Source organism: Manis javanica, chromosome 5, assembly GCF_040802235.1.
Source record: "Manis javanica isolate MJ-LG chromosome 5, MJ_LKY, whole genome shotgun sequence".
Taxonomy (NCBI): domain Eukaryota; kingdom Metazoa; phylum Chordata; class Mammalia; order Pholidota; family Manidae; genus Manis; species Manis javanica.
The window spans coordinates 78,467,690-78,539,778 of record NC_133160.1 but is presented as its reverse complement, the minus strand read 5'-3'; the positions used below and the strand labels follow the sequence as shown (position 1 = coordinate 78,539,778).

Sequence of the window (72,089 nt, the reverse complement as noted above, 5' to 3'; positions counted from 1 at the left end):
ACATAATCTAGAATGTCTAATATAGTCTTCAGATAAGCAGACTCGGACATGAAACTTCCCTGAGCAAAATTAACACTTTGTGAATCTGTAGGAGCACATAGCCAACTTTAAAAATGACCCCAGTTTCTTTTGAAGTGAGGTTCCTCACAATACAGGTTACAATAGGATAGTGTCCATAATAAGTACAGTAGATAGGCTTGCAAACTGGGTTCCTCGTTGGAATCTCTTGCCCCCTGCAACCCTAGAATTGGAAGTTCTAGGATATGTCCTAAGAATTTTATTTTAAAATTTCTTTAGTATGGGAGCTACCTTTGTAATAACTAGGGGGTAGACTTGAAATCAGAGAAACTAGAGTTTAAGTTAGAGTCACTTTTATCATCATTAAATAGGGGGAAGTGATATGTGCTTGTAGAGTGCTGCAAGATTAGAGTAAATCATGTGTAAAACACCTGTCCAATAATTGTTATTCAGAGAATAATTACAGTTTTTAAAATTGATAATAAACATTGTAATGCAAGATGAAGAACTGCAACCAGGAGCACAAGATCTGTCAAGTGAGACTAGAGAAGGGTTCAGAAGTGAAGGTTAAGAAATCATAAAAAAGGAAAATGGTGCTTCAGGAAGTAGATGAGCAATTCAGAGTGATGGGGTTGGCACTGAATTGGACAGGCATGAATTATGAAGCTCAGAACCACAGAGTGAGAACCAAATTGTCAAATAGTGTTGTAAGGCCAGATTGGAGAGGAACCCAATCCAGAACTCAGGGAGAAAGTCCCTGAATGCATCGACAACCAACACAGAGAGCCTGGGTAGCAAAGATCAGAACCCAGAGAGCAGATCAGCCACCAGTGAGACTGTGGCGTGTAGTCTGGCATTAAGTTACTGTTGGAGCAGTCTTCCTAAATTTTGGGGGATTGGAGCAGGCAGTGGGGAGCAAATAATTACAGGTCATGGGTCAGCACAGGTGGTTTAGGAACACAGGGTTTGAGGTGATGTTAATTTTTTCCATTTGCTTCCCATTCTATAAATCTGATGAAAATGATCAAAAGACCAAGGCAGTTGAAATTCTTCTCATATTTGAAAAGAACTTGAAGAAATGGATGTGTCTTTCACATTAATAGGACACCACGTTTTTATTAAGTAATATAGGTAAAAGTTTGCTTAGTGTAAAAGTTGGAAAAATGGTTGGATTTGAATCTGAGAGAGAAAGGCAGAGACTTTCCTTGTAGGAAAATACAAGTTGACACTTGGAGGTAAGAATGACAGCATCATTTCGGAGAAAAAATTGGTCAACCAACAGGGTTACTAGTAGATTGGAAGTAGAGGGAATGACTGAAAATAGAATAACTAGAATAATACTGCTATATTGATTTGGGTATTGTATTTACTGAAATTTTACTACCTAGTCCACACCATAGATTGGTGTAAATTAAAAAAAATGTTTTTGTGTTCTTCCTGTTTTATTTTGGTACAGATATTCTCTTTCTTTGAAGGTACATTAAATCATTCATGTGATTTTAATACTGCTATTTAATTGTGTTAGTACTAGATGGGACTGAAGATTTCTTGTTTGAATATTGTTTACTCAGAATGTTTAGCAGTGTTATTTCAATACTTTGGTTGGGACATGACCATTCAAAAGCCTTTATAGAATCTGATTATGCTTAGAGGAATGACTCCCTTATATCAAATATATTAAGATTTTCCCACATTCCACATTTAATGTTGTTTATACATAATTAGTTCCAGTGCAGTTGAGTAGCTGATATAATGTACTATTTTGTATACATTTTATTATCAGTTAATAATTTCAAATTCTAATTTTCTTTTCATGTTTTTGAGCCAATGAATTTTTTAAAGAGTCTTTAAAATCTGGCATGCTTAAGATACTGCGTTTTTAAAGATTTATGGAAAAACTACTGGCCTAAGAATGAGAATTAGTTTACATATGTAAGAAAAACTCTTAGGAGAAACATACCTTAAGATTCATTGTAAAAAAGTATGAGATAATATTTGTTGATCCATCAAGTTTCTCATTTCTCAAAATAATAAGATTTAGTGATTAATTTTTTGAGGTTGGTGTATTTTCCATTTATGTGGCTTCTTTCCTAAAGTATCTTGTAAACTTTTGAAGGCACTCCCTTTTAGGTCACATTTTATCCTCAGGATCAGACCAATGACTTCTACTTAGTAAGACTTTACAGATTAATTGTTCCTTCAAATCTAAACACCTCCTTTTTTTTAAAAAAAAATAAGTTTACTCAACTTTTTCTTAACATTTTAAGTTAAGTTCCTATGTTGGTGCCAGCTGGCAGAAATCATGAAAACATGTTACCAATAGATTGGTTGTGCAATACTGAAGAATTTACTACTGACTTCTATTTTCTGACCAACAGGAAAAATTTTAAAGGTTAGGTAGTGGGTTTTTGTATTAAAAATAACGTTAAAGTTTACATCTGTGCATATATTATTGAGTTTAATGCTGGCATTTAATTCAGTATATAAGTAGAAAAAGAACATCTGCCATTTCATAGTTATTGCTAATAAAATTATTTTACAAATTAACTGGTTCCTTTGCCAAGTATTTGTTAGTATGAGGAAAATTTATCTTACAAACAATAAAACCCAACCCATATATGGATATACATATACACACATATATAATTTTATGCCAGATATAATCTCATCTACTTTATCTTTGTAACTGGCAAATAAGCTGTTTAAAAATCAATTGGTGTTGAAAGGCTTTGTGCCACATCTGAGCCTGAGAACTGCCTTAGAGCTGTAAATTGGGTGGAGGTGCAAAAACAAAGTATTTCACAGGAAGTGTGTTGTAAAAAGGCTTCAGGGACCACTCATTTAATGGTTCAGGACAGATCTGGAAAGTCACCTAAGGCTACAACATTACCCTCTTATATAGTCAAATAAAAAGATACAGTTTATAAAATAGTGGAAGAATAGAATGGGTAAAAAGGACATAAGTGTTCTAAATCATTATATAGTAGAACTGATTTTCATTTTGAAATGGAATTTATTTTTCTGTAGTTTTTTTGTTATGTGGTTTTAAAAGGAAATTATATTACTTATTAAAATGTCACCCACTTGGAAAAATACAGAAAATATTCATATCACCAGTAAGAGGGATTAATTCAAAATCTTATTTTTATATGGCATTTCGAAGCAAAAGAACAATAAAATCATTGAACAGTTTTTGAATTTTTGAAAACAATATGACAAAACAAGCAAACATATCTAGACAACTTAAATCTTTGGAGATAATTACAACTATGTCTATTTGTAACAAAGAAACATAAACAAATGAAAATTATAAAGGCTGAAATATATCATTTTAATAATTGCATTTAATATATTTCTTTAGTAGGTTTTGGTTACATCTAAATGTTTCTAAATAGGAAGAAAAAAAACTCATTGGATTTTTGCCTGAGCATGTGCAAGAAAATATATTTTTATTCGTTGGAGAAGAGAGAAAGGAATGAAATAAAGAGTACAAAGACGAACAAAAAGAAAGACATCTGTGTGGTCTGATAGGATAATGTTATATAGAGGCCTGTGGAGAGAGCCTTTATGGACTTGAGAAAGTGCTAGAACTCCTGAAAAGAGTTTAGTCTAAGTAAAATAAAGACATTCTCAAATACAGAGTAGGGTTCCAAAATATATTTGTTAGCCTAACTGAATAGCTTATGATATATTTGAATATTTGGTTAATGTTAACAACAACAAAAAAAGCATGGTTAAAAATATCTGTAGCTGCTGTTCTCCTTCCCTAATGCTGCTGCCATGGAAACCACTCTATTTTCAGGCAACTATGAGTGTTTTAGTCTCATGAACTTAGTGATAACTTTCTGACCATTTTCAATATGGTGGCCTTTCTTTTCCAAACATCCAAGTCTAAACCTTGATGCAAAAGTCCTATGATGAAGAACAAAGGATCAAAACTTTGAATCTTTCTGAGCAGAGGGGAAAGAAGTTGAAACTCGGAGTTGAAGAATTTTGCTAGACCAACAATTTACAGTTGTTTATTTGTGTCTGGGTGCTCTGCTGGGCTAAAGGGAGGATTCCTTCTAGCTGCAAATTGAAATTTTCTAGTTGTAGGCTGGAAAGAATGATGATTAGGAAAGGAAGTCCATCCTGTAACTTTTTTTGGTATGTTTTCAGAGAAACTTAATTCTAGAGAAGGCATTCTAGTTTCTCCACTTTCTGTTTAAGAAACCTTGATTGAGCATTGACTCCCCTATGCAGAATTTTATTGTTGTTAACAACCATTTGATCAATAAATATGAGAGATGCCCTCTCAAAAAAAAAAAAAAAAAGAAACCTTGAGGTCTTAGAAACTTTTGTTAAATGAAGATGCAAATTTCCACCTTTCCATATAGCTATGAATATTAAGTAAGGTAATGCATTTTTAACAGACTAACATAATAATTATAATAGCACTAATAATAACTTTTATAAGCTTAATTGTGTTCCCCTTCCAAGTTAATATTTTGAAGCCCTAATTGGCAGTACCTTAGAATGTCACAGTATTTGGAGGCAAGGCTATTAAATAAGTGATTAAGTTAAAGTGAGGCCATTAGGGTGGGCCCTAATTCTATCTGACTGGTGTCCTTATAAAAAGAGGAAATATGGACACAATAAAGAGACACCAAGCATAGAGGGAAAACAGGGTGAAGACAGTGAGAGAAGGCAGCCCTCTCTAAACCTAGCAGAGAGGCCTCAGAAGAAACCCAAACCTGCCAACACTTATCTTGGACCTCCATCCTCCAGGCCTGTAAGAAAATACATTTCTGTTAAGCCTCTTGGTCTGTGGTGTTTTGTTATGGCAGCCCTAGCAAACTAATATGATATCTAACACAGATTAAGAGTTTACTATAGTTTTTATAATTAGTGCTATTTCTTGGGAGAGTTGCTGAGTTAATTTAGAGGATGGGTGAAGAATCTGGAGGGAGCACAATTGCACCTTTACCTTTAACTTCCTAGTAGACCAGCTATAGCTTTGGTAATTTAAACTTAAAGGAACAGACATCTTTCAGAGAATATTCTAGGATGACGAAAGTGATAATTTGTGATAATTTTGTTATCTTTGCCATGTATTTTTAAAATAAATTTTGACAATCCCTTTAAACTCATTTTTCCTCTACTCCTTAATATGTTATTTTAAAATCAGCTACTGTTATTGCAAGAACAAAGAAAAATCATCTCTGACAGTAACTGACAAAGTCCATCACAGTTTATCTTCATTAGGTTATTTCTCGATGGAACCTACTTAATTATCTAATAAAATCTGTGTATTTCTACTTACTGTGCTCTCTATGGAAACTGAAATATGTAATGATGGTTCAGATTTTTCTTTTCTTTCAAATATTGTGATATTTTGAATGTGGAGCAAATGGAAATGAAAGTCCATTCCATAGGATGTATTTGTTTACTACATTCTCTCAAGGCATCCTTCATATTGGCCCAGCTTGGAAGACTAACCACCCTCCCTCTTTTAAGTATAGTCAGTTTTAATTCCTCACATTTCAATATAAATTTCTCTATTTTGGTGATTATGATGTGTTTATTCTTTCTTTCCTGGCAAGCAAGAAGTCTGAATCCCCAATTAAAATACAAATTTAGTCTAAATCAAAAATTGGGAGAACCACTAAAAAAAAGGCAACAGGATTATGATGCTCTAAGAACATCATTAAAATCTCTGGTAAGATCTCTGTATGTATGTGTATATATTATATGTAAATAGAAATGTGCATTATCAAACATATTAGAGAGAACCTATATTGTGTATTTACCTATTTCCCTGTCATCTATTTTTGATCAGAAAATTCATTAAAATGAGAATTCTTTCAATAGATCATCTATATCTAAGGTTGCAGGTACCAATCTACATGTTGCTTTTAGTGTTGATCTTTTCTGTTAAAAACCAAGTATGGTTATCATTTTTAAATTACTTTGTAGGTGGTTATTACTTGACTAATATTTTGCCTCACTTACCTAAGAGAGAAGAGAGCAAGGATTGAGAAGACTCATTCAAAGGCATATTAACCACAAACTGGTAATGCTATATAGTTCCTAACAAAAATCAAGTATGTAAGACTTAGTTATATAAGCTGCTAATGCCTAGGGACATCTTAAATTCACAGTATGTGTACACTAGTTTATCGGAACCTTAATTGAATAAGGCATACTTTGTAACCTGCTTGTTTTGGTTGCTGTTTGTTTATTCATGACTCCTCTGATTTTTTCTCCATGGTGTGCTACATTTTTCATGTTAAAACACTTGTTTAATCTCAAAATTACATCATTTCAACTTAAAGGAACAGGCATCTTTCACAGAATATTCTAGTACTACCAAAGTGATATAGTTTGTGATAATTTTGTTATCTTTGCCATTTATTTTTAAAATAAATTTTGACAAGCTCTTTACATTTTTCTCTCTCCTCCTTAATATATGTTATTTTAAAGTCAGTACTGTTATTTATATACCTGTGTAGGAGAATAATTTTTGTGTGTTAATAGCATAAGAAACATTTAAATATTTTTGGGTTTGGATTGGGATACCTACTTAGAAAAATAAATCAGTATAAACAAATATTTTAAAGTCTAGATGCTTCATGAATAGTACAATTGTAGTAGTGTTTGTTGGATGAATAAATAATAACTTTAAATGTAACTATGATAATTTACACAAATTATCTAAAAACTTAAAATTTTAGTTGATCATTTTCAAAGAATTATGCATGAGGCCTACTACTTTTATATGTGTTTTGGCTGGCAGAAACTTTTTTTCAATTAATAGCTCATTTGTAAGATCATGAAGATAACAGCTATTGAGAAAATGTTTTAATAACCACCCAGTAGTAGTTTAGTCATATATAGTCACTTGTACCCACTTTCTAGGTGTAAACATATGACCTTCACTGTTACGGAAAATATCTGCTTTTAGAACATGAGAATACCAGGTCTGCCATTCTTGATCTATTTATTCTGAGTCTGGCTATTAGCTAATGACAGTGGCTGTGGTGATTGTTTGGAAGGCACAGATCTAAACACCATCCTCAAAAGTTGAGAACTTGCTTCAAATCCCAACTTCCCTCTCTCTCTTTTTTTTCTAGAAAGCTTAAATTAGTATCATTTTATAGATATGCCATTATATAAATATATATACAAAAACATCTCTTTTTAAGAAATACTCTATATTAATATATTAAAAGCTTTCTGAGACAAGTAATTGTGTCTTACCAACTTTTGTCTCCTGCTCATATTTGTTACAGGCTTTGAAATCAGTAGCAATTACTGAATATCTGTTGAATGAATAATGGCCTAAATATCCTTCTGTTATTAAGTGTTCCATTATTAGTCATATGACGTAATGCTTAATTTGTTTTAAATTTATACTTTCAAGTTTAAAGCATCATTTCTTAACTCAGTATTCCAGGATTGGTGAACATACCTTATAGATACCATTTATGGGTTTTTGGGAAATGCATAAATGTCTGAATATATTTGCAATTGATCAGATTAAATTTCTTCCGTTAAGAGGAATGGGGAAAGGCTAAGTGCAGTTGCAGAAAAGAAGAGCTGCTATTTGTAGAAGAGAACTTGCAGTCTAAGAGATGTGCATACTAAGGGTAAAATGTTGTGTCTGCATTTTATGAACTTACTAAATACTTGAAACACTAAGTTGCATATGTATGAAGTAATTACTAAAGCTAGTTAGGTTGTGGTGAAATAATGAGGAGAATGGTGCAGACAGTAAGTGCCAAAGGAGTTTAAACACTGGTCTGGAAGTATAAGGAAAGTTTTATCAAAGAGAGTGGGACTTGAGAAAAGTTGTGAGAAATGCTTGATAGGTGAAGGAACTTCATATGGTTCAAAGTTCTGGGAAAGTTCTTCCAGCCTGTGAGTGCCATCACACTGCGCCTAGCCTCGGGGGAGCCATTGAATATGCATAGACGTGTTAGTCCAGGCTTTGTGGGAATGCTATCTAATAGGCTTCCATAACACTGAGGGTAGTGTTTTGTACCAGATTAATAGTTCAGGTTGCCCTTCTTCCTCCAAAAGATGAATCAATGCTATCATATGTCAAAGCTCAGTTTAGCTCAGTTATAACTTGAAATTTGGTTACAAGAGCATTCATCTTGACAAAAACTCCCATCCCCATACTGTTCTGCCCAGCCCTTAATTTGATCCTCCTGTTCCCATCTATTTCTCTTTACATCTCTGGTTCTTGATCAGAAAACATCTCTGCTAGAACTTTTTCTTATATTCTTGTCTTATCAAAGAGCTATCTATCCCTTTAAACTGTGGCCCTTTCAAGTGAAAGTTGTTTGTTTTTTCTCATTCTGACTAAGTGAGGTATAAAAAGTTGGGTTGATGCCCTCTTTGATTTCCCTCTCCAGTGTTGTTCTTTATTCTTCAACCTGCAAACTACCACTATTGATGTTCATACCCCAGAATTATATCCCTCTTGTATTTTTTGGTTATTGTTGTATTTTTATCTACTTATTAAAGCCCTCTTTTTCTCAATTAAAGCCCTCTGAATCAAGAATATAGATTCCTAAATACTGTATATTTGTGACTTCAAAACACACATAAATAAATCACTCAAAATGATGGCTTTTTTGTTATTGGTCTTTGAATTTCTTGTCATTTCTCTTGGCCTCTCACTTTCACTCAGGGTCTTATAACCCCAGAAAATATCCCACTTCTGAAATCTTGGTTTTAAATATCTCATTTTCCCATAACCATCACCTATTTTTCTCCATATTTATTTCTTTACAATTCTTCAAATACATCAAGACTCCAAACCCTACTCACATCTTTTTAGCAGTTAATGCCAAGGTTCATTTTTTCTCATATTCAGCCTACCTTCTTTGTTCATAATTGTAATTGCATTGTTACAAATATCCTTCAATCCCTTTCCCTCTGTCCTTCCATTTTAATTACCTTGCAAAATGCTGCCATTTGCCTTTATGACTGAACTTCAGTTGGGGAACTTTTCTAGAGAAAGGTCACATGTTGGTCTAAAATCTCAGACTCCCGGTCAGTACTACTCATTGATCCTCCCATTTTTGTTGAATGGGATCACATCTCCACTTTCAAGATGAAACTTAACATACCTTCTCTTCTCTACAAACTACCTATAACGTCTCCTTCACACTCACTCCTATTTAATCATTGTGCTGTTGCATTTTTTCTGCTTCCATTTTCACCTCAACTCACTGTAATTGGACTTCTTCATCCACCACTCTGTGTCCATCATTCCACTGAAAATCTTCTTAGCTAGGTCAACATGAACATTCCCCTGCCTACATCTTGCTCAATTTTTCATCATTGTGTGTGACAGTAATTCTTTGTTGTTGTTTTTTTGCTTTTTTTTTTTAATACTCACTGTTCTCCTTTGGCTTCTGCTTCAAGACCCTATTGATTTTCTTTAATTAATAATAACATCTTGTTTATTTCCTCTGTGGGCTATGTCTCTATTGGAACTTTCAGTGTTTGGGTTCTTTGATTCTGGTTACTAGGTCTTCTTTGCTTCCAACTTTATCTAAGTGAACTCATCTATTGAAATACATATGAATTCAATATTTATTCTGATGACTCTCAAATGTTTATATTTATCCCTGAGCTCTTGACTTGTATTTCAAAGTGCTTATACAATACCACATTTGGATGTTTCACGTACTTCTTAAACCACCTATTACATGATTTTCAATCTAAATCTCCTTAAACTCCTGTCTTTCTTTACTAAGGTAGCAAATGGCATTGAAATTCATCTAACTGATTTTATGGAAGCAAAAGAGTAATTTATTATTTTCTTTTCCTTACAATATCAATCTATCAGTAAGTTCTGTTGACTGTCTCCCCAGACTATTCCCCAAATCTGTCTACCTCTCTCTATCTACACCTTCTTAACTCAGTTTAGTTTGCCATCCTTTCTTGTCTGGAATATAGCTTATAACTTTTCATTATTATGTTCACTATTTTTTCCTTCAAATCATTCCCCACAAAGCAGCAAGTATGATGTTTAACTTAAATCCAGTCATGCCATTATTTGGCTTAAAAGCCATCAATGGCTTCTCATTTCACTGAGAATATAAAGCAGACTTCTTTCCATGACCTACAGAATCACACATGCCCTGGTCTCTACCCACTTCCTCAAATCCACTGAAGGCCACTCTCCCAATCGTTCACTATATTATTGACACTCCAGCCTTTTAGAAGTTTGGTGAGCCCATCAGAGCTTTTCCCATCCAGGTAGTTTGTACTTGTTGCACTAGCATGGACCTGTTTTTGTGGGCTTCGGTGCCAAGGTCAGAAAGGTTTCATCTTTGCCTTTCTCATTTACTGTGGGTTTCCCATTGTGTAAAATGGTGCCTTACACACAGTAAGTGTTCAATAAGCACGTGCTGACTTCAATACATAAATATAATTTACCCCTAAAGGACTTGGTAGGAATGTTCCCTTCTCTGATTGGCCTCCCCTAAATACTGTTTCTGAGGTAGCTCCCACCTCAGATTAAATTACACTCTCTCTCTTACCGTTTTCATTTTTCCATAGCAGTTTTCACCATCTGCAGTCATTTTTCTTACTTGCTTATTTGCTTGATTAATGTTTTTATCCTCTGGTAGAATGCAGGTCAGTGAGAGCATCTTCCTTGTTTACTGCTGAATCTTAACACTAAAACTAGTTTGCCCAGCACGCTATTGGCACACACTAAGCCTACACAATAATCCCCAGTAAGTATTCTGAAATAAATGAACAAATAAGTAAACAAACAAAAAGCAAACGGAACGATTTCTGAAGAAAAGATGAGGAAGATGAAGGCAGGCTTTGATAAACAAAGATTAATGGCTGTAAATATAAGGAGTCTGTTGTTTACTCCTTAAGGTTATTTTTTAAAATGCCAAATGGCATAGATTGCTCATATTGACTTGTCTGAGCATGCAATTTGTTCTTCCCCTTTGTTTTTCTCCCTTGCTCTGAGTCAATTTTTTACCCATGACAAATGTTCCCTCAACCCCTAGTCATCTTTGTAGAATTTTTTTCCCAATCTTTGATGTGGAAAATTTTCAGTGGTTTTGGAAATTTAAATAGCTTAGATTAGTCATAATTTTTTTCCCTTGGCAAAACCAGGAATATATTCCCTCTCAGGTGGAATTTTATTTAAATGTTTGTAATCTTACCTTTTATGTATGTCTGAACTTAACTCAGAGTTGTCTCTGGGTGTTTTATGGTTGTCAAACTCTACAAAAAATATTATCTACCATGGTTTTGAGTTTTTACTTTTAAGATATAATTCATTGATCAAAAAGTACACAAAATATGAAGGTAGAGACCAGTGATTGCCTACCTTTCTTATCAGTCAATAGAAAATTATCAGCACTACAGTAGACCTCATGCACCTCCAATTTCTATTCTTTCTCTCCTTCACTGTAGTTGGGTCTGATTTAAAATTCATATGAATGGAATTGTAAAATAAGTACTTTTTGGTGCCTGGTTTCCCTCTCACAACCCTAAGCCTCTAAGATTCCATCCATGTTGTTCTGAGTAGCAGGATTTCATTATTTGTCATTGCTTTTTTGTTACATTGTACAGGTGTCACAATTGATTTATCCCTTTCACTGTTGATGGAAATTGGGATTATTTCTAGTTTTTGGCTCTTATGAATGATGTTGAAAATTACTCTACATGCCTCCTGAGATACATGTGCAAGCATGTCTGTTGGGAAATCCTAGCAATGGAATTTCATCTTATAGGGTATGTATTCAGTTTTAGAGAATACTGCTTAATAAATTACTAAGTTCTTTGTATCATTTTAACATAAATCAGCAGACTATGAGAATTCTAGTTGCTCCATGCTCTTGCCATCTCTTGATACTGAAAGTCCTTTTGATTTTACTCATTTTAGTGGCAATGCAGTAGTACCTGCTTTAATTTATTTATCTGATGACTACTACTGTTCTAGACTTTTTCTTAGATTTGGTGATATGGATATAATTTTTTGTCCATTTTTCATTTGGATTGTGTTTTTTTCTTTATTGATTTTTGAACATGTGCTTTATTCATCTTGCATAAAAGTCACTTTCTCAGTTATGTGGATGCAAATATATTTGCTGATTTTTGACTTATTTAACTTTGTTAATGCCATCTTTTGATGAACACAATTTCTGCATATTAAAGTGGTTTATTAGTTTTTTCTCCTTATTGTTGGAATGTTTTGCTTCCTGTTTAGAAATCTTTACCTAGCTCAAGATTGTGTATATATGATTTTGTATTATCTTACCAAACTGTATTACTCTCCTTTTCATACTTATATCTATACTCTACCTGAGATTGTGTGTGTGTTGGGGGGTGGGGGTTGTAAGGTAGGGATCAAAATTAAATTTTTTCTGTATACCAGCACCATTTTAAAGAAAAGTTAATTGTTTTCCCATTGTGTTATAGGCCACTTTGACATAAATTGAGTGGGTATGTTTATAGTTTCTATGTTCTGTTACATTGGTCTACATTTTTTATCTTGTGCCTGTATAACACTTCCTTAATTATTGCAGCTTTACAATGTCTCAATTTCAGTAAAACAAATCCCACCTTATTTTCCTTGAAGAGTACTTTGGCTATTCTTTTTTCTTTTTAAGACTGTTTTTTCTTAACAGCAGTTTCAGGTTTACAACAAAATTGAGAGGACAATAGTGGTATTTCTCATGTATCTCCTGCCCTCATGCATGTGTAGCCCCTCCCATTTTCAGCATCACTCTCTAGAATGAACTTAGCTGTGACTCACCATAATTACTCAAAGTCCATTGTTCACATTACAGTTCACTCTCGGTGTTGTAGATTCTATGGGTTTGGACAAATGTAAAATGATATATTCATCATTACACTATCATACAAAGTATTTCCACTGCCTTAAAAATCCTCTGTGCACTGCCTATTCATCCTGCCCCATTTCCCCCAGGAAACCATTATCTTTTCATTGTCTCCATAGTTTTGCTTTTCCAGAGTGTGACAGAGTTGAACTCATATAGTATGTGGCCTGCTCATATCAGCTTCTTTCACATAGTAATCTGTAAGTGTTATTAGTAAATTTATACCTAAGATTCCTTCATATCTTTTCATGGTTTTCTAGTTATTTATTTCAGCACTGAGTAATATTCTTTTGTCTAGGTATACCACAGTTGATTTATTCAATCACTCATGGAAGGACATCTTGACTGCTTCCAAGTTATGCTTTCCAAATTATGAAAAAGCTGCTATAAATATCTATGTGCAGGTTTTTGTGTGGATTTGTTTTTGATTCCTTTGGGTAAATACCAAGGAGAATGGTTGCTGGATTGTATGGCAAGGAGCCATATAAAAATAAAAATATTTTGTAAGAAGTTTATAAAAATAAATAATTCTCATTTGAAAGGTATATTGGATTAGATTCTTCTGCTTGTATCACTAGTGCTTCATCAAAAACTTGCAGTATGAGTTATTCTGTTTCAAATCAATGGAGTAATTTTATATATAATTTACTTAATGTCATTTGTTAGTTACATATAACATGAAAGCAGTAATTGTAAATTTAATTCAGAATTTTAATTTACAAATGTATTGTAGAATCATAGAAATGAAATGGAATATCTTTATATAAATATTTTGCTATCTAAATATGAATTTATCTAGGTTTTGTGATGTATTTCATTGGGCTGTTTATTTCTGCTCCACTAATACCAAACTAATATCCTAATCATGTTAACTTTTTCATTTTTAAACACAGGTGACATTAACAAAACGTGAAATTAATAATTTTAGGGTATACAACTTAGCCACATTTAGTACATTCACAAAGTTGTGTAACTACCACCTCTAACCCCAAAACACTTTCATCATCCCCCAGAAAACTCCCATACCCATTATTTAGTCAGCCCTATTTTCCTCTCTCCCTTAACACTGAAACCACCAATCTGCTTTCTGCCTTTATGGATTTACTCATTCTGGAGAGTTCATATAAACAGAACTATATGATATGTAGCTTTTGTGTCTGGCTTCTTTCACTTAGTGTATTATTTTCAAGGTTCATGCACATTGTAGTATGTGTCGATACTTCATTCCTTCACAAGGCTTTTTGATTATTGAGTTTTTGCAAGGATTTTTGAGGGCTGTCTTTTTACTTGGAGCTGTGAATTCAGAAGTATCTTTTTGAGGATTCCAATTTTGTTTGTGTGGGAAAAGAGGGGGCCAGGAGGAAGGAACCAACTCTAATGCTGTTGCAGAAAGACTCCCATTTAATACTCCTCTAAATATAAGTGCAGATCCCAAAATTAGCAATTTTTTTTGCACTTTGACTCTGAATGTATCATATCTTATTAGTCACTCATTATTTGTCATCCTAGAACATATCATAATAATACTTATCTCTCAGCCACCTCCCCTAATAAGGGTTTTCGAGAGACATGCAATAAGTCTAAGTTTTATTCTCAGGTGAACTTCCATTTTCTTGGTCATAATAAGCAGTAATTGAAGAGAAAATGGTCTTTACTTTCCCCCTTGGGATATAATGCACATACAGGTGTCTCTTTGCCACCTCTGTGCTGTTGACAGGGTCATTAACTCAGCCTCACCAGGAACATTTTATATATGAAACAGAGAGGCTTTTGTAATGCTGAATGAGTTTCCTGGGATTTCTAACTGCTCAGAAGGTGGATGCCTAACCTGTGCAGGATCATGAATAGCTGTGAATTCAGAACAATCATTATTAGAAACTTGTTTTTTAGGAATACCTTAATTTTCTTTTACTGGACTTCTTCACAAAGGTTTCTTGCTTTATAGTCATTACTTTTCTAGACTGGTGTGTATTTGTATGCTGGCCAAAGGTAAAAGATGAGTGCCAAGTTGTATGCAAAGATTCAATGGGCAATATTAAAATTGATTTCAAGACAGCCTTGGGGGAATATTGCCCATTGGTGTTTGCGTACAACTTGGCACTCATCTTTTAAAAGAAAGCAAATTGGTGGTTTCAGTGTTAAGGAAGAGAGGAAAATAGGGCTGACTAAATAATGGGTATGGGAGTTTTCTGGGGGATGATGAAAGTGTTTTGGGGTTAGAGGTGGTGGTTACACAACTTTGTTATGGATGGTTTATTTCCCCCCAGGCTAATATGTTGAAATCTTGCCCTCTCTCCTCATGTGATGATATTAGACATGGGGCTTTGGGAGGTGATTGGGATTAAATGAGGTCATGAAAGTGGAACCCTCTTTAATGGAATTCAGTGCCCTTGTAAGTGTCACAAGAGAGCATGTTTCCTCTTTGTGCTCTCCACCATGTGAGGATACAAGAAGTTGGTAGTCTGCAACCTGAAGAGGACTCTCACCAGAACCCAGTCATGCTAGCTCCCTGATCTTGAACTTCTAGCCTCCAGAACTGAGAGAAGTAACTTCTGTTGTTTATAAGCCATGCAGACGATAAGTCTCTAGTACTTTTGTTATAGCAGCACAAAAAGACTAAGACATTTGTTTTCCACTTCGTTATGTCATGACTATTGTTGCTAAAATGAAAAGAATGTTCTTAATAAGTCATTCAGTGCGTTTGAAGGACTCTGTTATTTATGTATTTATTGTCATGTTTGAGATTGTCTTACATCTTCTGTGGTCAACTGAAATCAAGTCAATGTTCTGTGGCCTGGGTATAGGCACGGTACATACCCCCTGTGGTTCACATAGCAGAAAGGTTTGTACGTAATGCAGGGTTCTAGCCAGGGAAGAGTCGCTCTGGATGAGTTCCTTCCACCCGCATGCTACAGACGTGAAATGAAGTGAAGGGATGTGCCTGAGATCATGAATATACCCAATTACAATATTGGCAGAAGCATAATATTTACAGAACTCCAAATAGTGTTTCTTCATATAGTATCTTTGGTATGAAGCTGTAGAGAATTGCATATGGGATGGCAGGACAGGTGACACCAATTTTAATGTGATTCTCCACTTACATGACAGTTGACTCCACTGAGAAATAGAGGAATTAATTTTACTATTAAAAATTGTGTTAACCACAATTCTTAATTAGCCTAATTCTTCCTCATAATCAAGTTCCTTTTACTAAGAATTGTAGAAAGAAAGGGGAAAATAACAACTTTTATAAAATAAATGGCAATAACAATTTGACCAAAAAAATGTATTTTGTATTTCATGTAAGCATTACTCCATTAGAGAATACATAAAAATAAGAGGAGTAGAATAAACCATTTGGGTTGAAAACTGTAGAAGAAAGAGACTTCGTTGGAAGCTTTTACATTAAATGAAAATATTTGTACTAGGAATTTGATTTTTGCATGCATGGTGGTGGGCAATAATTTTTTGGCTGTGTTAGCTCATGTTTTTTTTAATCAAAGCTAAACATCTGGCATTTGAAAGAGCTCTTAAAAATGTGTCACGCAGATAAGCCTACTTAGAATAGAGTAAACCAAGGGCCATGTGCAAACTGAGTCATGACAAATTGTGCATGTGAGCCATGTGACTACCTTCTCTGCCCTCAACTCTCTTCTGGCCCCTCATGCATTTCTTGAGGGGACTTCTTTCCAAGCAACCATTTAAAGAGTGGTTATTATGGGCCAGGTATTGTGCTAGCTGATTTACACAGATAATTACATTTAATTCCTCACAAAACAACTCTGTCAATGAAGATTAACTGGACCTGCTGTATGTACTGAAACTTTGTCTTGATCTGGAACCCACACCAAACACCGAACTGACAACTCAAACCTGGTATATTTTGCTCCAAAGTCCAAAAAGACCCACCAAGCAGTTGTGACACTTCTCTCACTTTTTAAACAATATCCTGACATTTCCTAGACACTGGACATTTAGAAATTTCGCCAGTGTGGCAGACCTCTGAAACTTCTCAGCTTCAACTCTCTGACATACATTGAGTCTACAAAGGCATCTAGGGTTTTTATTACTATATAACCAGATACTTTTAGTATAACATCATCAATCTAAAGCACAAGCCAGCATAAAATTCTATGGCATATAAAAAAAAACCTATAAAGGACTATATGAAGACAGACGACCTGAGGCAAAGTGGTGAAGATAATGGCACTTCTGTCTCTGTGAAGGTCACTGCTTCTTATTCCCTTTGTTAGTTTTTTTTTTTAAATGGGCAAAGTCAATAACTGTATCTTAGCTGTATACTGATGCTCATTCATTCTCCAAGACTTATCAAACTTGTGCACCTGCCGAACAGGCTATTTAGATGGACATGCGGTGTGAATCAACTTCCCTGCATTAAAAAAAGTCTTTTGTCATGGAGTTAATTTTTTCACTTCACCCAGGCATGTGGTATCACTTTTGGATTGCTGTATTTTCAGGAAGGATGGGGAGAAAGGGTGAGAGGAAGGGAAGCTTTACTGAGAGCAGACAGAAGAGCTGTATGAAGAGGGCTGCCTGACAGAAGCTGTGACCTTCAGTGAAGATGGAGCCAGCTCCTGGCATCCAGCAGGGAGGGACCTGGGAGATTACACAGATTACACAGATGCCTTGAACGCATCCTTCCACTCCCTCCCGTGTGAGCTGGGGCCTCACACTGGCCAGGCCAACCAGATGCCAGAGGGGGCAGCAGCTGTGGGTGCCTGCCACAGACACCCGCCTCCTCGAGAACAAGCAGAATAAAAGCAGAATAAATAAGGACGCAGAGTATGACGCATGGGGAGATGGATTAATGAAAATAGCCAAAAGATAAGACTTTCACAATTTAAGTACATTGCTGCTAGTTGTAAGAGGGAAATGAAAAAAGCTGTAAAATTATAAAGTTTACAGCATCTTTTTTTTTTTTTTGAGAGGGCATCTCTCATATTTATTGATTAAATGGTTGTTAACAACAATAAAATTCTGTATAGGGGTGTCAATGCTCAATGCACAATCATTAATCCATCTCAAGCCTAATTCTCATCAGTCTCCAATCTTCTAAAGTATAACGAACAAGTTCTTACATGGTGAACGAATTCTTACATAGTGAACAAGTTCTTACATGCTGAACAGTACAAGGGCAGTCATCACAGAAACTTTCGGTTTTGATCACGCATTATGAATTATAAACAATCAGGTCAAATATGAATATTCATTTGATTTTTATACTTGATTTATATGTGGATCCCACATTTCTCCCTTTATTATTATTATTATTTTTTAAATAAAATGCTGAAGTGGTAGGTAGATGCAAGATAAAGGTAGAAAACATAGTTTAGTGTTGTAAGAGAGCAAATGTAGATGATCAGGTGTGTGCCTGTAGACTATGTGTTAATCCAAGCTAGACAAGGGCAGTAAAACATCCACGGATGCAGAAGATTTCTCTCAAAACAGGGGGGGTGAGGTTCTAAGCGTCACCTCTGTTGATCCCCAATTTCTCACCTGAGGGCCCCCCTGCGACTGTGCCTGTCTTAGGTTGTTCCTCCCTTGATGAATCTTACCCATCTCTGGCTAACCAGTCATCTTCCGGGGCCATACAGGGAGATGTAAAGTTGGTAAGTGAGAGAGAAGCCATGTTGTTTGAAAAGGTTAGCTTTCTACTTCTTTGCAGATTTATGCCCTGTGGCTTCTATGCCCAGCACTTGTCTCAAGGTCTTTACCACCTGGAGGAATTATGATGCTCGGTAAATTCGATATGAGGCACGAATTCTATTTAAGGGTTGTAATTAGGAGGGAAGAAGAAAAGCTATAGAGGTAGCATATGGAAGAAAACATGGGAGGATTGATTATTTCTTTGACATATCTTCTTGTAGAGTACCTTAAGCATGTATAGGTTTTAAACTACTAAAACTTGCGCACACATATTAACATAATAGGAATACGGTGACATAAACTAAGTAAATCTATAATTACCAGCCATCTCCAGTGAAGCCAAGAAAACAAGTTAGGCACCCTAGGCATTTGTGAGAATTTGTCTATGATATGATGGGTATTGTCCAAATGTACTTGAACAGTCTGAGAGAAATCAGACAAATTAAAGCAACCCATTTCTGGGATCTGTTCACATCCCATATGTTATTTTAACTGTAGATGGTCTATAGTCATAAGATTTTGGAGCGCTAAAACTTGCACCCCTCCCAACTCCTGGTTGAGTTCCAACAGTACACATCTGGTCAAATTCGTTGTCTCACTGTATGCACATGCCAGCCTAGACATCTCCCTCCTCATTCCAGTGGCAAGTCCAGGAGACGGTGGGCTGGATGCAGCCACAACCGCAGCATCGTCCGGATCCCTGTGGAGGCTTTTTGATGATCATCCTCCTGCACAAGTCCTCCAGAGAGTGCTGATGCCGGAAGCTCCTCCTCATATCGTATCTTAGTTCATTTTCTCGGTATCCAAGCTAGGCCTTGATCTTCTGCATAGAAACAAACAGACCCTTTGCCCACACTTTGACATGCCCTCTATACCACTGTGTAGAACTCATTGGAGGTCAGCACACAGGAACTGCTTTTTTTTTTTTATTAAGAGAAAGGAATATTATCAGAAAAGAGTACCTCCATAGCTGACCATCTGACACCCTTTAAGTGATCAAAATTAAGGATATTTTAAAGCATGCGTTAATCTTTGATTTACCAATAGTTTTATCCTATCAAGGAGTAATCCCCCTTTTCTTTCTTTCTTTCTTTCTTTTTTTTCCTTTTTTTAATCTTTAATCTACACTTACATGAAGAATACTATGTTTACTATCTCTCCCCTATACCAAGTCCCCCCTAAAAACCATATTACAGTCACTGTCCATCAGCATAGCAAAATGTTGTAGAATCACTACTTGTCCTCTCCGTGTTGTACAGCCCTCCCTCTCCTTTCTCCCTCCCCCCCATGCGTGCTAATCTTAATATCCCCTTTCTTCTCCCCCACCCCTTATTCATCCCTGCCCACCCATCCTCCCCAGTTCCTTTCCCTTTGGTACCTGTTAGTCCATTTTTGGATTCTGTAATTCTGCTGCTGTTTTGTTCCTTCAGTTTTTCCTTTGTTCTTATACTCCTCAGATGAGTGAAATCATTTGGTATTTCTCTTTCTCCGCTTGGTTTATTTCACTGAGCATAATACTGTCCAGCTCCATCCATGTTGCTGTAAATGGTAGGATTTGCCCTCTTCTTATGGCTGAGTAGTATTCCATTGTGTATATGTACCACATCTTCTTTACCCATTCATCTACCGATGGACATTTAGGTTGCTTCCAATTTTTGGCTATTGTAAATAGTGCTGCGATAAACATAGGGGTGCATCTGTCTTTCTCAAACTTGATTGCTGCATTCTTAGGGTAAATTCCTAGGAGTGGAATTCCTGGGTCAAATGGTAGGTCTGTTTTGAGCATTTTGATGAACCTCCAAACTGCTTTCCACAATGGTTGGACTAATTTACATTCCCACCAGCAGTGTAGGAGGGTTCCCCTTTCTCCACAGCCTCGCCAACATTTGTCTTTTGGATGGCAGCCATCCTTACTGGTGTGAGGTGATACCTCATTGTAGTTTTAATTTGCATTTCTCTGATAATTAGCGATGTGGAGCATCTTTTCATGTGTCTCTTGGCCATCTGTATTTCTTTTTTGGAGAACTGTCTGTTCAGTCCTCTGCCCATTTTTTAATTGGGTTATTTGTTTTTTGTTTGTTTAGGCGTGTGAGTTCTTTATATATTCTGGACGTCAAGCCTTCATTGGATCTGTCATTTTCAAATATATTCTCCCATACTGTAGGGTTCCTTTTTGTTCTATTGATGGTCTCTTTCACTGTACAGAAGCTTTTTAGCTTAATGTAGTTACACTTGCTCATTTTTGCTGATGTTTTCCTTGCCCAGGAGATATGTTCAAGAAGAGGTCACTCATGTTTATGTCTAAGAGGTTTTTGCCTATGTTTTTTTCCAAGAGTTTAATGGTTTCATGACTTACATTCAGGTCTTTGATCCATTTTGAGTTTACCTTTGTATATGGGGTTAGACAATGGTCCAGTTTCATTCTCCTACATGTAGCTGTCCAGTTTTGCCAGCACCATCTGTTGAAGAGACTGTCATTTTGCCATTGTATGTCCTTGGCTCCTTGATCAAATATTAATTGACCATATATGTTTGAGTTAATTTCTGGAGTCTCTAATCTGTTCCACTGGTCTCTGGCTCTGTTCTTGTGTGAGTACCAAATTGTCTTGATTACTATGGCTTTGTAGTAGAGCCTGAAGTTGGGGAGTGTGATCCCCCCTAGTTAATTCTTCTTTTTCAGGATTGCTTTGGCTATTCAGGGTCTTTGGTGTTTCCATATCAATTTTTGAATTATTTGTTCCAGTTCATTGAAGAATGTTGCTGGTAATTTGAGAGGGATTACATCAACTCTGTATATTGCTTTGGGCAGGATGGCCATTTTGACGATATTAATTCTTCCTAGCCATGAGCATGGGATGAGTTTCCATTTGTTAGTGTCCCCTTTAATTTCTCTTAAGAGTGACTTGTAGTTTTCAGGGTATAAGTCTTTCGCTTCTTTGGTTAGGTTTATTCCTAGGTATTTTATTCTTTTTGATGCAATTGTTAATGGAATTGTTTTTCTGATTTCTCTTTCTATTGGTTCATTGTTAGTGTATAGGAAAGCTACAGATTCCTGTGTGTTAATTTTGAATCCTGCAACTTTCCTGTATTTCGATATCAGTTCTAGTAGTTTTAGAGTGGAGTCTTTAGGGTTTTTTTATGTACAATATCATATCATCTGCAAATAGTGACAGTTTAACTTTTTCTTTACCAATCTGGATTCCTTGTATTTCTTTGTTGTGTCTGATTGCCGTGGCTAGGACCTCCAGTACTATGTGAAATAACAGTGGGGAGAGTGGGCATCCCTGTCTGGTTCCCGATCTCAGAGGAAATGCTTTCGGCTTCTTGCTGTTCAGTATGATGTTGGCTGTGGGTTTATCATATATGGCCTTTATTATGTTGAGGTACTTGCCCTCTATTCCCATTTTGCTGAGAGTTTTTATCATGAATGGATGTTGAATTTTGTCAAATGCTTTTTCAGTATCTATGGAGATGATCATGTGGTTTTTGTCTTTCTTTTTGTTGATGTGGTGGATGATGTTGATGGATTTTCGAATGTTGTACCATCCTTGCATCCCTGGGATGAATCCCACTTGGTCATGGTGTATGATCCTTTTGATATGCTGTTGAATTCTGTTTGCTAATATTTTATTGAGTATTTTTGCATCCACATTCATCAGGGACATTGGTCTGTAATTTTCTTTTTAGGTGGAGTCTTTGCCTGGTTTTGGTATTAGGGTGATGTTGGCTCCATAGAATGAGTTTGGGAGTATTCTCTCCTCTTCTATTTTTTGGAACACTTTAAGGAGAATGGGTATTATGTCTTCTCTGTGTGTCTGAGAAAATTCCGAGGTAAATCCGTCCATCCCTGGGGTTTTGTTCTTGGATAGTTTTTTGATTTCCGTTTCAATTTCTTTGCTCGTAATTGGTTTGTTTAACTTTTGTGTTTCTTCCTTGGTCAGTCTTGGGAGGTTGTATTTTTCTAGGAAGTTGTCCATTTCTTCTAGGTTTTCCAGCTTGTTGGCATATAGGTTTTCATAATAGTCTTTAATAATTCTTTGTATTTCTGTGGAGTCTGTCGTGATTATTCCATTCTCATTTCTGATTCTGATGATTTGTGTTGATTCTTTTTTTCTCTTAATAAGTTTGGCTAGAGGCTTACCTATTTTGTCTATTTTCTCAAAGAACCAGCTCTTGGTTTCATTGATTTTTGCTATTGTTTTATTCTTCTCAATTTTGTTTATTTCTTCTCTGATCTTTATTATGTCCCTCCTTCTGCTGACTTTAGGCCTCATTTGTTCTTCTTTTTCCAGTTTCGATAATTGTGATGTTAGACTATTCATTTGGGATTGTTCTTCCTTCTTCAAGTGTGCTTGGATAGCTGTATACTTTCCTCTTAAGACTGCTTTTGCTGCATCCCACAGAAGTTGGTGCTTTGTGTTGTTGTTGTCATTTGTTTTTATATATTCCTTGATCTCTATTTTGATTTGTTCATTGATCCATTGATTATTTAGAAGCATGTTGTTAAGCCTCCATGTGTTTGTGAGCCTTTTTGTTTTCTTTGTAGAATTTATTTCTAGTTTTATACCTTTGTGGTCTGAAAAATTGGTTGGTAGAATTTCAATATTTTGGAATTTACTGTGGGTCTTTTTGTGAGCTTGTATGTGGTCTATTCTGGAGAATGTTCCATGTGCACTTGAGAAGAATGTATATCCTGTTGCTTTTGGATGTAGAGTTCTATAGATTTCTATTAGGTCCATCTGTTCTAGTGTGTTGTTCAGTGCCTGTGTGTCCTTATTTATTTTCTGCCTGGTGGATCTATCCTTTGGGGTGAGTGGTGTGTTGAAGTCTCCTAAAATGAATGCATTGCAGTCTATTTCCCTCTTTAGTTCTTTTAGTATTTGTTTCACAAATGCTGGTGCTCCTGTGTTGGGTGCATATATATTTAGAATGGTTATATCCTCTTGTTGGACTGAGCCCTTTATCATTATCTAGTGTCCTTCTTTATCTCCTGTTACTTTCTTTGTTTTGAAGTCTATTTTGTCTGATATTAGTACTGCAACCCCTGCTTTCTTTTCACTGTTGTTTGCCTGAAATATGTTTTTCCATCCCTTGACTTTTAGTCTGTGCCTGTCTTTGGGCTTGAGGTGAGTTTCTTGTAAGCAGCATATAGATGGGTCTTGCTTTTTTATCCATTCTATTACTCTGTGTCTTTTGATTGGTGCATTAAGTCCATTTACATTTAGGGTGACTATTGAGAGATATGTACTTATTGCCATTGCAGGCTTTAGATTCATGGTTGCCAAAGATTCAAGGTTAGCTTCTTTAGTATCTTACCGCCTAACTTAGCTCGCTTATTGAGCTTTTAAATACACTGTCTGGAGATTCTTTTCTTCTCTCCCTTCTTATTCCTCCTCCTCCATTCTTCATATGTTGGGTGTTTTGTTCTGTGCTCTTTTTAGGAATGCTCCCATCTAGAGCAGTCCCTGTAGGATGCCCTGTAGAGGTGGTTTGTGGGAAGCAAATTCCCTCAGCTTTTGCTTGTCTGGAATTGTTTAATCCCTCCATAATATTTAAATGATAGTCGTGCTGGATACAGTATCCTTGGTACAAGGCCCTTCTGTTTCATTGCATTAAATATATCATGCCATTCTCTTCTGGCCTGTAGGGTTTCTGTTGAGAAGTCTGATGTTAGCCTGATGGGTTTTCCTTTATAGGTGACCTTTTTCTCTCTAGCTGCCTTTAAAACTCTTTCCTTGTCATTGATCTTTGCCATTTTAATTATTATGTGTCTTGGTGTTGTCCTCCTTGGATCCTTTCTGTTGGGGGTTCTGTGTATTTCCGTGGTCTCTTCGATTATTTCCTCTCCTAGTTTGGGGATGTTTCCAGCAATTATTTCTTCAAAGAGACTTTCTATCCCTTTTCCTCTTTCTTCTTCTTCTGGTTACCTATAATACAAATATTATTCCTTTGGATTGGTCACATAATTCTCTTAGTGTTGTTTCATTCCTGGAGATCCTTTTATCTCTCTCTATGTCAGCTTCTATACATTCCTGTTCTCTGTTTTCTATTCCTTCAATGGCCTCTTGCATCTTATCCATTCTGCTTATAAATCCTTCCAGGGTTTGTTTCACTTCTGTGATCTCCTTCCTGACATCTGTGATCTCCCTCCGGACTTCATCCCATCGCTCTTGCATTTTTCTCTGCATCTCTATCAGCATGTTTATGATTTTTATTTTGAATTCTTTTTCAGGAAGACTGGTTAGGTCTGTCTCCTTCTCAGGTGTTGTCTCTGTGATCTTTGTCTGCCTGTAGTTTTGCGTTTTCATGGTGATAGAGATAGTTTGCAGAGCTGGTACGAGTGACAGCTGGGAGAGCTTTACTTCTTATTGGTTTGTGGCCTTCCTCTCCTGGGAGAATAGCGACCTCTAGTGGCTTATGCTTGGCAGTTGTGCTGAGACAGGGCTTCAGCTACCTGCTCGGTTGGTTTGGAGTTTATCTCTGCTGTTGCTGTGGGCGTGGCCTGGCTGGGGCTGCACCTCCAAAATGGTGGAGCCCCGTTGGAGGGGCAGTGGCCGGGAGGCTATTTATCTCCCTAAGGGGCCTTCGTGCTCCCTGTTGCCCAGGGGTTTAGAGTGCCCAGAGATCCCCAGATTCCCTGCCTCTGGGCTAAGTGTCCTGTCCTTCCCCTTTAAGACTTCCAAAAAGCACTCTCCAAACCAAAACCAACAGCAGCAACAAAAGAGAGAAAAAAAATTTGGGAAAACATGCGATTTTCTTTGTCCTCAGGTGCCGGTCTCAGGCACCCGCTCACCTGTCTTGCTGCCCTGTTTCCCTAGTATTGGGGTCCCTGTCCCTTTAAGGCTTCCAAAAAGCACTCACCAAAAAAAAAAGGGAAAAATGCGCGATTTTCTTTGTCCTCAGGCGCTGGTCTCAGGCACCCACTTACTGGTCTTGCTGTCCTGTTTCCCTAGTATTGGGGTCCCTGTCCCTTTAAGGCTTCCAAAAAGCACTTTCCAAAAAAAAAAACCATTCCCGTTTCTTTGTTCTCCGGCGTCAACCTCAGGCCCCTGCTCACCAGTCCTGCCACCCTGTTTCCCTAGTATCCAGACCCCACGCATGCACTGTGTCTGCGCTGTGGTCCGGAATCCTGGGGCTGGGTGTTCAGCAGTCCTGGGCTCTCTCTCCCTCCCTGCTGACTCCTCTCCACCCGCCAGGGGCCGGGGAGAGGGGTGCTCGGGTCCCGCCGGGTCAGGGCTTGTATCTTACCCCCTTCACGAGGCGCTGGGTTCTCGCAGGTGTGGATGTGGTCTGGATGTTGTCCTGTGTCCTCTGGTCTCTATTTTAGGAAGAGTTGTCTTTGTTATATTTTCATAGATATATGTGGTTTTGGGAGGAGATTTCCGCTGCTCTAGTCACGCCGCCATCCTGGCTCCGCCTCTCAAGTTTACAGCATCTTATAAATTTCTTTTAAATGCAGATTTTGATTTACATTTTACTGACTGTATTCTTACATGTTACTGGAATCTCGGTTGAACTTCTCTCTCCAATTTTCAATTCCTGAAGTTGAGATCACACATTCCTTCCTTCTAACTTTGTTTAGCAAAGCTTGTCATTTGAATTTCTTCATACAGAATGGCTGCTTTTTACAGCATCTAGGTCTAAAGATGCCCCTACCTCCCAAAATAAAGAAATAAATAAAAATACCCTGATTTCCAAGATCCTACTGGCTGGGTAAATACTATTCTGCTGAAACTATTCTCTATTAAAGTACTACTCCTTTTCTCTCTGTGTCTTTTCTCTCAAGCATTGGCTAGAGGATCATTTCTGTTCTCTCCTTTGGTGGGATAGAATTATTTGAGGATGCCATTTGGAAGTACATACCTTATGCCCATCTCAGTCACTTGTTTAAAACATTACATTTGCTTATTATTGTTTTCTGTGTTATGTAATCAAATAGTTACCCTCTACATAGCAGGAGCAGTTGTTCTTAAAACCATTAACTTGCTTCTACAATACAGTGCCTCTGACAATTTTTTTTTATGTCCAAAGATGTGTTTTTACATTTTACGTGTTAGGGGGAGCAGGTGCCAACCAAATGGCTATGGAATAAAGATGTTTTTGTTATGTTTGTTCAATTTTGTGTTTCTGGGTGGGGTTCTGAGCTAATAGATTTTGAAATACCAAAGTCATATATATGGAACCTAGTGTATAGTTATTTCTGAATCAGAAACAATCTGTAAATAATAAATTGATTTGAGATTCCAAATATCTTAGGACACAATAAAGTAGCAAATCATTAATTTTTCATTTCAGTGGAAGGTCCCTTACCAGTCAAATATTGTTTGTCTCACATTGGATTCTAAAGAATGCAAGGGACATGACATTCCAGAAGAAAGATAGTACTAAGACTGGTAAGAATCTCATTCTTTTCTGAGTTTCTTCAGGATAAAGTTTAAGAGTTTAATAACTGAATGAAAATTTAAAGGAACCACTTCAAAACGTAGAATATTTATTTCCTCTTACATTGGTTCAGGGACTTCGGATTACAAAAAAAAGAATGAAATCACTCATGATAACACATCTGGTTGCATTTTGCTAGTTCTTTATATGTTAAGCATTTCAGCTTTCTTTATTTGCATGAACATTTAAGTGGGATAATTATTACTGCTCATAATGCTGATTTTCAAAAGAGAACATTGCATTGTTTTATGGAAACCCAGTAATGTGTTTCCCAGTTTTTTGGAAACCCAGTAATGAATGTTGTTATTTTTCATTCAGTTATCTTTTTCAAATGTTTTTGGTGAACATTACATACCTTAGCAGAAATGGTGTGGTTTACAGAGTGGATTTTCAATCTCTCAGTGATTCAAACTCTCTACTCAGCCATACCCGGGGTGAAAGTGTCTGTTAGAATATAGAATTATTAACCAGTAAGTGAACTCCTTAAAGGAAGGAATTTGGGTAAGGTCTGGAAGAATTGCAGATAAAACACAGAGTTTCATTACACCAGAAGGGGCTCCCACAGGAATTAAATGCTTGCTTATCCCCTTGGGGGAAACTGCAACCACTGATGACAGAAGAAAGTTTTGGATCGTCTTTAAATGAAGAAGAGTATTCTTATTTGATTTTGTTACATAAGGACTTTGCTTTTATAAAATGGAATGGATGGAAAAGTTCAATACCACCAGTAGCAGTTTTGGCATTTTTAGTCCATGTGAAAAATAAATATGAAAATGATGGAGATAATTTCCAAATCACCAATAATTTATATGTTTTAGGGAAGATTAGCTGATATCTTTATTCCTTAGGTAATGAAGCACTAAAAAATTTGCCATTTTATTATGGCAAATTTAAATTTTAATAAAAAGAATAGAATAATGAATTCCCATGATTCATCATCAAACTTTAGCGATCTTGAACAAAATTACTTTTTTTCTATCATATTTTCAGAAAATTTGAGAGCTATCAAATCTTCAGGATAACAGCCACACATGATAAGAGTATTTTACAGATGTGACTATTGAAGGCTCAATAAGTTGCATGAGTTGATCAAAGTCACCCAGTGGCAGGGCCAAAAGTAGAACCTCTGTCTTCCAACTGAGAGATTAGCAGAATAAAGTATGCAAACTGGAAAATGGGAATAATAATCAACTCAGTGTGCTGTTTTGAGGGAAAGCCATGTGGAGAGCTCCATTCCTGGAAGTAGGAGGGCACCTGCAGATCTTGGTTCTGTTCTCTTCCTCTTCCTCTACAAGTGGCCTTGTTCACACATGGGGAGAAGCACTCTGTTCAACCTTTGAGTCCATCCTCAGAGTGAAATTTCAGCCATGGTGAAAAATTTCTACCAAAGCATCAGAGTTCAGGGGTATGGTTGAGAAGCACAGGTATTTAAGGGCAGAAAAGAAGGTGGAAACATGAGCAGGTGAAACCACTGGCTCTCAGAGAGAAGCAGTTTGGAGCAGACAGTGTGTAGCCAAATCCCCAGATCCAACTGTTACGCGAGCTAGACACCCTCAACAGGCTCACCCTTGTGACTGGAGAACTGTTCTGCTTTGTCCTAGGGGCCAGGTTCTCTGCTGTGGAATTACCGGGAGAGAAGAGCTGATGAGGTGAGTGACAAATACTGAAGGGGAATACACATCTAACCACAGAGGAGAGAGAGGAGAAGGGCAGGAGCTAAGATCAAGACAAGAGACAATGTGGATTTCCCCTCCATGTGTTTTTTTAAATACCAGTGAAAAGAATTTTGGACTTTGATTATTGTTCATTTGTTTATGCATGAATTCTTTATGTAGATGTCAGGTGGTGGTGCAACTTCTTAGTAATTTGGCGACGTGGAAGCCAACAGCTGTGGTTTTGTGGAATCTTCACTGAGATTTGTACTCCAGGGCAGGGACTAAGTTTCCAAAAAATGGGGCTTGCCTGCAGTGTTGACATACCTGTGCCAATCTAGTATGCAAAAAAGTTCAAGTTTTACATTTAAAACTTTAAAATTCAAGTTTTACATTCCTGTTATAGAAATGATCCTGCCTTTTAAAAATACTACTTTTTTGTATTTTTTTCCCATGAGTGTGTTTATTAGGAAGTAATCTCTTTGGCCTGATATATGTCTTTGAACTGTCTGATAATGAAAACTGGATCACTTTTGGCCATTTTCTAATTTCACAAATGAAAACCACAACTTTTAAAAATAAAATCACCCCATAAAGAAAAATAACATTTGGCCAGATATTTTGCTAATTTCTTTCTACTTCAACACATGTGTTTTATCAAATCTTTGCCTGTTATAATCCGTACACACACACACACAGAATGCTGAATTAATCTTCCATTTAGTCAATTGGTAGAAAATATTTTACAATATTAATACAGTTTATTGTTTTAGAAATCCAAACCAGCAGTAAGGTGACTCTGATTCCAAACTGGATCTTTTGCAGATAACAAATCATCTAAATCACATGACAGGATTTTTATGAGAAAGTATGTGAAGTGAGATATGAACTAAAAGAAAGAAGTTCGACTTTTTCTTTTCGGGGTTCAACAGTTCAAAAAATATGTGAAACAATCAGCAATCCTTAACATATTTTTCTGGCATAGTTTTTCTGATTAGTGCACTCTAATAAGAGAGTAGCCTCAGGGAATGGCTCATAAGGCATTAAATTTGATTGTAGAAAAACAACACATGGATCAGGGGACATGGATTCTATTCAGTGTAGGTCTGCTGTGCTGTGGTCTGTGGGGCTTGATCGGGAAGCCTCAGAGAAACGGAAGTGAGTTGGTGATAGGAAAGTGAAGGTCAAGGGAGGAAGTGCACATATGGTGCACAAATAGTTTTCACTTAATTCACATTTGTGCCCTTGCCTGATCTTGTTAGGACAGCAACATTTCCATGATTTCCTTTGTTCCTAAATTTGCTATTCTAGAACTTTCATAATCAAAACATTTATTCTAATGCCTAGTGTGAAAATTTTCCATAAACCTTACTACTTTGCCGTTTGTGCTCACCTTAGGGGAACTGACAAGGTACACATTGTCACACTTAAATACTGGGCTTTGATTCTTGTGATTGAGTACACCCACTTTTCTTACTCAACTTCAAATCAAGACTATATTAAAATTTTAAAAAGATTTCCTTAGCCTACTGAACCATTTCCTAATAAGTATTGGTGCTGAGAACAGAAGGCAAATTACATCACTATTTCTGTTTGTATTACTGCTCTGTTTCCAATGCAGGATGCTTATTCATTCAGGTACAGTGTGCCAAAAAGGAAGGGTGTATCCATTTGTGAAAAACTGATAGTCTGACCTTTCTTAGACTAGAGAATGATAAGTAAATGGAGATAAATATATCTAAATATTTACAAGCACCACATAATCATAGATTTTTGACAGTTTGACTTCACACTGACTTAACTCTTTCCAGATGGCTGAGTAATTACTTGTTATATTAGAGCATTAAAAAAAAGGGGGAGGGGAGCTCAATACCATTTTTAAAAGAAATCAGTGTATGCCACTTCAACAAGTCTTTCCCTACTTTTTTTCCCTAGGTCACAAATATTCATTAATCATTTCTGTCTTTAGTTTAACACTGATGAATTTGATGCCATTGATTGGAAATTGGTACACTGATATACTGTAATGTTAAAATTGCATATCATTTAAAAATATCTTGATTACTTAAAAACCCAACTCTTCAAATATGCAGAATAAAATGACTGTATTTCTTACATTGATATATTTCTTAATGTGTCATATTCTCAGAAAGCAACTAATAGAAAGTATATCATTATTATCTATGTCTCTATCTAACCTTGCTCTCTGTATATTTGTGTAAGTATATGTAAACACCTATGCCTATAATATATGCTAAATAGATTATTAATATTCTAAACACATTTTCAAGATAAAAAGACTATACTATGATCACAAAGCAATATGTACTAAATGTTTGAAATGCATGATAACGTATGTGAGTTCAGTGAAATTGGAGGTGAAAAGGACCTCACAGTGTAGTGGAGTTAGTTCTTGTCCTTCTTTGCCTAATAAGTAAATTGTACTGTTTCTATGGAAACTGCATTTGGAAAATTGATAACTGTAATATCCATGGTATTATAAAGTCAGTAGAATAATTTACTCTTAGTGAAAGAAATATATTTAGCATGTAAAGTATTTTGTACATTCTGAGCACAGCACATTTTATAGTTTAAAACTAAATTTGAGGAATTTGTTATTAAAAAGAATAGTAGACTCAGTGCCCTTGCAAACAGTGACTATATATTACTTTTAAGATAAATATTTGAACAATTGTGTCTAATATTTTGTAGTACCTTGTGGAAAAAAAGTATCTTTGACCAAAATTGGCTCTGTGGTAACATAAAAGAAACAAAGCAAGACAAAACTACATTACCATGAAAAACAGACAATCTTTTTGTTGGAGTAATTTTTATGGGTAATTGTTAACAGACTAAAAATAACATAGTATTTTTTATGTAATTGAATTGTGTAACATTTGGTCTTTCATTTAGCTAGATATTACCTATGTTCTGCTAATTAATATGACCCAGTACATTCATGATGTATCACAGAAATGCTTGCTCAATTTCAGCATCTTCTGTGGCACTGATAGAAACCATAGAAACTGTCTTCTTTGAAGTCAGTGCAACTGCATCTTTGGAGCTCTGCCCAGAGCTTTTTATAGACCAGGATGCTCTTTTATGTAGCAAAATAATTATATCCTCATTCATCTGGGTTAGCCATGACTCCACAGCACCCTTGAGGAGATGAGCTCTGGAGGGCAGTAGGCTGTGGTGGCAATCTTTTTTTTCAGAATGTAATGCCCACTCAAGGAATGTCCAGATTTTTTTTCCTGGCATGAACAACTGGTACCATCTGTTTTATTTATTTATTCATTTATTTATTTATTACTAAGATATCATTGATATACAAACTCATAAAGGTTTCACATGAGCAATGTTGTGCTTGCTACATTCACCCATATTATCAAGTCCCCCCACAGATCCCATGCAGTCACTGTCCATCAGTCTAGTAAGATGCTATAGAGTCACTACTTGTCTTCTCTGTGCTATACTGCCTTCCCTGTGATATCCCTACATTATGTGTTAATCATTATGCTGTTTAATCCACTTCTCCTACCCTCCCCATCCGCCCTCCACACCCTCTTCCCTTCAGTAACCACTTAGTCCCTTCTTGGAGTCTGTGAGTCTGCTGTTTTGTTCCTTCAGTTTTTGCTTAGTTGTTATACTCCACAAATGAGGGAAATCATTTGGCACTTGCCTTTCTCTGCCTGGCTTATTTCACTGAACATAATACCCTCTAGCTCCATCCATATTGTTGCAACTGGTAGGATTTGTTTTCTTCTTGTGGCTGAAAAATATTCCATTGTGTGTATGTTCTACATCTTCCTTATCCATTCATCTATGATGGACACTTAAGTTGCTTCCATATCTTGCCTATTGAAAATAGTGCTGGAATAAACATAGGGGTGCATATGTCTTTTTGAATCTGGGATCTTGTTTTCTTCAGGTAAATTCCTAGGAGTGGGATTCCTGGGTCAAATGGTATTTCTATTTTTAGTTTTTTGAAGAACCTCCATACTGCTTTCCACAGTGGCTGTACCAATTTACATTCCCACCAGCAGTGTAGGAGGGTTCCCCTTTCTCCACATCCTCACCAGCATTTGATATTCCTTGTCTTTTCAATGTTGGCCATCCTAACTGGTGTGAGGTGATATCTCATTGTGGTTTTAATTTACATTTACCTGATAATTAGTGATGTGGAGCATCTTTTCATGTGCCTGTTGACCATCTGAATTTCTTCTTTGGAGAACTGTCTGTTTATATCTTTTGTCCATTTTTTAATCAGGTTATTTGTTTTTTGGTTGTTGAGGCATATGAGTTCTTTACATATTTTCAGTGTCAATGCTTTATCAGATATGTCATTTATGAATATATTCTCTCATACTGTAGGATGACTTTTTGTTCTGCTGATCATGTCCTTTGCTGGACAGAAGCTTTTTAGTTTGATGTAGTTCCATGTGTTTATTTTTGCTTTTGTTTCCCTTGCCTGAGGAGATGTTCAGGAAAAAGTTGCTCATGTCTATATTCAAGATATTTTTGCCTATGTTTTCTTCTAAGAGTTCTATGGATCCATGACTTACATTCAGGTCTTTGATCTATTTCACATTTACCTTTATGTCTGGAGTTAGACAATAATCCAGTTTTATTCTCTTACATGTTGCTGTCCAGTGTGGCGAACACAAGTTGTTGAAGAGGCTGTCATTTCCCCATTGTGTATCCATGGCTCCTTAATAATATATTACTTGACCATATATGCTTGGGTTTGTATCTGGGTTCTCTATTCTGTTCCATTGATCTATCGGTCAGTTCTTGTGCCAGTACCAAATTGTCTTGATTACTGTGGCTTTGTAGTAGAGCTTAAAGTTGAGGAGAGTAATCCCCTCAGTTTTATTCTTCCTTCTCAGGATTGCTTTGGCTAATCAGGATCTTTTGTGGTACCAAATGAATTTTAGGACTATTTGTTCTATTCTTCAACTATTTTTTGTTAAAGAATGCTGTTGGTATTTTGATAGGGATTACATTGAATCTGTAGATCACTTTAGGCAGGATGGCCATTTTGACAGTATTAATTATTCCTATCCATGAGCATGGGATGTATTGCCATTTATTGGTATCTTCTTTAATTTCTCTTATGAGTGTCTTGTAGTTTTTAGGGTATAGGTCTTTCAATTCCTTGGTTAGGGTCATTTCTAGGTATTTTATTCTTTTTGATGCAATTGTAAATTGAGTTGTTTTCCTGATTTCTTTTTCTGTTACTTCATCATTAGTATAAAGGAAAGCTACAGATTTGTGTATATTAATTTTGAATTTTGAAAATTTGCTGCTTTCAGCTGTTCTAGTAGTTTTGGGGTGGAATCTATAGGGTTTTTTATATCCAATATCATTTCATCTGCTAACAGTGGCGGTTGAACTTCTCCCTTATCAATCTGGATGCCTTGTATTTCTTTGTGTTGTCCGATTGCCACGGCCAGGACCTCCAGTACCATGTTAAATAGAAATGGGAAGAGTGGGGATCCTTTTCTTGCTCCCAATCTTAAATGAAAAGCTTTCAGCTTTTTGCTGTTAAGCATGTTGTTGGCTGTGGGTTGTCATACATGGCCTTTATTGTGTTGAGGTACTTGCTCTCTTTATACCCATTTTGTTGAGAGTTTTTATCATGAATGAATGTTTAATTTTGTCAAATGATTTTTCAGCATCTATTGAGATGATCATGTAATTTTTATCCTTTTTTGTTGAATTGGTGTATCATATTGATGGATTTTCAAATATTGTACCATCTGTGCATCCCTGGAATAAATCCCAGTTGATAATGATGGATGATCTTTATTATGTATTTTTTAATTCAGTTTGCTAATATTTTGTTGAGTATTTTTGAATCTATGTTCATCAAGGATATTGGTCTGTAATTTTCTTTTTTTTTTGGTGAATTTGCCTGGTTTTGATTTTAGAGTAATGCTGGCCTCATAGAATGAGTTTGGAAGTATTCCCTCCTTCTACTTTGTGGAAAACTTTAAGGAGAATGGGTATTAGGTCTTCTCTAAATATTTGATAAAATTCAACAGTGAAGCCATCTGGTCCAGGAATTTTTTCTTAGGTAGTTTTTTGATTACCAATTCAATTTCTTTGCTAGTAATTGGATTATTCAGATTTTCTCTTTCTTCCTGGGTCAGCCTTTGAAGGTTGTACTTTTCTAGAAAGTTGGCCATTTCTTCTAGGTCATCCAATTTATTAGCATATAAGTTTTCATCATATTTTCTAATAATTCTTTGTATTTCTGTGGTGTCCATAGTGATTTTTCCTTTCTCATTTCTGATTCTGTTTTTGTGTATAGACTCTCTTTTCTTCTTGATAAGTCTGGCTATGGGTTTATCTATTTTGTTTATTTACTCAAAGAACAACCTCCTCATTTCATTGAATCTTTGTATTGTTTTATTCTTCTCAAATTTATTTATTTCTGCTCTTATCTTTATCATATCCTTCCTTCTTCTAACTTTGGGTCTCCTTTGTTCTTCTTTTTGTAATTTCATTAATTATGCATTTAGACTGTTCATTTGGGATGTTCTTCTTTCTTGAGGTACGCCTATATTGCAATATACTTCCTTCTTTGTACTGCCTTTGCTGCGTCCAACAAATTTGGTGCATTCAGTTGCTGTTTTCATTTGTCTCCATGTATTGCTTCATCTCTGTTTTAATTTGGTTATTGATCCATTGATTATTTAGGAGAAGGTTATTAAGCCTCCATGTGTTTTGGGGCTTTTTTGTTTTCTTTGCATAATTTATTTCTAGTTTCATACCTCTCTTGTATGAGAAGCTAGTTGGTACAATTTCAATGTTTATGAATTCACTGAGGCTCTTTTTGTTGCCTAGGATGTGACCTATTCTGGAAAAAGTTACATGTGTACTTGAAAGAAATATGTATTCTGCTGCTTTTGGGTGTAGAGTTCTGTAGATGTGTGTTGGGTCCATCTGTTCTAATGTGTTATTCAGTGCCTCTGTCTCTTATTTTCTGTCTCTTATTGATCTGTTCTTGGAGTGAGTGGTGTGTTGAAGTCTCCCAAAATGAATGCATTGCATTTTATTTCCCCATTTAATTCTGTTAGTATTTGTTTCACATGTTTAGGTGTTCATGTGTATGGTCCATAGATATTTATAATGGTTATATCCTCTTGTTTGCCTGACCCCTTTATCAGTATGTAATGTCCTTCTTTGTCTCTTGTTAGTTTCTCTGTTTTTAAGTCAATTTTGTCTGTATAACTGCTGCACCTCCTGCTTTTTTTTCCCTGTTAGTTGCATGAAATATCTTTTTCCGTCCCTTTACTTTTAGTCTGTGTATGAGTTTCTTGTAGGCAGCATATAGTTGGGTCTCGCTTTTTTATCCATTCTATATCTCTGTGTCTTTTGATTGATGCCTTTTGTCCATTTACATTTAGGGTCATTATTGATAGATATGTACATATTGCCACTGCACATTTTTGAATCATGATTACCAAAGGTTCAAGGGCATCCTCTTTACCATCTTACAGTCTAACTTACCTCACTTTTTATGCTATTTCAAATACAGTCTAAAGGTTTTTTCTCCCTTTTTTTCTTACTCCTCCACTCTTTATATATTAGGTGTCATATTCTGTACTCTTTGTGTATCCATTGACTTTGTGAGGAGCTGATTAATTTTGCATTTGCTTAGTAATTAAGTGGTATACAAACAATTGGTTTACTGTGCTTTTTTCTCTGGTGATAGCTATTTAGTCTTAGGAGCACTTTCATCAATAGCAGTCCCTTTAAAATGTGCTGTAGAGATGGTTTGTGGGAGGTAAATTCCCTCAACTTTTGCCTATCTGTAAATTGTTTAATCTATGCTTCAAATTTAAATAATAGTCTTTCCAGGTAGAGTATTTTTGGTTCAAGCCCCTTCTGCTTCATTGCATTAAACATATCATGCCACTCCCTTCTGGTCTGTAAGGTTTCTGCTGAGAAGTCTGATGATAGCCTGATGGGCTTGCCTTTGTATGTGATCTTTTCTCTCTCTTGCTGCTTTTAATACTCTGTCCTTGTTCTTGATCTTTGCCATTTTACTTATTATATGTCTTGATGTTGTCTTCCTTGGTTCCCTTTTTTTGGGAGATCTCTGCACCTTCATGACTTGAGAGACTATTTCCTTCCCCAGGTTTGGAAAGTTTTCAGCAATTATTTCCTCAATGAGATTTTATTCCTTTTTCTCTCTCTTCTTCTTCTCATACCCTTATAAAGAGAATATTGTACCATTGGGATTGGTCGCACAGCTATCTTATTATTCTTTCATTCCTAGAGATCCTTTTTTCTCTCTGGGCCTCAGTTGTTTAGTATTTCTCTTCTCTAATTTCTATTCTTTTTGCTATCTCCTTTACCTCTTCTAATCTGCTTTTAAATCCATGCATTGTATGTTTCAATTCAGATACTATATTTTTCAAAGTTTCTATCTCTTTCTTGAAGTGTTCCCTGAGATCTTTTTTCTGTGGCTCCATTAGCATGTTTATGAGTTTTATTTTGAAATCTTTATCAAGAAGATTGGTGATTTCAGGTTCAAAAATCCCTGTTTCTGACATTTGAGGGATTTTTTTGTACAAGATTCTTTTGCCATTTCATATTTCTAATGATTACTATGGAATAATAACTGTGTCAGTGGTGCTCTCTAGTGCCCAGGAGCTCTACTCTCTAGAGCTGGCCAGCTCCTGGAGTGATGGCTGGAATAACAGGTAAGTGGTATCAGTGCCTGCCAGGAGGAAAGAGCTCTTTCCTGCTTCTTGGTTGCAGTGCCTGCCTCCACTGCCAGAGTCAGCGGGCTGAGTGCACAGGAAGGAGCCTCTGTGTTACACCCTTGTAGCTGCTGTAGGTGCATCTTCCTTCTGGCTGCCCTGGTGCAATGGCGGAGCAGCAGGTTTATGAGCTGGTGCTGGCCAGGAGGAAGGAGCCGAAGGCTGTTTATCACAGTGGGGGATCATGGCACTGCATTGTCAGCCTAGTGGGTAGAGAGCCTGAAGCTCCTGAAAGTTCCTAACATGGTGTCCTGAGTGTGCTGAGACCATTTTGTTCACTGTCCTTTCTCCTAGGCAGCAAGCTCTGTGCAATCCTTGCCCCTTCAGGACCGCTCTCACTATTGGGAAGTCTTTCAAAGTGCCCACCTTTCTTTTGTCTTGAAGCAACGAGTTGTGGGTACCTGTTTTCCACAAGTGGCTGGAATTTCAGTTTCCCCTAGTACTTCACTTGTCTTTGCTTTCCAACCATACCAGTCTCCAGAGCACCATTTAATGTGGGCTTGTGCTCCCAGAACAGATCTCGGGCTAGGTGTTCATCAGTCCTGGACTTCTACTCCCTCCCATATCTGTTTATCTTCCTCCTGCCTGTGAGCTGGGGTTGTGGAGGGCTTGAGTCCCACCAGATCACAGTTTGCTACTTTACCCTTTTCCATGAGGGCTTCTCTTTTCTCCAGGTACAGGCTGTCTGTGGTAGTCTTCTTTCCAGTCACTCTTTCAGGATTAGTTGTATTTTCATGTTATATGTGGTTTTGGGAGGAAGTTTCTGCCCTACTTCTCAGCTGCCATATTTTCTGCCTAATGTCCAGATTTAAAAATGTTGAGAGGAGTGGTGTGAGCTGGATGATAAAACAAGGAGGCATTTGTTAACCTAAGTTGAAGAAGCCTTTCTCCTTGGGCCTTCTACAAGCTTTGAGCTTTTAAGAAGTCATTTTCATATTACTTCAAAACCTTTAAGATATATAAACAATATATCAGGCATCTCTTTCATCCTCCTTGTCTACTTTCTCTATTTCTTTTTCTCCTTCATTCATAATGGATTAGGGGAGTGACTATCAAATTCCATGAAATATTGTCCTATTCAGAATAAAGCTAATATTAAGGAGCAGTATCATTGGACATTTCTAGTTAAAAGGCTTCAAGCAAACTTCTACATTGAGGCAAGCAACCCATTGTGAATGCCAGCATCACATAGGGCAACAGTCTTTTGACATAAAACATGTCATCCGTCTTTGCTGAAGTAATTCTGAATGAGTCAACAAGGTGTTATATTAAAATAAACCACAAAACAGAACAAAACCAAAACTAAAACCAAGAAGATTATGTTAATCACTTACCTTCAAGAAGCTTACATTGTAAAATATTTAAGGGAACTCTGAAAGTCTCCCTGATTTCAGGGTTGCAAGCTTTATTTTCCAGATCTGTGCTCACTGATAACTGATAAGTAGGATTTTTAGATCCAGTCTACTACTATCTGTACTTATATTTCAAAGCAGAATATTATACAAAAACGTATTTCTGATTTATTGAAATAGTACACTGTATAAAAAATCTGCTTAGAAAATATTGAAAAGTATAAAGAAGAGCAAATTAATTATCCAGGGTGTCCCAATCCAGAGGCAAGATTATACCATATGTGTCATTCTGTATCCTGCTTTTTATAGCTACCATTGTTATGATGACTTTTTTCATGTCAAAATTTTTCTGTGTATTAAAAGCTGAATAATACTTCATTATATATGTGTCATCTTAACTCATACTACTACCAATATCTTATTGAATTTTTACATCGCTTCTGGTTTGGGGACAAAGATTTGGCTACTATGAAAAATACATTAGAATGCAAGCTGTATGAGGCAGTTTCTGAGTTTTTCTTGTTCTCTGCCTTAAATTTAGTTTGGACCCAGTGCATATTTATCAAATAAAAAAAAGAATAAATACATAAATCTTCTTAAAGATCCTGATGGTAAATAAATTTCTGTCTCTCAAATTAAAATGAAAGAAAACATGAATTCATAGTAGTATTTGCAACTCAAGGGTAGTGTCACTAATAGAGCAGAAGAGTGAAGAATTTCTGTAAGACAGGAACAGGTTTCTATTAATAGGAATAAGTTGATGTTGAGACTCAACATGGTTAATAACCTGACAGATAACTAAGTAGGCATCAAAATATGGGAGTTTTCCCAAAAGACTTTTCAAATAATCCTGAGGCCATAGACTGTAGAACTAGGGAAAAGTGACTAAATAAGGGGATAGCCAGTTTCCTCTCCAAGGAAAGCTGATGCCTGTATTGCACAGAGGTAACAACAGCACTCTGATGGGAGAGTTCTGGTAGGAAGACTTCCGGAATGTGTGTGGCTTCAGAAAAGCAGACAGTGCTCAAATATGTTGGTTCTCACACTTGGCCAACATCAGAATCAACTGAGGGATTTAAATATTACTGAAAGTGGCATTGAGCTGAGTATTGGAATTCTTAAATTTGATAATTACTACTCTAAATAACTATTTTGGCTTGCCAAGAGGAAGGTATAGACCCTCTACCTCAGAAACAACATAACCACTTGGATGTACCAAATTCTGTCACTGGAGAGCTCTTATAATCAGTATTTATTTCCAGTTTAATTCACCATTTAAGAAACACAATCCAGCTACAAAAGTATTCAGTTCAGGCCATATCAATCTATCTATCTATCTATCTATCTATCTATCTATCTATCTATCTATCTATTAATCATCTATTTATCTATATAATTTATATCTTATTCTATTAATAGGAATGAGTTGATGTTGAGACTCAACATCATTTATAAAATATATATATTTTTTAATTTTTTATTAAGATATTGATATACACTCTTATGAAAGTTTCACATGAAAAAACAATGTGGTTACTACATTTACCCATATTATCAAGTCCCCACCCATACCCCAATGCAGTCACTGTCCATCAGTGCAGCAAGTTGCCAGAGATCAAATATGTCACTTCTCTGTGATACACTGTTCTCCCCGTGATACCACACACCATGTGTACTAAACATAATACCCCTCAGTCCCCTTCTCCCTCCCTCCCCACCCACCCTCCCACACCTCTCCCCTTTGGTAACCACTAGTTCATTCTTGGAGTCTCTGAGTCTGCTGCCATATTGTTCCTTCAGTTTTGCTTCATTGTTATACTACACAAATGAGGGAATCTTTTGGCATTTGTCTTTCTCCACCTGGCTTATTTCACTGAGCATAATGTCCTCCAGCTCCATCCATGTTGTTGCAAATGATAGGATTTGTTTCTTTCTTATGAATGAATAGTATTCCATTGTGTATATGTACCACATCTTCTTTATACATTCATCTACAGATGGACACTTAGGTGGCTTCCATATCTTGGCTATTGTAAAAAGTACTGCAATGAACATAGGGTTCATATGCCTTTTTGAATCTGAGTTGTATTCTTTGGGTTTATTAAAAGGAGTGAGATTCCCAGGTCAAATGGTATTTCTATTTTTAATTTTTTGAGGAACCCCCATATTGCTTTCCACAATGGTTTAACTAGCTTACATTCCAACCAGCAGTGTAGGATGGTTCCCCTTTCTCTGCATCCTCACCAGCATTTGTTGTTCTTAGTCTTTTCGATGCTGGCCATCCTGACTGGTGTGAGGTGATATCTCATTGTGGTTTTAATTTGCATTTCCCTGATGATTAGTGATGTGGAGCATCATCGCATGTGTCTGTTGGCTATCTGAATTTCTTCTTTGGGGAACTGTCTCTTCATATCCTCTGCCTGTTTGTTAATTGGGTTATTTGCTTTTTGGGTGTTGAGGTGTGTAAGTTCTTTATATATTTTGGATGTTAACCCCTTGTCAGATATGTCATTTACAAATATATTCTCCCATACTGTAGGCTGCCTTTTTATTTTGTTGATGGCATCCTTTTCTGTACAGAAACTTTTTAGTTTGATGTAGTCCCATGAGTTCATTTTTGCTTTTGTTTCCCTTTCTCGAGAGGTTGAGTTCAGGAAGAAGTTGCTCGTGCTTATATTCAGGAGATGTTTGCCTATGTTGTCTCCTTAGAGTTTTATGGTTTCATGACTTAAATTCAAGTCTTTAATCCATTTCAAGTTTACTTTTGTGTATGGGGTTAAACAATAATCCAGTTTCATTCTCTTGTATGTAGCTGTCCAGTTTTGCCAACACCAGCTGTTGAAGAGGCTGTCATTTCCATATTGTATGTCCATGGCTCCTTTATCATATGTTAATTGACCTATATGGTTGGGTTTATATCAGGGCTTTCTAGTCTGTTCCATTGGTCTACAGGTCTGTTCTTGTGCCAGTATCAAATTGTCTTGATTACTGTGGCTTTGTAGTAGAGCTTGAAGTTGGGGAACACAATTCCCCCTGCTTTATTCTTCCTTCTCAGGATTTCTTTGACTATTCGAGGTCTTTTGTGGTTCCATATGAATTTTAGAATGATTTTCTCTAGTTCATTGAAGACTGCTGTTCGTATTTTGATAGGAGTTGCATTGAATCTATAGATTGTTTTAGGCAACATGGCCATTTTGACAATAATTATTCCTATCCTTGAGCATGGGATGTGTTTCCATTTATTGGTGTCTTCTTTAATTTCTCTCATGAGTGTCTTGTAGTTTTCAGAATATAGGTCTTTCACTTCCTTGGTTAGGTTAATTCCTAGGTATTTTATTCTTTTTGATGCAATTGTAAATGGAATTGTTTTCCTGATTTCTCTTTCTGCTAGTTCATTGTTAGTGTATAGGAATACAACAGATTTCTGTGTATTAATTTTGTATCCTATAACTTTACTGAATTCAGATATTAGATCTAGTAGTTTTGGAGTGGTTTCTTTAGGGTGTTTTTATGTACAATATCATGTCATCTGCAAACAGGGACAGTTTAACTTCTTCCTTGCCAATCTGGATGCCTTTTATTTCTTTGTGTTGTCTGATTGCTGTGGCTAGGACCTCCAGTACTATGTTGAATAGAAGTGGGGAGAGTGGGCATCCTTGTCTTGTTCCCGATCTTAAAGGAAAAGTTTCAGCTTCTCACTGTTACGTATAATGTTGGCTGTGGGTTTGTCTTATATGGCCTTTATTGTGTTGAGGTACTTGCCCTCTATAATCATTTTGCTGAAAGTTTTTATCATGAATGGATGTTGAATTTTGTCAAATGCTTCTTCAGCATCTATGGAGATGATCATGTGGTTTTTGTCTTTCTTTTTGTTAATGTGATGGATGATGTTGATGGATTTTCAAATGTTGTACCATCCTTGCATCCCTGGAATAAATCTTACTTGATCATGATGGATGATATTTTTGATGTATTTTTGAATTCAATTTGCTAATATTTTGTTGAGTATTTTTGCATCTATGTTCATCAGGGATATCGGTCTTTAATTTTCTTTTTTGTGGTGTCTTTGCCTGGTTTTGGTATTAGAGAGATGCTAGCTTCATAGAATGAGTTTGGAAGTATTCCTTTCTCTTCTGTTTTTTGGAAAACTTTAATGAGAATGGGTATTAGGTCTTCACTAAATGTTTGATAAAATTCAGTGGTTAAGCCATATCTGGTCCAGGGGTTTTGTTCTTAGGTAGGTTTTTGATTGCCAGTTCAATTTCGTTGCTGGTAATTGGTCTGTTCAGATTTTCTGTTTCTCCCTTGGTCAGCCTTGGAAGGTTGTATTTTTTTAGGAAGTTGTGCATTTCTTCTAGGTTATCCAGTTTGTTAGAATATAATTTTTCATAGTGTTCTCTAATAATTCTTTGTATTTCTATGGTGTCCGTAGTGATTTTTCCTTTCTCATTTCTGATTCTGTTTATGTGTGTAGACTCTCTTTCTTTCTTGATAAGTCTGGCAAGGGGTTTATCTATTTTGTTTATTTTCTCGAAGAACAGCTCTTGCTTTCATTGATTCTATTGTTTTATTCTTCTTGATTTTATTTATTTCTGCTCTAATCTTTATTATGTCTCTCCTTCTATTGACTTTGAGCCTCATTTGTTGTTTTTTTCTAGTTTCATTAATTGTGAGTTTAGGCTGCTTATATGGGATTGTTCTTCTTTCTTGAGGTAGGCCTGTATTGGAATATACTTTCCTCTTAGCACAGCCTTGGCTGCATCCCACAGATTTTGCATGTTGAATTATTGTTGTCATTTGTCTCCATATATTGATTGATCTCTGTTTTTATTTGGTCATTGATCCATTGGTTATTTAGGAGCATGTTGTGAAGTCTCCATGTGTTTGTGGGACTTTTTCATTTCCTTTGTGTAATTTATTTCTAGTTTCATACCTTTGTGGTCTGAGAAACTGGTTGGTACAATTTCAATATTTTTTAATTTACTGAGGTTCTTTATGTGGCCTAGTATATGATTTATTATTGAAAATGTTCCATGTGCACTTGAGAAGAATGTGTATCCTGTTGCTTTTAGGTGTAGAGTTCTGTAGATGTATGTTAGGTCCATCTGTTCTACTGTGCTGTTCAGTGCCTCTGTGTCCTTACTTATCTTCTTTCTGGTTGATCTGTCCTTCAGAATGAGTGGAGTGTTGAAGTCTCCTCGAATAAATACATTGCATTCTCTTTCCCCTTTTAATTCTGTTAGTATTTGTTTCACATATGTGGGTGCTCCTGTGTTGGGAGCATAGATATTTATAATGGTTATATCTTCTTGTTGGACTGACCCCTTTATCATTATGTAATCTCCTTCTTTGTTTCATTACTTTCTGTGTTTTGAAGACTATTTTGTCTGATACAAGTACTGCAACTCCTGCTTTTTTCTCTCTGTTAGTTGTATGAAATATATTTTTCCATCCATGCACTTTTAGTTTGTGTATGTCTTTGGGTTTAAAGTGAGTCTCTTGTAGGCAGCATATAGATGGGTCTTGTATTTTTATCCATTCAGTGACTCTATGTCTTTTGATTGGTGCATTAAGTCCATTTACATTTAGGATGGTTATCAATAGGTATGTACTTATTGCCATTGCGGGCTTCAGATTCGTGGTTACCAAAGGTTCAAGGTTACTTTCCTTACTATTTAACAGTCTGACTTAACTCACTTAATATGCTGTTACAAACACAATCTAAAGGTTCTTTTATTTTTCTCCCTTCTTTATCTTCTTCCTGAATTTTTTATATATTAGGTATCATATTCTGTATTTTTTGTCTCTCCTTGATTGACTTTGGGGATAGTTAATTTAATTTTGCATTTGCTTAGTAATTAACTGTTCTATTTTCTTTACTGTGCTTTTATTTCCTCTAGTGACAGCTATTAAACCTTAGGAACACTTCCATCTATAGCATTCCCTCCAAAATACACTGTAGAGTTGATTTGTAGGAGGTAAATTCTCTCAGCTTTTGCTTATCTGGAAATCGTTTAATCCCTCCTTCAAATTTAAATGACAGTCTTGCCAGATAAAGTAATCTTGATTCCAGGCCATTCTGCTTCATTGCATTAAATACATCATGCCAGTCCCTTCTGGCCTGTAAGGTGTCTGCTGAGAGGTCTGATGTTAGCCTGATGGGCTTTCCTTTGTATGTGATCTTATTTCTCTCTCTGGCTGCTTTTAACAGTCTGTCATTATCCTTGATCTTTGCCATTTTAGTTACTATATGTCTTGGTGTTATCTTCCTTGGGTCCCTTGTGTTGGGAGATCTGTGGATCTCCATGGCCTGAGAGACTGTTTCCTTCCCCAGATTGGGGAAGTTTTCAGCAACTACCTTCTCAAGGACACTTTCTGTCCCTTTCCCTCTCTCTTCTTCTTCTGGTGTCCCTATAATGCAAATATTGGTCTGTTTGGATTGGTCACACATTTCTCTCAATATTCTTTCATTTTTAGAGATCCTTTTTTCTCTCTGTGCCTCAGCTTCTTTGTATTTATTTTCTATAGTTTCTATTTCATTTACTGTCTCCTCCACTGTATCCAACCTGCTTTTAATACCCTCCATCATACTCTTCAATGATTGGATCTCTAACCAGAATTCATTCCTGAGTTCTTGGATATCTTTCCGTACCTCCATTAGCATGTTGATGATTTTTATTTTGAACTCCCTTTCAGGAAGAGTCATAAGGTCCATGTCATTTAAATCTTTCTCCGGAGTTATATTAATTTTACTCTGGACCCGGTTCCTTTGGCCTTTCATATTTGTATATGGCGCCCTCTAGTGTCCAGAAGCTCTACTCCCTGGAGCTGCTCAGCCCCTGAAGCAATATCAGGGGTCTCAGGGGAGTGGTATTGGTGCCCTTTTCCATGAGGTCTGCTCTTTTCTCCAGGTGTATGCAGTCTGGCGTTGTCCTCTTCCCTGTTGTTCTTTCAGGATTAGTTGCACCAACTATATTTTCTAATTGTATACAGTTTTAGGAGGAAGCCTCTGTCTCTCCTCTAATGCTGACATCTTTAATCCTTTCTCCAGGCCTTATATTTTTTATTTTTACTTTTTACAAAAATGAATAGAAAACCAAGAATCATTTAATTCAGGAAATCTCAATAAACAGTGTTAATAAAGGAAACAGAAGAAGATATCAAAATAACAAGTAGAATGAAATCCCTTGAGAAGCATAATGGGATATTATTATCTATGAAACAAACAAGCAAAGAAACCAAAACATTTGCTTTGAGAAAAAGTACCAGAATGAAAAATGTGCTTTCTTGAATTAAAAATAAATCAATATTAGCTTATATTAAGTAACAAAGTAGGCACAGAGAAAGACTGACTCAGTGATTAGCAAGATGAAGCCTGGGTAAGTTCATAGTACACAGTGCCAGATAATTAAAAGGTGAAAAGTCTGGGAGAAGTATTTAGAAATATGGAGTATAAATCCAGGAGCCTCAATATTCATCTAAGAGGAGCTTCAAAAAAAGAGATTAAAATAAAGTGACAGAAAACTTTCAAAGAAATATCGATAAAGATATCCTAGACTTGGAGAGAGACATACAATTTTTAGATTTGAAGGGCTCACCTGGTACTAGGCAAGGTTAGCGATGAGTCTCATACACCAGGATCTCTTAGTGGAGTTTCAGAATTCTAGCCTAGAGATAAATACTAAAAGTAATGAGAAAAACATAGGTAATCTACAAAGAAATGAAAGTCATATTAATGTAAGCTGCCTTTCAAATTTTAAAGGAAAGTTGTTTTAAGCTTACAAATTTATATTTTGCTAAGTATATGATTGATAAAAATATTTTCATAATAAGGCAAAACCTTTAAAGGGGAAGGAATTCTCTATATTGAAAAAGATAGCAATTATCAAGTGAATATGAAAGACATTTATCTTTATGCCTTTAGTATAGTTTCAAATATATACTGCAAGAAATTAAAAACTTTGACAAATCATCAGTTGTGGCAGGAGCTCTGTATATATTTCTCTGTACTATAGTTTCCTCCCCATGTTTATATCTGCTTTCTGAATTTCAGAAATTGGTTAATACATCTTATCTGTTGATAACTCATTGCTCATCTTCTATTCCCTTCACTATTAGGGGATTCCCCTTTGAAAATTTGTTTTCTGCCATATGATATGTTCTCAAGAGGGAGGAAGTCCATTATCTTGATCTAAACCTCAGAATCTTTAGATTCCTTACTCAAAATGTCAGGATTTAACTTAACTAGGTCTGTGATTGCTATCTGGCCAGAACTCACATTATCACCTGCTCATTTTTATGTCACTCAGCTGCCTAATTTCAGTATGCTTTCAGAGGGTGGGGATTATCTTTCTGCATGGTACAAGTCTCAGTGCTTATGATGTTAATGTATTCACCTTGGTAAATATTTCTTAATATGATGATAGTCCTCTTCTCTGACTCAGAATGAAATTTTACAATATAAAAAATAGACCAAAGGTTACTATTTCCCATCTTTTAATAAAACTGAATGCTCTAGTGCTATTGGTGCTTTGGGTGTGGCAGCCGTGGGTACAGTGACAGTGATTAAAGACTCTGGTAGCCACACATCTGTTTCTCAGCACTGAGCGTTCTCCCACTCAAATTTTCCAGGGCAATTACAGAACATATAATAAAATCTCTCCTCTCCATTTTTATGTGAGATAGAAGAAGAATACCACAATAGAGATTTTGCCAGTAACTACAGTGGAGATCAGCTATTTAGTTTTTATTCCATTACGTTAACAGTGAAACAAAGTCTTTATGCAAACCTTAATTCACTAGGTTATTACATAAATTTTTGACAAGAATCATTTTATGAGAGCCCCCTCCTCAGAAGTGGGTGTTTACTTGGGAGTCTTTTTTAAGATGTTCAAGTCTCTCTACTTTATTAGCTGCTGTATAAATGTTAAATGCTTTCCGTAGCAGGTGCTGTTTGAAATGCTTTCTGTAAAGCCTGAAAGCCTCATGACAACCTGTGCCAGAAGTACAATTGTTATCCCCTTCTTTCATGTGAGGAACCGAAGCTTATAGAGACTGGGTAGCAGAGCTGTGGTGCTGGCCCAGACGAGCTGTCTGATCCCGCTGTGCTCTGCTGCCTCTTTTAAACTGGATGTACTGCCCCTTTCATGTCTGGTTAGGTACCCTCTGGGTGGGCTTGTTGTAAAGAGCTCTGAAGAAGTTGCTAAGAACTTTTGTAAGAATCTTGTGGAAGTTTCAGTTTGTACACACATGTGTTCATGATCCATCACAAAGATTCAAATCTTCTTTTGAAATACTCCCTCTTTGTTACTCAACAACATCAAAACAATTGCCAAAGCCTGTTGTTTAATATCTGTCTTTCCTACTAGGCATATGTTTGTGTCTTGTGAAGCAGGTACTATTTTGTGAAAGCAGACACTCTTTTGGTCTAATTGTATTTCTTGTGTCTAGGAAAGTGCTTTGCTTAGAGGAATTAGTAAATATTTGTTACTGCAATGATGTTTTTCTTACCTGTTTCCTCTTTCCAACTCTTACTGACACCAAACCAGATAAAGCCTTCACAACTTTTTAGCTGGCCTGTTAAGTACCATCACCTTCTCTTGTTTGGTCTTTCAGCCCTCAGCCTCTCTCCCTGTTGCTCCCGTCGCCAGACACACTGATGTCCCAGGGCCTTTGCGTTCACTGTTCACTTGGTAGGAACACTGTTCTTCCAGACTGACACACTGTTCACTTTCACATTGACCTTGAATCTGTGCTCAGATGTCCTCCTGTTAGTGAGACTACCTACTTAAAATAGCAGTTCCTCTCCTCCATGGCTTTCTACCAAAGTATTGAAATTTCATTCTTCTGCTTAAGGTCCAGCTTAATTCTCTAGGAATACTTCAGGGTGAAACCAGTGAGGTTATAGCACATGTGACCACAGAGATGGGGGCCAAATCCTGTAAAACCTGGGAAACAATGTTGAGAATTATAATTTTTACTATGAATGAGATAAGGAGCTATTGGAGGAGAGAAGTGACTGGGGAGACCACTTAGAAGAGCATTTACTGCTTTAGGTGAAAGAGACAGAGAGAATGGTGTCTTGGAACTGGGTATTTTTTATGATCATTATATGTTATTGAAGTATGGTTGATATGCAATATTTTATTAGTGTTAAGTATACAACATAGTGATTCAACAGTTAGCTATATTATTAAATGGTCGCCCCAACTAGTGGAGTTACTGTCAACATAGAATGATATTACAGAATTATTGACTATATTCTTTATGCTGTACTTTCATCCCTGTGAAGAATTTATATTATGATTGAGATTTTGTGCCTCTTTATCCCCTTTGCCTATTTCACTCACCTACTCCCACCTCTCCCCCATGCTAACCACCAGTCAGTTCTCAGTATCTATAAGAAATTTCTGTTTTGTTTGTTTTTTGTTTTGTTTTGTTTTAGATTCAATATTATAAGTGAAATCATATGGTATTCATCTTTTCCACCTGGCTTATTTCACTGAGCATAATATCCTCTAAGTCCATCCATGTTGTTGCAAATGGCAAGATTTCTTTCTTTTTTATGGCTGAATATATTTCATTGTATGTATATATATGTACCATGTTATTTACCCATTCATCTGTTGATGGGCATGTTGGTTGCTTCCATATCTTGTCTGTTGTAATAATGCTGCAATAAACATAGTGGCATGTATATCTCTTTGAATTAGTGATTTTGTTTTCTGAGTATTATCACAGGGAGATATGGATAAAATTTTCCAATGAAATGTACAGTGTGAGGAAAGGAGAGTCAATAATGACCCTAAGGATTATACTTGAAAAATTGGAATGGTGGGATTTTCATTTATTAAGTTGAGAAAAACTTTGGGGGAAGAGTTTGTAATGGGAAGATCAAGATTTTAATTTAGGATATGATAAGTTTGAGAAATCTATTTGATATTCAAGTAGAAGGTAATAGATAACCAAATAGGGGGGCCAAGTAGGCAGTTGCATGTAAAATTCTGGCATTTAGGGAATAAATCCAGACTTGGGATATGAATGTAGAAGTTGTCAGGGTGTATGTGGGGTATAAAGCATGAGGCCTGTGAGATCACTAGGGAGTGAAGGCAAATAGAGAAGGGATCTAGGATTGAGCCCTGGGAGCCTTCAACACTTAGATGAGAAAAAACTAGCAGAGGAGACTGGGAGCGAGCAGTCAGTGTGGTGGGCAGGAAGCCTGGAGAGCAAGAGAAGGCGTTTCAAGGGGGAAGGAGAAATCAACTGTGTCCGTGCTTCTGTGGGTCACATAAGGCAAGGACTGAGAAATAACTACTGATCAGAAACATAGAGGCCATTTCCAACCTTTAAAAGAACCATTTTGGTGGAGGTGATGAAAGTTTGTGTTCAAAGGAGAAGGTTTCATAGGATGTACTCCAAGAGAAGAAAATGACCTGTGCAAAGAGGATGGGAGTGTGAGGCTAATTTAGGAGACAACAAGTAGTTCCCTTTCTAAATAAAGGTTAATGCGGAGTTCCTGCTCATTGAACGCTCATTATCTGGCTCAGGTGACTGGGTTGTAGCTGTGTGTGTGTGTGTGTGTGTGTGTGTGTGTGTGTGTGTGTGTGTGCGCGTGTGTGTGTGTGTGTGTCTACCATTCAGAATTTCACACCAGGATAATAACATGCCCAAAGCTATGCATGAAAGAAATTAAGGTGGCATCAGTGTCAGTAATGAATTTAGGAGACATAATGATTTTTCTAAGGAAGTAGAATACTGACTTAAAAAAAAAAGTAAATTCAGCTGAACTTAACATTTGTAATTGTTTCTTTAGATATTTACCCAAACAAGCAGAGTTTACATAAAACAGTTTTGAGAAATGTGGGTAATGAAATAACAATGGAAAGTAAGTATTTTAAGCTTGGAACAAAAAATAAATCAGATCATGGACTTAGATTTGATGTTTGTATGTGTTATAAAATCTCAACAATATATAAAAAACATTCATTTTGAAATTCTTGAGAAAACTCTACTTCATAATTTATGTCAAAGATGTTTACTAGTTCATGTAATATAAAAGTAGATGTTTAACTACAAACAAATGTTTCATATCCAGGCTGGTGAAATTGCTATGAGGTATTCATCCCTTAAAATATATTTGTGTTTGTATTTTCATGGTCCATGAAGCACTGATGTAAAACAGATTTTTAACAGTCCATGTACATTTGACACTGCAATAATTGTGTAGCCATCTATGATCACTGATGTAATCATTTGATATATGTTGATGTTTAGTAACGTAAGCTGAGAAACTGGTGGGATTTAATCTAGTGGGATCATAATATAGTGATTGAAACATTGTACTAATTGCCAGGGAAATTGGACCTGGTTAGCCACTCTGGATCTCAGAAAATATAGTATTTACTCTGCTTATAAGGTGAAAGAATCAAAGCAAAAAAAAAATCATCTTCCAATGTGTCATTAATATTTAATTGCTTTTTCACATTAATAAAATTAAGATTAATTTTAATTGATATTATTTCTCAGTATTGCAAATTGTACAAAGGATGTGTATATTAAGTGTTGGTGTGTATTTAAAAATGAAACTTCAGTGGAACAAGAGAGGATATTTAGGTATCTCATTTTTAGTGATTGTTTCAAAAGCTGTATTAGATTTTAAAATAGTAACATGAAACTCAAGCTGGGATTGAACTGCTGAAGTATTTCATAACCTGTTTTATTAAAACCAAATTCAGAGCTCAAATGTCATTTAACTATAGAAAACAAGCTTCATTTTTAAAAAGAGAAACAACAGATCTTTCCTTCAAGTGGTAAATACATGCTATTTTTTCTCATATGTTTGTTACAATTCTTTCCCTCCTCTATGTGTCATGGCTTACATTCTGTAATATCTGTCACATTTGAGTCCAGATCTTCACTCCTTCACAAAGTTATAATGTTTATTGTTTGCTTGCTAATCTGCCTCACACACTCCTTTTCTCCTCTGTGCTTGAGTTTCATTCACTTGTCCTTGATTTATATTATCTAACAACAAAAAAAACAGCCTCCAGTTTGGTACACTATGCTACACATTTATACTTAGAAAACTGCAGACAAGTGGGAAGAGAATTTATCATTTTAGCCTATGATGGGTGATTTTCTCCCAGAAGATGTTGAATACATCTTTTAAAATAAAAAATCATGAAAAAGGCAGTCTGTTTTGTTGATTGTTGGTGTTGGAAGGTAATTCTCTCTGAGTCTCTTACATTTTCTGCAGCTCTTGTGAGCCTTGGAAGACAGAGATACTATCTCCCTCTTGACTAAAAGGTGGTATATTCACTGTTCATTATGAAAGATTCAGGTTTCCTGAACTTGTTTTCTCTTATATTGCAAACCACTGCATATGCAGGTATCACCTAGCCCTACTTTTATCACCTCGTGGGAACTGAAGCTTAAGGGAGTTGCGTGGATATGTTGATAGGCTGGCTCTCGGCTGTGTGCTAAAGGTTCTCTGTTGTATGCTATGTGATTTGTGTCCCCCTAAAATTCGTATGTTGAACTCTAATCCCCAGTGTGTTGGTATTTGGAGAGGGGCCTTTGGGAGGTGATGAGGTCATGAGGCAAAGTCCGTCCTGAATGGGATTAGTAACTTAAGAAAAAAGGCTTCAGAGAGCTCCTTTACCCCTTCCTAACATGTAAGGACAGAGAGAAGATGACCACCTATGAAACAGGAAGGAACTCCTCACCAGGCCCCAAAATTGCCTGCATCTTGAGCTTCCTAACCTCTAGTACTGTAAGAAATACATTTCTGTTGTCTGTAAGCCTCCCAGTCTGTGGTATTTTTGTTATAGGAACCTGAGCAGACAAGATACTGTGTTTTGAGTAATAAAGTCCTTTGTCCCTCAAACTATGGCAAGCTAACTTGTTAGCTTGCAAATTAGATGAAATTTCACAGCTTTCAGAATTTTTGACAATTCTTTGATGATTAAGAAGGGATGCTCACAGAGACATGGCTTTGTAGAAGAAGAAGGATGAAGCTATGTGGGCCACTGAATGAGATTTGAGAGAAATCCATAGGAACCAGCAGCACATGTCTTGGCCAAGCTGAATGGTCAAATGTGCAATAAATGATCCTTAACTTTAATTGGCTATTCATGAGGACAAATTGGGGAGGTTGTTTGCAGGCTAAATTGTGTCTTGGTTGTTGTTAATTCTCTGCTAGGTGGAAAACTTCTGCATCAATATGGTGGACAGTCTCAGTTCTGCCCTAATGTAACAAGCAATTGAAGGATTCTTCATGGGTAAGTAGAAGTTTCTGTTCCTGTGATAGTTAATTCTGTGTGTCAACTTAGCTAGGCCATGGTACCCAGTTTCTGGTCAACTATCACTCCAGATGTTGCTCCGTGTGATTAACATTTATTTCAGTAGACTTTGAATAAAGAACATTTCCCTCTGTAACGTGGGTGGGCCTAATCCAATCAGTTGATGACCTTAAGAGAAAAGACTGAAGTTTTCCAGGAAAGAAGTAATTCCATTTCCAGATGCCTTTGGATTCAAGACTACTACATCATCTCTTCCCTGGATCTCTAGCTTGCCAGCCTCCAGTGCAGATTTCAGACTTGCCATCCTCCATAATCATGTGAGCCAATTCCTTAAAACAAATCTCTTTCTTAGGTCTGTAAGGCAGTTTGATCACTGAATGTGGCTGTTCCTAGACAGGTGCTCTCTTCTCTTGCACACTTCCTGGTATATGTCATTAAATTGTGTCCCATAAAAATTTGTGTCTATCTGGAGCCTTTGAATGTGACTTTATTAGAAAAATGGGTCTTTGTAGTTATCCTTATGGATCTTGAGATGAAATCATCCTGGATTTAGAGGGGACCCAAAATTCAGTGATTAATGTCTTTATAAGAGAAAGGAAGGGGAAATGTGGATACAGACACACAGGGAACAAGCTCATATGAAGATGGAGGTGGAGAATGGAGTTATGCTGTTGCAAGCCAAGGAATACCCAGGAGCCCACAGAAGCTGGAGGGGACAAGGAGTGATTTTTCCCTTAGGTTCTTGAGAGGGACCATGACACTGCTGACATCTTGATTTCAGACTTTTAGCCACCGGAACAAGGAAAGAATGAATTTCTGCTGTTCTAAACTACCAAGCTTGTGATCATTTTTTATGGCAGCCGTAGGAAACTAATATACCAGGTAGTGAACAAAAGGAAGGGTTCAGGGTGCCACAAAACAATTCTGAAAATTTGGGATTCCAGAGTGAACTTTTCCCAACAGCATGCTTCTTTCTTTCCCTTATTTGCAATCCCGGGTTAGCCTGATGGGTATGCTTTCTAGGCACAGCTAAGACAAACGGGGGCCTAGCCATCCCCATTTTCCTGGGGGTTGGATGTGGTCCATGGCTGTAAGAAGAATGACCACTTGGTTGAGTATAGCTGGAGTTCTTCCCCAGAGGCCCATGAGGACCAAAGCAGAGGACGTAATGGGTATCTGCAAGTTCTATAGAAACACTCTTTTTTCCCATAGGCCTGACTTTTGTATGAAAGGTCTAGGTAAGGTATGATTAGGACTGATGGGAAAAAGATATACCTACTGGATATACCTACTGGAATGGGAAACGTTGATTTTGTGACAATAGAGGGAGAACAGTAACTTTAGCATTTGGAAATGGAATTTCTCCAACCCCAGAAAGTAGAGGAAAGGGCAGGACACTAGTTATCTTTTTCCTTTAGAGTGGGCCCTGGAACCTTTCTCACAAAGGGGAGAGGACCTGGTGTAGCTTTCCCAAAGGGCTGAAATAATATCTAACTTCCTGGTGGGTCTTCCATCTTTTGCTAGACAATTCTCACTACAATTTGATCATTCTCTTTAATCTTCTAAGAAGCTTATTGGAAATAGGGGGGGATGGCCTCAATTCTTGTAGCTTCCATGTAAAATAGCTATCACCAACTCTCGATGTCTGACCCAGCCCTGTTCCGGTATCTGTTGTTCAGCCATTCTGCATGGCACAAGCATTCCTCCCAGCTGATGGTGAAGTACAAAGCACCTGACTGTCCTGACTATCATCACACCACCCTCTGAAAAACATGGCTGGACTCAGTTATTAGAACTGAGCTGCCAACCTAATGTCTGTCAGCTGGCTATCAGGCCACGGCGGAGACACCATGGACCTGTACCCCTCTGACTATTGTAGGGCCCGACACTATAAATGACATTTTTGTTAGAGGGACACCACATGTGTCTCTGGGGTTGGATTTCTTGTGTGGAAATCAGGCATTACTTTGTCTCCCTTTGTCTACTTGTACCTTTGAGATTGTCATCTGAGAACTTCTCATGTTTAAGGAAATACCATCAGTAGATGAGGTAGTTTTCAGTTAAAAGTGGGGTTCTCTCTAAAATGAGGCTAATGTCACTTTCTCTGGGGAGTTTCCTGGAGCGATAAGTGACTCATTATTTACACTGGCTCTGTTGGCAGTTATTCCTGTGATGTGAGTCATCCAGTTAAAAAAATGTATTCAGATTCCACATATAAGTGATGTTATACAGTATTTATCTTTCTCTGACTTATTTCATTTAGCATAAAGCCCTTAAAGTCCATCAATATTGACACAAATGGCAGGACTTCCTTTCTCAGGGCTGAATGGTATTGCATCATATATATACCCCAAGAGCTGACTTTATCAGTTCTTTATCAATTCATCCATTGATGACATTTATGTTGTTCCCTATGTTGGATATTGTGAATAATGCTGCAATGAACATGGTGGTGCAGATTCCTCTGTGAAATAGTGATGTAATTTCCTTTGAATATAGACCCAGAAGTAGGATTTCTGGACCACATGATAGTTCTATTTTTAATATTTTGAGGAGGCTTCATCCTGTTTTCTGTAGTGGCTGCACTGATTTACATTACCACCAGTAGTGCACAAGGATTCCCTTTTCTGTACATCCTCTCCATTAGTTGTAATCTCTTATCTTTTCAATGATAGCCACTCTTAAGTATAAGGCAATATATCATTGTGGTTTTGCTTTGCATTTCCCTTACCATTATGATGTTGAACACCTTTTCATGTACCTGTTAGCTATTTGGATGTCTTCTTCGGAAAAATGTCTGTTCAATTCCACTGTTTATTTTAAAATCAGATTATTTTTTTATGGTGTTGAGTTTTATGAATTCTTTATATATTTTGTATATTAACCCCTCTCAGGAATAAGAAGCAGCCTCCTCTTCCAGAATTTATGGGCTGACTTTGGTAGGGTAAGACATTCACCTGTGGGTGGGGGCATGCTTCACTGTGCTGTGACCCTGGGTCTAGGAGTGCAGGTCACCACGTGCAGAGGCCTGTAGTCCTGGGGGCATGACATCTCTTTGGCGAAGGTCACTGGTGTCCACAGCATCGATGATGGGGTCCTTGAATAGCACTGGGAGTGGGGAGGGGGTGGTCCACAATGGTTCCAAGGTCTTTTGGGGTCCTTAGTGGCACTTCCAGGTCCAGTGGCTAAGGACCAGGAAAGGCAGTGATGGTAGCCAGAACTGGTGATGTGCGCACACTGGACAGCCAGAGTCAGCTACAGACACCTGTGTGGCACGGTGTGTGTGGAGGGTGGACAGTGTGTGCTGGGGCTCACTGTAGCAGCTCTGGCAGCTGCAAGCGTCCTGGCTGTGTGAACATGCAGTGGTCACCACTCGGTGCTACAGAGGCCGGTGAGGGTGTCTGAGTGGGGGCACAGAGGTACACGGTGTGATGGTGGCCAGCTAACGGTGGGCAGGCTGGCATCTTGCCCTTGGACAGCTGCAGAGGCCTGGGCTGGCTGCCAGGGTGGTTGGGGCTCTCTGGAGGAGGTGAGGGGAGCAGAGTGGGTCCCAGACAGCTGGTGTCATGGAACATGAATACCTGTGGCACAGAAGCAGGTGAAATCTGCAGGGGGTCTGTGGCAGCCTTGTGGCCCTTGGCTCCTTCTTCAATGATAAAAGCTGCTGGGATTATCTGTAGAGGAGTTCACTGTGAACCACGGTGGCTTCTGCTGTATGGCTGCTGCAGGGTGAAGTCAAAGCAGGACCTTCCTGTCCTGAAAGACTGGGAAGATGGTTGCTTATGCTGCGGTGTCTTCTTTTCTCAGGGAGAATGCTTTTTCATGCCAAGTACACTGAACATTGCTGGCTTGGTGGATGGGATGATGCAGGTAAATGAAGCTGTGTCCTTTTTCTTCCGGTGTGGTTATTCTCAGGTCTTGTGTTCATTGTGTTGCTAAAGTTTCTAAAGTGGACTCCAAAACTCCCGCAGAGCTGTTTTTGTTGGTGGGTAGCTAACTGGTGTCGCTCATACCACCATCTTCATCCGAAGTCCTCTCAGAAATGGTGGTTTTCAAAAAGAAACTCAATGGGAGCAGATGACTAATGAATTTAAGTTAGACTTTTAAATTTCATTTTTAATACTTCTTCTGTGAAACTACTAAGCCTTTATCTGGTTATTGCTATTGATCATCATTAAAACATACAATTAAAGGCTAGTTTATAGCATTGTAATATCTCAGACTCCGTGCTTTTAACTCAATAGCCACATAAAGTATCAGGAAGAATATGTCTTCAATGGCACTGAGATCACTCATTTAGAATTTACTGATTTTTTTTCCTTGTTTATAATACCTATTGAAAAAAGTTGTCACGTAATCGCCATAGTTAATAAAAGTATTTAAAAGTAGTGCAACAATACCCTATCCAGAATACACAAGCAAGGAGACAAACTCTTACCGAAATTTAGTGTACACGGTGCACTTTACACAGGCTCCCACAATTAGCCCTCATGAAAGCAAGTAAAATAAACATAATTATCCCTAGTTCAAAGTAAGAAATTGGGTTAAATGAGTCTCAACAGCTGTCATACAGCTAGAAAAGATAAGCTGTATTTTTCTGTACTGCATCAATAAATACTTATTACTTTTATTTGGGGGAGAGTGTTATAAACTTAAAAAAAATTGTTCTCAAAAGCCATGCTTTGCTTATGACACTACTTTTTTTCTGGATACATTGGTGAAAAATCAGTCTGTGTACAGGAATTAATTTAAAGGAGCTGTGATTTTTTTTTCATTACATGTTTACTACTCAAAATGTTTTCCAAAAAATCTTGAAAAGAATGATAATTTATCAGAATTCTATTGAAGAGCCCAATGAACAGAAGCATAATCAAGGAAATAACAGAAGAGGGAGCTTTTAAGTATAAAATAGCATTTTAAATTGAAATCATGAATGAGCTCATTAGACCAAATGGAGATTCTGGTAACTTCCTTATTAAATAATTTCTTTAAAGATTTTGGAGAACTATCCTGAAATGTCCTTCAGAGACCATCTAATTTTTCAGCAATTGGCTTTTAAGAGTTGTAGTTTGCTACAGATGACCATGTTGTCTTTTAACCCCTTCCACACCTCTTTGCTCTCTCTCCTCGCATCCCTTTCAAGGCTCTTCCCCAGCAATTGTGTATTATCCTTGAGTTTATAGCAAGCTCAGAAGCTCCCCAGGTTATCTTCAGCCATTCAGCAGTGCTTGAATTTATAAATGAAAGAGCAATGAAAGGGTAAGAAAAAAATCCTTTGTAAAAAACATGCATTTCCTTTTCTTCAGTGGTCTAAATTCTATTGAGTATCACTCAGTTTTGTTACAAACCACTTGTTCCATATTGTACTATGTAATATTTTGTTCATATAATCCTCCAGAGTGCACTTACTTTTCCTGTTTTCTCTGTTCCTTTAGGTGAATCCTCCCTGTTTTGTTTTGCGTTTTTGTTTCCAGGGTTCTCCATACATTTTCATGTTTCATTGGTAATTTCAAAATGGAATTAGAATTTCTTTGAGGATAGCAGTCAGTAACTGGCTTCTTTCTGCTCAATCCTTATTAACGGGCATGGGAAGACACTTTTTAACTAAGACTATTTAGAACAGAGGCCAAAATCCCTAGGCAAATATTGATATTTTGGTATTAGTATAGCACGTGTATGGGTTATTAAATAAATCACACCCATGTCTTTTAGGTGGGCTTAGCAATAATAATTAACCCAGATGAAAGGCAAGCTTTTGATCCTTGGGTTCTTTAAAAGTAAAAATACACATTTCTGGTTCTCTTAGTTAATAAAGTACCTGCTTATGCCACTCTCTGTTTATACCTCAACATTGAGTAGTGTACATGGAACATGAGTGTATTATGGTGAGTATCCTGTACACCAAAGAATCCAAGAGAGTTTTATAAAAATATGCAGAAAGCTACCTTAAAGTGTGCCACAAATTATGCATCAGAGTAACTTATGCAACTTCAGAATGCCTATGGGAGATCCCTGTGTATCAAGTATGGCAGCTTCTAATTACCAACCCTTCAATTTTGTAAGGGCAAATTATCCTGCTGAGAAATGAAGTAGAAAATTGAAAAGTCATGGAGGTCTTGATGAGTATATTAAAAAAAAGGTACTGATGGTCTTATTAATAAAAGGGAAAGTTAAAATCAGAAGGATCCTGACTTTTAAGAGCTGATCAGATGTTATGTCAAGATGGTTGATAATCATTGTCAGCCTGTGTTTTCTAATTGACAACATGTAGTGAAAGTTTGTATTTATGACCTGAGTTTGTGTAAGGAGAATGAAACACTCCAAGAAAAGTCCTGGGCATTCATGGTTCCAAAAAGCACAAGTGTACTCCAGAGAAGAAGAATTAGGAATTATGTCACATGGTGGTGTACTCAATTCCAACATTGATTTGATACACTGATTCACCATTATTGACTAAGTATTAAAATTTGCAAGAGTGGTTAAGAATGTGTACCATGGTATGTACTTGCTTGTGTTCAAACCCTGACTCTGCTACTTTATAGCTATGTGACCTTGGACAAACTAATCATATCATTTTTCCAGTTTTCAGATCTGTAAAATGGTGTCATAAGTGTTCTACTTTATAGTTTGTTCTGTATAGTAAAGAAGTGCATTTAATAATTTTTAGCTTTTACTATTTCATTGAAATATACAGATTTAAAATATGATCCATTACTGCAATTTCAATTCATTCTTTCTTGAACAGTTTTCTGTGTTGATTTGGAACAATTAGTCAATGTACTCTTTGATTTGATTCTCATATACTTGAACGTCAGTATCAGAGGAGTAACTGTAGAACATGCCATGGAATCATGCAGGGAATTAATTTCCTTTGTAGATAACTGATACGACGTCTTATTGATAGTATCTGTCAGGGTTGTAAAGGAGTGCATTGGTTAAAGAGACATGAGTTCTGTTCTAAGTACTAGTTCTGACTGTCAGTGACTAATTATTTGGCCTAGGATAAATAATAGAATTTTATTACCTAATTATTATGGCCATGACAAACTGTATAGTCTGTCATCCTGAGACTTCTATCCAAACACATATGATGCTTTATTTGTAAACTTTAGTGCAGCAGTAACTGTAATAAGTTTTCATAAATATAATTTTCAATGCTGATGTGGTACAAGTTTTCAAAATATATTTTAAAATATATACTTGAAAAAATATATTTTATAGTAATTCTGTTTTAAGCAGTTGTATTACATTAATTTATCTTTGATAACTCAGCTGCTTAATCTCCACCCTTACACATTTTCTCCATCATCATTTAGTTTTGAGCAGAATGATAATTTTGCATCAGTTCATTCACCCAGTGCTTTAGATCATACTCTCTCCCCTCCCCCTCTCTTCCATGTTCACTCTGCAGTGAATGCACCCTGTGGGTCAAGAACTGTGGTCTCACACATATTATTTTATTAAATATCTTCAATTTTTCATAACAATTTATAATGCTCACAGGATGTATGAAGTACACAAATCATCCAATGTTAACATTACAAGAAAAAAGACACCACATGCATTTTAAATATATAAACTTGTATTGTGAACGTGAAAGGAACTTGGAATTTCGTCAAGAAAGAAAAAAGGCAGTATTTCTACAAAGAAAGCAGATACTAGGAATCTTTTACACTTATGCATTCTAATCACATCTCTCTCTCCACAATTTTAAAGTTAGAAAGCAAGAGTCTGTTAAATGTTACTGACAAGATCTGATTAAGAATTGACACAGGACATAGGCATTTAATGGCTGGCACCTACACTGCTCTTAATTTTGTTTCTCTCTGAAGAATGTACTAGGAAGAAAGCTTTATTGAATGAAATCTAGGCCAAGCAAACATATGGCAGTGGGATTTCTTTTAGATGAAGTAATTTTAAATTGAGATTTCTCAGGGAAGAATTTTTTTCCCTGCAGACTTTTATAATAGTATCCTTAGAGTCTGGTCATGACAAACTGGAGGAAATGATCCTTTAAAACCTGAGAATATGCTCAATTCTCATCTCTGAAATTAATTCTGGGAAGATATCCATATCACTTTGGAATAGCAAACAGATTTGTCTGGTGGAATTTTGCCAGGGAAGAAGTAATGTAGACATGTTGTGGTCTATTGTGGAAACATGGAGCGTCCCTCTCTGCTAATGATTCATGAACAGGAAGATGAGGCGTTCTTGCAGCTACCACCTTCCCTCTTGAGCTGAAATATTATGCTGTTTGCATCACTGCAGACATGTTCACATTGCTTCAAATGTGTTGTCATTGTATATTATTAGGCCCAATGGTTAGACACCTATTTGATTACACAAAACAAAACACCACATAGCACTAAGTATTTTAGCTATTATTTCATCCTAGCCAAACTCCTAATTAATATTATGCTGATATGTTAGTAGGTAAATTTTATTAAACAAAGAAATAAGCCTTTATTATAATTGCCTAATTCTCTGTTTATATAATAGCCAGATATTATTATCACAATGGATAACAGTAGCAATAGCAATTATCATATAACTGCCCCTTACAAGAAGATAGTTACAGTGTTTATTTTATATTATTAAATAAGCCACCTTGTTTCCATGATCTCATATGATCTTTTGAACAATCCCAAAATGTATATATTATACCTATTTTATATATTAGAAAACTACAGCACAGAATAGTTGAGCAAATTGCCCAAAGTGACACAGGTGTTAACTAGCAGAGCTGGGATTCAAATTCAGGTAAACTTTAATACAGGTAGGAGACATTTACTGGAGGAAGTGCTTTACAAACTATGTTTTGGAAACTAGTCATGAGTCAATGGAGAAAATACATTTCTGGTGTTTGGAATAACACAGCAACCAAAAAGGGTCACTGTGGCAGAAGATGTGTGGGGTACATGTGTGTATAGGCCGCCTGGAGAGAAAGAGAGTAAAGAATATGGGGATAAATCCTTTATCACTCAAACAATAAGATTGCCCACACAAGAAAAATTAATTAGTATTAGGCTTTAATACAATTCCTTGGGGAAAAAAAAATCTCTAAAGTTTTGAGAGAAAGACATTTTAAAAATATTACCTATAATGCATGTCTGGGGTCAATTGAAGGTCATTCTTGGGAATGTGTGAAATGAGAAATAACACCACTCCCATCATTTCCCTGGAAAAAAGAAAAAGAAACTGAAACATTTGAAAAATTATGACAACTGAAGAATAAATTTAAAAAAAATTCAAGATTGGGGAAAGTGTGGCAAAATAAAAATAAATGAACAATGAGACCAGTCAAAGTCTGTTAAAATTAAAAATAATGTTAGTATTATTAAAAAATAATGCAGTTATTATATAGTTCATAAAATTAAAGACAAATAGTGTAAAGTAATAAAATCTAGAGGTAAATTCTTGGATTATTCAACAAAACAATAACAAAATTGAGAGAGGCAATTAAGGATAGAATAAAGTTCTTAAAATGGAAGAGTGCATACTTCTTTATCGATACACATTCACATTTAAAAAGATATGAAGATAGTTATTAATAGTTAAAATATGTATGAAACATCTGAATCATTAGAGAACAAGCATGAGCTAAGAAACCACGTTCAATACATGAAGATAAAAAAATTAAAGACACATTAAAAATGGCAAGGGAATATAAAATAAAATGACAAATAAGCAAACCTATATGCTTTTACAATAAATGTGAGTTCAAAGTCTTATTAGAAGAAATCAATTATAATTCTATGATATGTTATGAGACACAAGATAAAACAGTAAGAAAAAGTCAAAATTAATATTACAAATATTACCCAGCCATCAAAAGCACAAAGAAATCAAAGGCATCAATGTTAGTAACAGGTGATATAAAAATTCAGGGCAAAAAGAATTAGAAATGTCAAAGAGACATATTTGAAAATGTTCAAATCACAATTGAAATAGAAAGATCACCAACATTCATGTTCCTGATAACATAGCACCAAAATATATAAAGCAAATCTATTAAAGTACAAAAATGTAAAAGAGGGGAATGTAAAAAAAAAAAAAAAAAAAAAAAAAGCATATTTTTAACCTGAGTCTTTTCTGGTTAAGTAGACCCAAAAAAACCACAAAACACCTTTTGAATAAGGCCACCAATAATTTACAAAGGTGCTTATTTGTAATTTATAGTAGGTCAAAGTACGGTGTAAATCAAATGATTCTGAACATTAAATAATTCACTTCTGTAAAACTTTTGGATGCTGTTCTGGCTGATGTGTGGGGACTATAAGCAGTATTTTATAGGAAAAAATACATAGTGGTGTTGATTTTTTAAATTTAATATTTCATCTATTTTCAGCTTCTATTTCTATTGGAGATAGATTTTTTTTTACAGTAAGTATTTTTACACCCATTTCCCAAGCTCTTGTGTGTTGAATGCTGAACCAGTGTAAAAATATCAACCACGGTCAGATCATAGATACAGAGGACTCAGATTAAATTATTTTATTAAAGAACCTAGGACAAAATACATACTTGTCAGAACCAGCTGAATGGGGTAGGATTCTTATGAGATAAGTAGAAAAAGAACTATATCAGTTCAGAATAGTCAAAGTGTAAAAATGCCCTGGGTCCTAAGTAAGGAGAGGCTATATCCTGATAACAGAATTGTATTTTGTATAATCTTTATGCTTACTTTATTTTTAATCACAGATAGTAAGTTATGTATAATAGAGTGTAGGTTCAGTCAGAATTAAAGCATTTGTTTTTAAGTGGTGAGATGATACTCCCTGACTAATAGGGCAGCAATTCTGCTGCTAAGAGTGAGGAAAAACTAGATTAACAGCACTCTTCAAAGAGCAGTCTTAATGAGGCTTTTTTAAGAGGTTTTCATTTTCTGCCTCATTTCATGAACAAAGACAATGAAGAAGTTTCCAAAAGCAGCTATTTCATATTCAAGAAAACTAATCGGATAGTAATGTTTGTGGAGGAGCATAATCTTTCTTTACATGTAGAACCTGGTTGCTTGTTGGGCCTTATGTTAAAGTGAGTGGGGCAATGACTAGAGACAATGACTATTCCCTGTAGGCACTCAAAGCTAAATTTATCCATACTCCCTGACACTAGGGCTGTCACATTGAGAATATTCTAGAAAGGTATATTCTCCAAGGTCTTGACTAGAAGTAAGAGCAAAAGAAATCACAAGGGTTCAGAGTTCATGATTACTATTTATCACACTGTAGAAAAGAACTGATTTTACAGTAATTTTAGAAAATGCTAAAGCAAATGCCTCATTTACCATCTATTGGAATAGACAGTGTGGGCTTCTGTATAGCTCTAGGCTCCATTACACAGTCATCCCCTTGGAGAATTATAAGTTTATAACATTTAAATGCTGTAATTTATTCACTTGGAAAAAGTTATTAATTTTTCTCATATAATAAAAGCATGCGATTTGAAGAAATATTGTTCTTCATTCTCCATGATTTTGCTTACTAGACCAGGCAAAACCCATATGATACCTATACAAACATCATATAATATAAATATGGTATATACATAGATATGTTATAAAGGAATGACAGAAAAGATGTGTCTAAACCAGATATAAATTTCCATTTAACTTGATATAAAATATTTGTTTTTTTAAGAAAAAAGTGTGAAACTGAATTATCAGTACAATGAGCTTTTATTTTCAAATTGTTAGCTCCAATTTGTATCCACAAATATATTTTCTTTTTTTTAATGAAAAAAATACAATAAGTGAATTTGTAATTAAGAAGGTTCATATTTAAGGACACTTTATTCTTGAGCATGATTGTTTCCCAACTTATGTACAGTGAAAAGTAATTGTCAGTATTTCTGTTTCTGGTCATTATATTGACACTGACTCCTCTTTTCCAATTCCACCATCAAACAAAAGAAAGCTTTGCGTATATAATTTTATTGTGATCCTTTCAAATTTACTAGTTATTTCTTGTATTAATTCTTCTGTTAGATTAGCAAACATATAACAAACCCAATCATACTTGCCTTATAATTTAGAAAGTGGCATTTACACTGGCAAATTTCAACTACCATCTATTAATTTTAATGTGGCCCTCAGTAACTTTGCAATGGTGTAACCATATTCTAATATGTACTTTACGAGCATGCTTTAATGTTTAAAACCCAGAGGACTAAGAGGAATTTATGGTGAAATAGCATAAAATTAACTTGATAAGGCTTTCCATTCATCTTCAATTTATGTATTTTTTTCATTTAAACACTCTTGACTCTGTTTCAGCAGTGTGGAATAAGAGAAGTGCTTTTTCACTTTGGTTAAATAATGTCCTGATATTGTAGATTGTTCTGAGAAATTGCACACATATGTGCCTGACTCTGTTTAATGTGCTTAGGAAATGTTGCGGGAAAATGCTTTCCTTGTATTATTGACTACAACTTACATAATTCAAGTTGACTTACATACATAGGACCTTTAAATATTTATTTACTTTTTTCCTTTAGAGAAGACTACTGAGGTTAGAGACAAATATCTTTAAAAATTTTCTTCATCTGATTTCAAAAAAGTTTAAGTACTTTAAATTCTAATGCTTTTAAAATTCTATCATGAAGAAAATGGTAAAGGAATAATTTCATTCTCAAGGTAACACAAATTTCCAAAGTCAATCTCACCACCCAAAAGTCACTTTTATCATTTTGGTGTATTTCCATTTTGCAAAAATATCCCTATTGACAGAATACAGGCAGTCTAATACTAGTATCATAAGACATACATGTATATTTTTAAGCAGATAAACTACTTTTCCAATTTTGATTAATGTTATATTTTAATAAACTGATTTTTCATAATATTATAACAATATAGATGATCCTCAAATGCAGATACATTGAGTTGCTTTGGAATTGTAAACAATGCAGGAATGAATATTGTTTACAGATTTTTGTCCACTTTTCTGATCATTTCTATTGGATTAATTTGTAGGAAAAGAATTACTAGGTTAAAAGGTACAAATACTTTAAAACAAAATTTCTCTTTTGTCAAGTTGTTTGATGAAAATGTTTAAACAGTATCCTCTTCCACAATGTCACCATAGTGAGTAAGGTGCCCATTTCATCAAATCCTTTGATCATTTGATACATGGAAAATACTATCTTCTTTAATGCATTTTTAATGATTAGATATGTTATTGACTAGTTGTATTTCCTTTTTCTTTTAAATATTTTATTAAGGTATTATTGATATATACGCTTATGAAGGTTTCACATGAAAAAACAATGCGGTTACTACATTTACTCATATTATCAAGTCCCCACCCATACCCCAATGCAGTCACTGTCTGTCATTGTAGTAAGATACCATAGATTCACTGTTTGCTTTCTCTCTGCTACACTGCTTTCCCTGTGACCCTCCCCCACACCATGTGTACTACACTTAATACACCTCAATCCCCTTCTCCCTCCCTCCCTCATTCCTGACCGGCCCTCCCACACCCCTCCCCTTTGGTAATCACTTAGTCCCTTCTTGGAGTCTCTGAGTCTGCTGCTATTTGGTTCTTTCAGTTTTGCTTCATTCTCATACTCCAAAAATGAGGGAAATTATTTGGCACTTGTCTTTCTCTGCATGGCTTATTTTACTGAGCATAATATCCTCCAGCTCCATCCATGTTGTTGCAAATGGTAGGATTTGTTTCTTTCTTATGGCTGAATAGTATTCCATTCTGTATATGTACCACATCTTCTTTTTCCATTCATCTACTGATGGACACTTAGGTTGCTTCCATATCTTGCTTATTGTAAACAGTGCTGCAATAAATATAGGGGTGCATATGTCTTTTTGAGTCTGAGAAGTTGTATTCTTTGGGTAAATTCCAAGGAGTGGGATTCCCAGGTCAAATGGTATTTCTATTTTTACTTTTTTGAGTAACCTCCGTATTGCTTTCCAAAATGGTTGAACTAGCTTACATTCCCACCAGCAGGGTAAGAGGGTTTGTTCCCCTTTCTCAGCATCCTCGCCAGCATTTGCTGATCTTAGTCTTTTCAATGCTGGCCATCCTTACTGGTGGTGAGGTGATATCTCATTGTGGTTTGAATTTGCATTTCCCTGATGATTAGTGATATGGAGCATCTTTTCAAGTATCAGTTGGAAATCTGAATTTCTTCTTTGGAGACTTGTCTATTCATATACTCTGCCCATTTTTTAATTGGGTTATTTGCTTTTTGGGTGTTAAGATGTGTGAGTTCTTTATATATTTTGGATGTTAACTCCTTGTCAGATATGTCATTTACAAATATATTCTCCCATACTGTAGAATGCCTTTTTGTTCTGTTGATGGTGTCCTATGCTGTACAGAAACTTTTTAGTTTTTGATGTAGTCCTATGTGTTCATTTTTACTTTTGTTTCCCTTGCTCAAGGAAGAAGTTGCTCATGCTTATATTCAGGAGACTTCTGCTTATGTTATCTTCTAAGAGTTTTATGGTTTCATTACTTATATCCAGGTCTTTGATCAATTTGACTTTAGTTTTGTCTATGGGGTTAAACTATAATCCAGTTTCATTCTCTTGCATGTAGCTGTCCAGTTTTGCCAACACCAGTTGTTGAAGAGACTGTCTTTTCCCCATTATATGTCCATGGCTCCTTTATCATATATTAATTGACCATATATGGTTGGGTTTATATCAGGGCTCTCTACTCTGTTCCATTGACCTATGGTTCTGTTCTTATGCCAGTACCAAATTGTCTTGATTACTATGGCTTTGTAGTAGAGCTTGAAATTGGGGAGCATAATCCCCCCAACTTTATTCATCCTTCTCAGGATTGCTTTGGCTATTCAGGGTCTTTTGTGGTTCTGTATGAATTTTAGAATGATTTTCTCTAATTCACTGAAGAATTTTGTTGGTATTTTGATAGGAATTGTATTGAATTTGTAGATTGCTTTAGGCAGGGAGGCCATTTTGACAATATTAATTCTTCCTCTTCCTATCCAAGAGCATGGTATGTGTTTCCATTTATTGGTATCTTCCTTATTTTCTCTCATGAGTGTCTTGTAGTTTTCCGAGTATAGGTGTTTCACTTCTTTGGTTAGGTTTATTCCCAGGCATTTTATTCATTTTGATACAACTGTGAATGGAATTGTTTTCCTGATTTCTCTTTTGCTATGTCATCATTAGTGTAGGAATGCAACAGATTTCTGTGTATTAATTTTATATCCTGCAACTTTGCTGAATTCAGATATAAGATCTAGTAGTTTTAGAGTGGACTCTTTAGGGATTTTTATGTACAATATCATGTAATTTTCAAACAGGGACAGTTTAACTTCTTCCTTTCCAATCTGGATGCCTTTTATTTCTTTGTGTTGTCTGATTGTCGAGGCTAGGACCTACAGTACTGTGTTAAATAGAAGTGGGGAGAGTGGATATGCTTGTCTTGTTCCTGATCTTAAAGGAAAAGCTTCCAGCTTCTTGTTGTTAAGTATAATGTTGGCTGTGAGTTTGTCATATATGGCCTTTATTATGTTGAGGTACTTGCTCTCTATATCCCTTTTTGTTGACAGTTTTTATCATGAATGGATATTGGATTTTGTCAAATGCTTTTTCAGCATCTATGGAGATGATCATGTGGTTTTTGTCTTTCTTTTTGTTGATGTGGTGGATGATGTTGATGGACTTTCAAATGTTGTACCATCCTTGCATCCCTGGAATAAATCTTACTTGGTCATGGTGGATGATCTTTATGATGTATTTTTGAATTCGGTTTGCTAATATTTTGTTGAATGTTTTTGCATCTATGTTCATCAGGGATATTGGTCTGTAATTTTCTTTTTTCATGGTGTCTTTGGCTGGTTTTGGTATTAGAGTGATGCTGGCCTCATAGAATGAGTTTGGAAGTATTTCTTCTTCTACTCTTTGGAAAACTTTAAGGAGGATGGGTATTAGATCTTCATTAAATGTTTGATAAAATTCAGAGGTGAAGCCACCTGGTCCAGGAGCTTTGTTCTTAGGCAGTGTTTTGATTACCAATTCAATTTCCTTGATGGTAATTGGTCTGTTCAGATTTTCTGTTTCTTTCTGTCAGCCTTGGAAGGTTGTATTTTTCTAGAAAGTTTTCCATTTCTTCTAGGTTATCCAGTTTGTTGGCATATAATTTTTATAGTATTCTCTAATAATTCTTCATATTTCTGTGGTTTCTATAGTGTCTTCCTTTCTCATTTCTGATTCTGTTTATGTGTGTAGACTCTCTTTTTCCATGATAAGTCTGGCTAGGGGTTTATCTATTTTGTTTATTTTCTCAAAGAACCAGCTCTTGCTTCATTGATTCTTTCTATTTTCTTATTCTTCTCAGTTTTATTTATTTATGCTCTAATGTTTATTATGTCCCTCCTTCTACTGACTTTGAGCCTCATTTGTTATTCTTTTTCTAGTTTTGTTAATTGTGAGTTTAGAGTTTTCATATGGGATTGTTCTTCTTTCATGAGGTAGCCCTGCCTGTATTGCAATATACTTTCCTGTTAGCACGGCCTTTGCTGCATACCACAGATTTTGCAGTGTTGAATTATTATTGTCATTTGTCTACATATATTGCTCGATCTCTGTTTTTATTTGGTCATTGATACATTGGTTATTTAGGAGCATGTTGTGAAGCCTTCATGTATTTGTGGGATTTTTCATTTTCTTTGTGTAATTTATTTCCAGTTTCAGTCCTTTGTGGTCTGAGAAACTGCTTGGTATAATTTCAATCTTTTCAAATTTACCAAGGCTCTTTCTGTGGCCTAGTATATGATCTATTCTTGAAAATGTTCCATGTGCACTTGAAAAGAATGTATATTCTGTTGCTCTTGGGTGTAGAGTTCTGTAGATGTCTGTTAGGTCCATCTGTTCTAACGTGTTGTTCAGTGCCTCTGTCTCCTTATTTTCTGTCTGATTGATCTGTCCTTAAGAGTTAGTGGAGTGTTGAAATCTCCTAATGAATGAATGTATTGCATTCTATTTCCCATTTTAATTCTCTTAAGTATTTGTTTCACATATATAGTTTCTCCTGTGTTGAGCACATAGATATTTATAAATAACAGTTATATCTTCTTGTTGGACTGACCCCTTAATCATTACGTAATGTCCTTTTTTGTCTCTTGTGACTTTCTGTGTTTTGAAGTCCATTTTGTCTGATACAAGTACTGCAACTCCTGTGTTTTTCTCCCTATTAGTTTCATGAAATATTTTTTGCCATCCATTCACTTTTAGTCTGTGTATGTCTTTGGGTTTAAAGTGTGTCTCTTCTAGGCAGCATATAGATGGGTCTTGTCTTTTTATCCTTTTAGTGACTCTATGTCTTTTGATTGGTGCATTCAGTCCATTTACATTTAGGGTGATTATCGATAGGTATGTACTTATTGCCATTGTAGGCTTTAGATTGGTGGTTACCAAAGAATTAAGGTTAAGTTTCTTACTATCTAAGAGTCTAAATTAACTCACTTAATATGCTATTACAAACACAATCTAAAGGTTCATTTTTTCTCCCTTCTTTTTATTACTCCTCCATTCTTTATATATTAGGTATCATATTCTGTACTCTTTGTCTGTCCTTTGATTGACTTTGGGGATAGTAGATTTAATTTTACATTTTCTTAGTAATTAACTGTTCTACTTTTTTTACTGTGGTTTTATTAGCTCTTGTGACAGCTATTAAACCTTAGAAACACTTTCATCTATAGCAGTCCATCCAAAATACACTGTAGAGTTGATTTGTAGGAGGTAAATTCTCTCAGCTTTTGCTTATCTAGAAATTGTTTAATCCCTCCTTCAAATTTAAATGATAATCTTGCCAGATAAAGTAATCTTGGTTCCAGGCCCTTCTGCTTCATTCATTGCATTAAATACATCATGCCAGTCCCTTCTGGCCTGTAAGGTTTCTGCTGAGAAGTCTGATGTTAGCCTGATGGGCTTTCCTTTGTATGTGATCTTATTTCTCTCTCTGGCTGCTTTTCATAGTCTTTCATTATCCTTGATCTTTGCCATTTTAGTTACCATATGTCTTGGTGTTGTCTTCCTTGGGTCCCTTGTATTGGGAGATCTGTGCACCTTCATGTCCTGAGAGACTATCTCCTTTCCCAGATAGGGGAAATTTTCATCAATTACCTCCTCAAAGACATTTTCTAACCCTTTTTCTCTCTTTTTCTTCTCCTGGTACCCATATAATGTGAATATTGTTGTTTGGATTGGTCACACATTTCTCTCAATATTCTTTCATTCGTAGAAATCCTTTTTTCTCTCTATGCCTCAGCTTCTTTGTGTTCCTCTTCTCTAATTTCTGTTTCATTTATAATCTCCTCCACCATATCTAATCTGCTTCTAATACCCTCCTTTGTGCTCTTCAATGATTGGATCTCTGACCGGAGTTCATTCCTGAGCTCTTAAATATTTTTCTATACCTCCATGAGCATGTTAATCATTTTTATTTTGAAATCTCTTTCAGGAAGATTCATGAGGTTGATTTCATTTGTATCTTTTTCAGGTGTTGTATTCATAATTGTATTTTGAACCAGGTTCCTTTGGCATTTCATATTTGTTTATGGTGCCCTCTAGTGTCCAGAAGCTCTACTCTCTGGAGCTTCTCAACCTCTGAAACAATGTCAGGGGTTGCAGGAGAGTGGTATTGGTACCTGAGTGGAGGAAAGAGCTCTTTCCTGCTTCCTGGCTGCAATGCCTGTCTCTACTGCCAGAACACGTGGGCTGAGCACACATGCTTTGTGTTTATTGTTGCTGTAGTTGGGGCTTCCCTCTGGCTGGCCTAATGCCAGGATATTGTTTACTCATTTGCAAGCCAGGTGGGGCTGGCTGGGAGAAAGGCCAGTAGGCTGATTATCATGGAGGGCGTCCTTGGAGCTGTGTAACCAGCGAGGGAGCTGTAGTTTTGGGCAGAGTGAACCCGAACAATTTTGTCTACCTATCCTTTCTCCTGAGCAGTAAGCTCTGTGCAATCCTTGCCTCTTTAGCAGCCCTCTTGCTGTTAGGAAGTCTTTCAAA

The 72,089-nt window shown here is 36.3% G+C and overlaps 1 long non-coding RNA gene across 1 annotated transcript; it reads left to right on the top strand.

Moving 5' to 3' along the window:
* Positions 1–26,849: 26,849 nt before the first annotated feature.
* On the top strand, positions 26,850–53,157 carry LOC140849574 (uncharacterized). Its single transcript, XR_012131617.1, has 3 exons — positions 26,850–26,950; positions 28,601–28,648; positions 52,981–53,157. It is a non-coding gene; the product is annotated as an uncharacterized lncRNA (long non-coding RNA).
* The last annotated feature ends 18,932 nt before the right edge of the window (positions 53,158–72,089 follow it).